Source organism: Medicago truncatula, chromosome 7 (assembly GCF_003473485.1).
Source record: "Medicago truncatula cultivar Jemalong A17 chromosome 7, MtrunA17r5.0-ANR, whole genome shotgun sequence".
Classification (NCBI taxonomy): domain Eukaryota; kingdom Viridiplantae; phylum Streptophyta; class Magnoliopsida; order Fabales; family Fabaceae; genus Medicago; species Medicago truncatula.
The window spans coordinates 39,030,039-39,101,433 of NC_053048.1; the positions used below are offsets into that span (position 1 = coordinate 39,030,039).

The 71,395-nt window shown below is 33.1% G+C and overlaps 8 protein-coding genes across 11 annotated transcripts in view; 5 read left to right on the forward strand and 3 right to left on the reverse strand.

Moving 5' to 3' along the window:
* The first annotated feature begins 2,321 nt into the window (after nt 1-2,321).
* Nucleotides 2,322-4,773, forward strand: LOC11440994 (protein NETWORKED 3A). Its single transcript, XM_024769452.2, has 2 exons — nt 2,322-2,702; nt 3,618-4,773. The coding sequence occupies exons 1-2, from the start codon at nt 2,621-2,623 to the stop codon at nt 4,448-4,450; spliced, it is 915 nt and encodes a 304-aa protein (XP_024625220.1). The 5' UTR covers nt 2,322-2,620; the 3' UTR covers nt 4,451-4,773.
* Nucleotides 4,774-4,931: 158 nt separating this feature from the next.
* Nucleotides 4,932-7,614, reverse strand: LOC11429114 (pentatricopeptide repeat-containing protein At3g26782, mitochondrial). Its single transcript, XM_003624433.3, has 2 exons — nt 6,467-7,614; nt 4,932-6,066 (listed from the first exon to the last, which is right to left on the reverse strand). Exons 1-2 carry the CDS (start codon nt 7,439-7,441, stop codon nt 5,023-5,025), a joined length of 2,019 nt encoding a protein of 672 aa, XP_003624481.1. The 5' UTR covers nt 7,442-7,614; the 3' UTR covers nt 4,932-5,022.
* A 1,800-nt stretch (nt 7,615-9,414) lies between these two features.
* On the reverse strand, nt 9,415-10,024 carry LOC11436792 (uncharacterized). The gene has a single exon (XM_003624434.3). The coding sequence runs from the start codon at nt 9,876-9,878 to the stop codon at nt 9,543-9,545; it is 336 nt and encodes a 111-aa protein (XP_003624482.1). The 5' UTR covers nt 9,879-10,024; the 3' UTR covers nt 9,415-9,542.
* Nucleotides 10,025-15,359: 5,335 nt separating this feature from the next.
* On the reverse strand, nt 15,360-29,427 carry LOC11429115 (nuclear cap-binding protein subunit 1). The gene is made up of 19 exons (XM_003624435.4): nt 29,170-29,427; nt 29,013-29,072; nt 28,077-28,133; nt 26,954-27,025; nt 24,808-24,870; nt 24,216-24,392; nt 23,962-24,093; nt 23,585-23,651; nt 22,729-22,928; nt 21,934-22,004; nt 21,517-21,601; nt 20,021-20,089; nt 19,739-19,857; nt 18,302-18,440; nt 17,597-18,094; nt 17,027-17,326; nt 16,304-16,482; nt 16,079-16,190; nt 15,360-15,787 (listed from the first exon to the last, which is right to left on the reverse strand). The coding sequence occupies exons 1-19, from the start codon at nt 29,251-29,253 to the stop codon at nt 15,677-15,679; spliced, it is 2,595 nt and encodes an 864-aa protein (XP_003624483.2). The 5' UTR covers nt 29,254-29,427; the 3' UTR covers nt 15,360-15,676.
* Nucleotides 29,428-38,506: 9,079 nt separating this feature from the next.
* On the forward strand, nt 38,507-42,462 carry LOC11427061 (zerumbone synthase). The gene is made up of 4 exons (XM_003624438.4): nt 38,507-38,720; nt 38,869-38,949; nt 41,090-41,442; nt 41,833-42,462. The coding sequence occupies exons 1-4, from the start codon at nt 38,701-38,703 to the stop codon at nt 42,282-42,284; spliced, it is 906 nt and encodes a 301-aa protein (XP_003624486.1). The 5' UTR covers nt 38,507-38,700; the 3' UTR covers nt 42,285-42,462.
* Nucleotides 42,463-49,634: 7,172 nt separating this feature from the next.
* LOC11440995 (transcription factor SCREAM2) lies at nt 49,635-52,739 on the forward strand. Of its 2 annotated transcripts, none has more exons than XM_013594009.2 (4): nt 49,635-50,893; nt 51,596-51,826; nt 52,034-52,204; nt 52,403-52,739. In XM_013594009.2, exons 1-4 carry the CDS (start codon nt 49,952-49,954, stop codon nt 52,487-52,489), a joined length of 1,431 nt encoding a protein of 476 aa, XP_013449463.1. In that variant the 5' UTR covers nt 49,635-49,951; the 3' UTR covers nt 52,490-52,739. The 2 variants fall into 2 exon arrangements, with proteins under 2 accessions (XP_013449463.1, XP_003624489.2); XM_003624441.3 differs by having other exon boundaries at nt 52,406-52,739.
* An 8,916-nt stretch (nt 52,740-61,655) lies between these two features.
* Nucleotides 61,656-69,770, forward strand: LOC11438559 (aspartokinase 1, chloroplastic). 3 transcript variants are annotated; one of them, XM_003624442.4, is made up of 14 exons: nt 61,656-61,795; nt 61,868-62,288; nt 63,208-63,290; nt 63,414-63,454; nt 64,072-64,226; nt 64,363-64,512; nt 64,642-64,737; nt 64,980-65,096; nt 65,842-65,961; nt 66,050-66,142; nt 66,266-66,382; nt 67,728-67,844; nt 68,162-68,224; nt 69,285-69,770. In XM_003624442.4, the coding sequence occupies exons 2-14, from the start codon at nt 61,911-61,913 to the stop codon at nt 69,426-69,428; spliced, it is 1,674 nt and encodes a 557-aa protein (XP_003624490.2). In that variant the 5' UTR covers nt 61,656-61,795; nt 61,868-61,910; the 3' UTR covers nt 69,429-69,770. The 3 variants fall into 3 exon arrangements, with proteins under 3 accessions (XP_003624490.2, XP_024627013.1, XP_024627012.1); XM_024771245.2 differs by lacking the exon at nt 61,656-61,795 and having other exon boundaries at nt 62,151-62,288; nt 63,182-63,290; XM_024771244.2 differs by lacking the exon at nt 61,656-61,795 and having other exon boundaries at nt 62,154-62,288; nt 63,137-63,290.
* Nucleotides 69,771-71,354: 1,584 nt separating this feature from the next.
* LOC11439503 (ensconsin) overlaps nt 71,355-71,395 on the forward strand; it is an 839-nt gene continuing 798 nt past the window's right edge. Inside the window, exon 1 of the mRNA XM_003624443.4 lies at nt 71,355-71,395. This exon is cut by the window's right edge and continues 798 nt beyond it. The gene's annotated coding sequence lies outside the window, so the exon portion shown is untranslated.

The following is a 71,395-nucleotide window of genomic DNA, read 5'->3' on the forward strand; positions in this document are numbered from 1 at the left end:
ATGTTCTTATAAGTTTCTCTTCAATCCAACAACTTTTGATTTTTTTGTCTTCATAAAGGTTGGGTCAAAAAACAAAGGTGGCCCTGAGGGTGTGCATGTGGTGTGGACGCACAAAGTCCCTTTTTTCTACACCATATTTTAAACTCAGCACATGTGCGTGCGAGTGCGTGCGTGTTAATTATACAAAAAGTAAGGCACCAACTTCATACTCGCACAATATACTCAAAATCTCAGACAATCATGAGTGTACAATGTTATTCACTCAACACATTTACACAAAATAGGTTCTTTTTTAAAGAGTCTTCTCTTCTACAATCGTATTCGATAAGTCTGATGTCCCAATATACTACATAATTACAATGTAAAGAATGTAATTCAAATTAATAATGATACTTTTATATATAAAATTTTATACACATTGAACAAGTATATGTAAAGTTTCATATAAAAGATGTATACATAAAACTTACTGCAAACAAAGAAACAAGAAACTTGCACAACAACAACGATTAACATGCATAATAGGATTCCATGTTGTTACAACATGGTGCTGTAATAAGTGATAGCCGTCCGATCATAGTTGGATGACAGAGATTATTTTAACTTAATTAAAACATACAATTTCCAATTTCAACCGTTCGATCTAAGATAAACGTCTGAGATAAAAAAAATTGCGTGCTATTTTTACAGCAGCAAAACCCGATCTTTAACATGCAGAAATTTGTCCTCGTAATAATTCATTATCCTACCAAAGAATGTTAGTGTCTAATTATAAGAACATGAAAGTACATGCCTAAAATATAGACTATATTCACCACTAAAAAAGTAAAAATTTGTGAGGGAAATTTAGAGAGGGAAAACGCAAAATCCCTCTCTAATTCTGTCACTAAATTTTGCGATCAAGAAATTTGTGAGGGATTTTATTTTTCCGTCACTAATCTCCCTCCCTAATTTTGCATTTTCTAGTAGCGATTCCTTCCCAAACAACTGAGAAAACAAATTTTAAACACATTACTCCCTCCGTCCCAAATTGTATGACGTTTTGGCATTTCACACATATTAAGAAATGCAATTAATATTGTGTGGAAAAGAGATATTATGAGTTGTTTTACAAAATTGTCCTTAATAAATAATATGAGAAAGATAAATGAAAGAATTGAAAGAAGATAGAGTAATAAATAATTAAGGTTATAATAGAAAAAGTAACATTAATGTTGCATTGGTATTTTAAAATGACGTATAATTTGAGACAATTTTTTTCTTCACTAAAGTGACGTACAATTTAAGACGGAGGGAGTATTATTTTTTCTAATTAAACCATTGTCCGAACTTGCTACTTCTTAGCAACCCAAAAGCTTTGCATGTACCATGAATTTTCTACTTCTAATTAAATTTTCTATTGAGATCAAATATTTAACCACGTATTTAAGAAACTCAAATTTTTTTATCATTTAAATCAATTCATTGTTGATATTTTAACTTATTTTTTCATACAAAGAAGACCTAAGACCAAAAAAAAAAGAAAACTACATCAAAATTACATGAGTGCAAACTCTAGCAATGAACAAATGACTGGTCTAAACAAGATATAAATAAAATAACGCCCATTTACTTTTGGTATTTCAACCCAAGTTTGCAAGTGCATCTGCACAAGGTTGGATTTACGATATGAGTATAAACTTTATATTGTTGGTATTTTACTTTTGCTTTTTAATTGAATGTATAAACTTTATAAACCATTTCAAGCATTTCCTTTTGGGAGTAATGTTAGGGATTTCGGTTTTCATTTCATGAGAATGCCCAATTTAGCATTACAAATGTGGTCCTAGCACCTCTAAAAAAAATACCGGCTCTAGCAAAATAAGAAAAAAGAACCATTGCAAATGTGGTGCATTCGTAATAAGAGAAGAGATTAATGGCATTTGCAGCACAGTGGGCGATGGAATATTCTTTCGTCATAATATTGAAAGAATCATATCAATAAATTCAACGCCACCTTGTGTTGCCTCTCCATCCTCCAATTGCGTAGGATCAACTTTTGTACAGAAATTGATTTGGGAAACTCAAACACAACTTGACAATTTGGCGCACAAGTGCACTTATAAGATATATTCACATTTTACTACGAGGTTAACGTTGTACTACTATTATGTAAGAGTTAAGGTTTGAATTGAATTTTCTACTTATTTATCGTAAATGGTAAAATTATAATCGGTAAATTATTTGATAAAAAAATTATCATGTAAATATTTTTTATAGGTTAGTTTTTAAATTATTTCCATAAATATAAACATGATGTGATTTGATCGGATGCAAATGTAAAAAAAAAAAAAAGTATAGCCATTAATGGACAATCAATCATCCGCATAATCAGTAATAATCGGACATTAAATTAATTTGTGTTTTTGAAATAAAACAACCTTTCCTATCCTATACGTAGAATGAATTCAAATTTGATAATTAAAGAATCTACTTAACGTTTGTCCTCCGTTATATGCCAGCTTTTAGATGATTAGGACCTTTTAAAATTCTTTACTTGCTTCTCTTTACACTTTACCCCGTTGTCTCCTTTGATCCATTGATAAATTTATTTTGCTGAGGCAATAATTATCGTACATATATGTTCATGGAGAATAAAGATGCTGCATCATGGAGTTCTGCACCTTTCTACCAGTCTCAATGGCTTCAAACAACCATATCAGGTTTCTCTCTTCCTTTGTCTCTTACTACGCATGCACTCTTAGGTGTTACATTTCTGCTGCATGTTCCATGCTACATTTTTTTAATATGTTATTGGCATTCTTTGACTTGACTTTGTGAATAGAAAGAAAGCGTATAATAAAGTTGGCTGCATAATTGAGGTGGTTGTGGTGGGTTTGCCTAAGGCTAGAAAATACTGTCAAAAGGTTTGAAGTCAATATAGTCGATTTAAAACCTCCATTCAGAAAAGTTAGTCAAAGTTTGATTGCAATTTTGCAAGTAATATGTTGTACAACATTTTCCATTTTGTTTTAGCTTTTAGTTGAATTAATTTTGATAAAATTCATGTTGAAAAAGTAAAAGTTAAAAGAAATTAGTTTATCTTAAAAAGTGTTATTTATAACTTATAAGTGATAAGTGATTCATGGTAGATGTCTTTGGAAATGATAAAGTACAATCCCTTTTCTAGTATACATACAGGTATGTTTTAAAAAAATTGCAAAGCATGCTACTAAATAAAATAAAATCAGTTATCTTGAAATCAATTTTTTTCCCCACAAGAATTGATTTTGAGAATTCAAACTATAGTAAATTTTCCATTGCCATTTGAAAAATGAGCAAAACAAGCCAGAGGTGGAGTGAAGTCAGTGAAAGCATCGACATAATAAAAACGATACAATCATCCTTCAAGTTCTGTATAAATAAATAGGCACTTTAAGCCCTTTAAAACCCCTTAGCCCTTATACACAGGGAGACCATATAGGCCAATACAAATGACCAGGGCTTAAAATATGGGGAGTTTATTTGTATCAGCTGCTCTTCAAAGTAAAGCAGCAGATTACTTGAAAGCTTCCCAAGTTGTTTGCCAGTTATGCTGCAGTTTTAACTCACAAACTACTCTTTTGATCGAGTTTTAGATTTGGATGAGAAATTGGGAGCCATGATGACCATTTTAGAAGATGGCAACTCTCCAAAGCAAGGACACATGCACTGCAATTGGAGAGAAGACCTCATACAGATGCTTGAAGAATTTGGCCAATCATACCGTGTTTTAGCCATATCTTATAACCAACTGAAATCTAAATCATCTACTGGTACCTTTCATTCAAGATCTTTATCATCTTCTGCTACATCAAAAACCTTACGCGCTAGCTGCAATAGAAGAGCAACAGGTAACTTGGAGGGCAAGAAACTCAAAAAGGATTTCAATAGCCATAGCAAATATCTAAGGGGGCATTCTGATGTCAGATTTGATGGAAGTGATCTTGATTTTGAGATATTAAAGAAGCAAGAGGATGAATCTGATGAACTGTCTTCGTGTAACCCATGCAGCATGAAACTAGAATCAGAAGTTGAGTGCAGTGACATTCAAACTGAAGACAAAATGATAGATTTTTCCATCAATGAAAATATTTTAATGAAGATTGAGGATTTGGAATTAAATCAAAGAACTGAAGATCCATCAACAATCAATTCCGAATTTGAAAGTATGTGGCCCACATTGAAGTATCAAATGACAAAACTTACAGATGATAATCTGCACCAGTTAGAAGAGTTGGTCCAAAGAAATGATGAAAAGAGAGAAACCATTAAAAGGCTTCAGTTAGAGGTGGAAACTTTGAAGCGCGAGAACAAGGCCCTCCAGATTTCGTCAAGGTTCTCCAATGCTGATTCAGAATGCAGCCAATCACAGACATCGAGACCGCGAAGAAAATCTGTAAGCAAACTCTTCAAAGGTTGCTCTCCATGATATTTTGTAGATTTTACATCTCAGCAATCTTGTACTCCTATTGATCAACAAACTTTTATGGATAATTCTGGAAGAGCTTTGCTTTTATATGCCTGTTTGTCTAGCAATCAAGTGAGCACTTGTGGGCATCATGGCAATGTAGGCAAATTTAGTACCCAGAAAATTATTATTTTGCATGTTGATTTCTCAATTTTCAAGACAAAACAGTTACCTTTAAATATAGCACTTGGGTTTTATTGTGCTCCTGTAGTAGAACAAATTGTTCTGAACAATAACATGTATTTGAACTGGGAATAAGTGATCTAAAAGCCCATCTGAAGATATATCCATTGTTCTTACTGGAACTAATCGATTCACCAGATATGCACCTTCACAGATGTATTATAGAATTGCATGCACCAATGAAGCTTCTGGTCAGGCTTTGATGATGTAGAATTATGTACTATAGAATTGCATGCACAAATGTATTATAGAATTGCATGCACCAACCAAACTTCTGGTCAGGCTTTGATGATATAGAATTAATGTACATCCAACATCATCGATTCTGACTCCCTTTATTTCAGTTACTGTCACCAATAGTCTCCACACGAACACAACCCGTCCTTGAAATGATGAAATCGCTTTGAATCTCTGATAACAATTTCTCGATTTACTATTTTAGAAATCAATTTAATTGCAAAGTGGCAGTCCCCACAAATTCTAAGATTTTTTATGATCTGGATAACTGACCCAGGCACTGAATTCATGATTCCAAAGGCAACAGCTAGTTTCTCACTGTGAACTCTTAGAACCATTCCTTTCTCTTCCACATCAACATCATAAAGAACTGATGTAACATTTGGCATATATCCAACTTCTTGCAGCTTGACATTTAATTCGTCCAAATACTCATAAATCTTCTCGTGTTGAGGATGCTCCTTGTCTCCAACTAAAAATACATGCACCCTACCTTTATGTTCAACTATACTATATCCAGGGGTTTTAAGCAATCCATGATTCTTCATTAATATTCTCATCCTCTCAACATCATCCCACCTTCCAGCATCAGCATAAATATTGGAAAGTAGCACATAGTACCCACAATTACTTGGATCTAACTTGAATAACTTTCTCGCAGAGATCTCGCCTAGTTCAACGTTCTTGTGAATCCTACAAGCCCCAAGAAGGGAACCCCAAACTATAAAATCAGGTTTCACCTTCATTTCTTGGATCAAACCATAAGCTTCTTTGAGATAGCCAGCACGTCCAAGGAGATCAACCATGCACGAATAATGCTCAATCCCAGGTTCAACATCAAATTCACATTTCATCTTATTAAACCAATGCCACCCTTCTTTCAACAAACCAGCGTGACTGCAAGCAGCTAAAACTGACACAAAAGTAATGTAATTTGGTTTGATTCCACACCTTATCATCTCGTAGAAGACTTTCATAGCCTCTTTTCCATGTCCATGCATTCCATAACCAGCAACCATGACAGTCCACGACTTAACATTTTTCCTTTTCAGGCGATCAAATGCCTTCCTTGCCATCTCAACTCTCCCACATTTGCAGTACATATCAACTATAGAAGTACCAACAACAAGGTTATCCTCCAATTCCATCTTTACAACCTATAAGTAAAAGAAAATAGTTACATTAGCGAGACCAACAATTCTCGCCTAGGTCTTGGCTAAATAATTTGTACAAAAATACAATTGCAACAAAATCAAAAGTTTTTCCATTAGTTGGAACTGACTTCATCATTGAAATGATGTCATATAACGTTCTATCAAAATTAGTTTTGTTGATCCATGTCATGGAGATTGAACAAAGTTCTACCTTGGCTATCAGCTACTAAACGCAACCCTCATCTTTCCTCTAAACATGGATCCGGCTATGTTATGCAACATAGGCAGATGTACATTGTACATCCACATAGTTAAGCGTAGACCCGAAAATATTATCAATAATAATTAAAGCCAAATTCTATGAGATTATCAACTAAAACAATGAAGCTAGCTAGTACTATACCTGATCATGTATGCACTTCCCTATCTGCAGAGCTCCAGAATGAGCACAAGCTAACAACACTGCAGATAACGTGACAGCATTATATCTGACCTCGCCTCTCTTCACCATATCACTAAACAAACTGAAAGCCTCTACCGACAAACCATTTTGTGCATATACAGCAATCAAAGAATTCCAAGAACAAACATCAGTCTCCTCCATCCCATCAAACACTTTCCTAGACACACTTATCTCCCCACACTTCGCATAAGCATCCATCAACGTATTCCCAACCGCCAAACACCCCTCAAACCCCTTCTTAACCGCCAATCCATGAACACATTCAGTCACACTCTTCACACAAACCCTCGCACAAGCCGAAATAACACAACCCAAAAGAACAGAATCCACACCAACACCAACACCAACAATTTCATCATAATCCGTCTCATCAACCAACAAAAATTCCTTAAACAAAAAAACAGCTTCCCGTGCACGCTCATTTTGAACATACCCAGAAATCATCGAAGTCCAAGAAACAACATTTCTTTCAGGAATTTCATCGAACAGTTTCCGGGCATCGTTCAAATAGCCACATTTAGAGTACATATCAATAAGAGCAGATGCAACAAAGATATCAGAACCGTATCCAAAAACAAAAGCTTGTTGGTGAATCTGTTTTCCGGCGCAGAGGTCGTAGAGGGAAGAGCAGGATTTGATAGTGCAAGGGAAAGTGGAACGGTTTGGATGAAGAGAGAGTTTTCGCATTGAAGAGAAAGCGTAAAGAGCTTGTAAAGAATCGCCGCTGCGAGCGAAATCAGCGATGATTGAGTTCCAACTATATACGCTTGTTTTGTCGACATATTTGCCGAACATGCTTCTTAGGTTCGCGGTTTTGGTCCATTCTGTAGTTTTCGTTGTTGTTGTTGAGTGCATGCGTATGCATTTGTTAATTGTTGTAGATGATGATAATGTTCTTGAAACAAATGGAATCATCGTTGTTATTAAAGTGCTGTTGTTTTACGTAATTCTAGTTTTCTACCATCGTAATGTATTGTAGGCTACGACAAAGCTTCCATGTGCAGTCCATGCACCATCGTAATTCTAGTTAGCGTTTTTAAAATAACACACACTAGCAAGGTTGGAAAATTAAGGAAGGAAAATGTTGGGGAATTAGTTAGGTAAACAGATAGAGTAAGAATTTATTGGAACGTGTAATCAAATGCCAAAACAGGACTAAGACTCCTTACCTACTTAATGTGCAAAGGATTCTCAGTCCGAAATGGTTATTCGGTTGCGATATATCCGGTGTAAATATGAATTGCGGTTTGATTATCATCTAAGGGTCATGATTTGAATAGAAAAATGATCTTCTGTGTTTCAAGGCACGATATGATTTGTCTAGCTATTAGTAGATCGCTTGTGAATTTAGTCGTGTTTATTTGTCCGGTGCACCACGTACAAACTCACATTTTGCCTAAACCTACTATTTCGAGTTTCATAAAAACCACGGTAGTTGAGCATTGGGACGTGATATTTTTGTTTCCACGACCAAACCAAACAACCACTAAACTGCTTGAATCCAAGTCTAGTTTGGAATAGTTCCTTTTAATAAATAGATCGCATTTTTTGTTACAAATAAATAAATCACATTGCTTAGTTTATAAATAAATAAACATGTTCTTTTATTTTTATTTTTAATACATGACTGTCCGGTCCTCTCTTTCATAAGGAAAATTTATTCTTAGGGTGTTATTTTATCATTGAAATTAACATAAATAATTATTTTATTAAGAAATGTGCATAATCACCATAAAAAACTTATAATGAGACGGGGGAGTAGTGGTTAAGATTTGAACCATAAACTTCATTTATAAACTCCTATACATGATCCAACTCAACTATCTTAGAATAACAAATTATTAATAAGCTTAAATGTATTTTTTTATCTCTCTATTGTCTAAGGTAAAGTTAAAGTCTCAGCTAGTAAGAGTCAAGTCTAAAGAAAGGGACTAAAATCATACAATGTGGCAAATCAAAATTCAAAGGTACACGCATTTAGTACTCTCAAACATCTCAAATAGGATTACCTCTACTAGAGGGAATCTATTAGAAACAAAAATAAAATGTTTTAGTCGTCCATTTCTAAATCCAAGTTTTTGTTCTCCTATTTCACAATCTTACTCCCATTCTATTTTATACTCCATCCGTTTCAAAATGTGTGTCACTTTAGCTAAAAAAAATTGTTTCAAAATGAATGCCACTTTACATTTCTAATACAACTTTAATTTTTTTCTTCCAACTTTACCCTCTCAAACTTTTCCTTCACACAATTTTCAATGCAACTTTAAGTTTGATTTTTTCTTATAAAGTAAAGGCAGTTTAGTAAAAACGTCATGTTTAATGATTATTTCATTTCATTTCTTAATATGTGTGCAATTGGTTAAAACGACGCTCATTTTAAAACGGAGGGAATAGATCTTTTTGTTTATGTTGCACCATCCTTAATGACACGACAATAACACGACGTTATCATTATAAGATTAAATGGCACTTCACAATAACATGAAGTCACCATTATAGGATTAGATCACACTTCATAATCAATCTTCACATCGTCACTTCATTGCCACGTCATTAAAAAATTCCCAAAGTTGTGAAACATGAGACCAAAACTCCAATTTTTTTAGAAATGGAGGCATTGAAACTTTAATTTAATTAGGCAAAAAAATGCATTTAAGTTGTACTAATAAATCTTTAAAAAAAATCTTATAAATAAAGAATTGTTAAACACCAAATTTTAGAGACCATACGTGTACTAAAGGTTCAAATCCAACAAAATATGGAACAAAGATCAGTAGAATTACAAAAACAAACCAAAATTGCATAGTACACCATGATTAATGGTCTATCTATCATTTTTTTTTTAAGGAAATGGTCTATCTATCATATAATATATATAAATTATAATGTAGCAAACCAACAAAGAAATTGACTAAACATAAATTAAAATAAAGAGATTACAATAGCATTTAACACAAGTGAGTGAAAATGACAACCTCGACCTTCTTAAGACAAATGAAACCAATCAAAATACCTAAGCTATAAAACTAAGGAACACACTAAAGAGCATAATACCAACAATTGCAGCTACACAATCCAATCTAGTTGAACTAGAGGACTTTTCTCCTGAACTTGGTGCCGGTGCTGGTGCAGATGCCTCAGCCTCATAAGGAGCTTCAGAGGAACTCATTGGAGTAGGGAAAAATGAAGAAATATCTGGAGAAGTCACATAAGGTAAAACACCTGGAGAAGCTGAGATTGTTGGCTCAGTAGTAGTAGAACTCACAGCATGTGAATTGTCAAGTAAGATAATTACCACAAAGACAAAGGCAAGTAACTTGATGATAGTAGTAGTAGTAGTAGCCGCCATGAATAAGAAGAATAATTCTTTGAGAATTTTCTCTAAAACAGAAAGGTGCAAATAGTTAAGAAGTCTAGGGATGTGTGAGTGTTTTAAAAAGGCAAAAAATTGACAGCAGTAATTATATCAGTGTGATTGTTGTGACAGTTTGTTTTTTGGTACATTCTGTGAACTTCACGTCACGGAGTAAGCATTTTGTTTCTATTAGCATGTCGGTTGTCATAAATTTAGAAATGATTCCATTTTAATATGGGAAATGAAAAATTGATATTGTACTATATGGGAGACAACGCACATTCATAGTATATTAATGTTAAACCATCTAACAATTGATTTGAGACATGATCACCATGATTTGTACCTGTGTGACACAATTACAACATTTTAGAAATGATGAAAGACTAATCATTGCAAAAACATCATAATAGATATTAGATATAGGACATTTCAACTACATTGTGACCTCTAATCCCTAACAATCATAAGTAGCACCACAAAATATTATTGAATAGAAATAAAAAACATAAAACTTGAGAGGACTAAGCCAAAACTCACATACAATCATTTACCGTTTATTTGGAACGTGAGAAATAGAGAAGAGAGAAAGACAGGCGAGAGAGATAGAGAAGAAATATGTCATTTCTTATGTTTGGCAGTGCAGAGAAATAGAGAAGAGAGGCTAAATTTGTGTGGAGTCCACACAATTTATCTTCTCTCCATAGATGCGAAGAAAGAGGAGAGAATGACTGAACATTTTGCTTTTTCCCTATTTACCCTTGTATTTTCATCACATTATATACCATAATGTTTTACAAATTTTTTGCCTTTACTCGTTTTCAAATATTTTTTATATTAAAAATAAGAATGACTTTTTTTACTTGTGCTTGTTTTGTGCTATTAATTAAATTAAGTAATTTAATAAATTAATTGAATAATTTGTTTGAAGGAGTTTAAATTATTTTTAAACTTTATGTATTAAAATTATTTAACTTATTATATTAAATTAATGTAGTTAATTATTTTTTAGAGTAAATTAAAGTTTAATATGTACCTTTTTTAGCTTAAGGGTGTTTTTGTCCTTTCAAAAAATAAACACACTTCTCTCTCTTCTATTTCTCTTCTCATTCTCTTACACTAAACAACACATCAAATCTACTCTATTTCTCATCTCTTTCTCTCTTCCCATAAATTATCATGCAGTTACACGTGGTAATCAATCTTAACCTTTAAGATTGAATGATTCAAATTACATAAATAATAAATTAACTAGATTTTTTACCCGTGCTCCGCTCGGGTTTATTGTAAAGGGATTGACATACGAATAATAAAATGCAATATATAATTGGTAACGGTGAAAAAATAAGTTATAAGATCACGTCTTTCCATTTGCAAAGCTCTAAATATCAAAATATATGATTTTTGTGTTGTGTGTGAAATTTTTACACGGTTTAGGGTTTTTTTTTAGAGAAACACGTTTATGGCTTGATATATATAACCAAGTTTACATGGAAATTAGGGTAGCCGAGTTTGCATGAAAATTATGGTATTATGTTCGTAAACGTATCAGAAAAGATTGTAAAAAAAAAAAAGGCAACATGATAGAATGAAATAAAGGCATGAAATTGGTTAAAAAAAAGTACAGAATATTGTAAAAAAAAAAAAAAAAAACATGAAATTAGTGCGATGAATTTTTCTAGTATTGTGTACAAAATATTGTCAAAAAGAAAAAGGCAAGAGGATAGGAATGAAATTGGTGCGATCCATTTTTTTAGTATTAAATAATTGCAAACCTAATAAAGTAAATGAGCGGGAAAAAATTAGGTTAAATTGCTGCAGACGTAACATAATTAATAAATAAGGATGTTAAAGTTAAACAATCCAAACCCTTGATTTAAGATCGAAATTTATAATTTGTGACACAGTTGTAATATAAAATCTCACATTCACACATTCATTCACACGATTGTTGCTCTAGACAGTCTGATCAAGATCATATAACTCGTGTTCCTACTTAGTATTTTTGGACTTAGATTTACAAATGTCGAAATGTCGGCCATTAGATGTTGATCTGATTGTTGAGATCACATGCATTTGTTAGGATCCTTGGCTGTTGTACTTGTACATGGTGAAGGTGTTAGATTATTTTACTCTTAATAGAAGGGGCCACCTTATCTTAGGGACTTGTACTGCGTCCTAGTTCCTACCCTACTCCATGTGAGTAGTACTTGACAAAACATGGTGGCCGGATATTTAGCTAACCAATCTTCAATTTTTTGAAATATAACAACACAGGTAAAATAAATGATCCAGCATGTTAAACATTTCTGTACAAAAACTAATATTTGACTCTAAAAAAAAAACAATATTTGATTTATAAAGGATACAGTTATAAAAGGTACTACAATAAGTGGCGGAAGCAGAAAATTTATGTGCATGATTCTTTCAGAATAATATTATGGACAAATGCAGCAGATAAGCCACAATTTTCATTGTAGATTGCACTTCGAAATGGTGGTTGAGCCTAACACAACCTCACAAAACCGGCTTATGAGGTGACGATTGTCCCCACTTATAAACACATTGTCAGACCATCACATATCCGATGTGGGACATAAATGGTGGATGGCCCGATAGCGAAAACCTGATAGCAGGTGGCCCAATAAATTTTGGAGAGGCTCTGATATCAAAAATGGTGGTTGGGCATAACACAGCTCTACAAAACTGGCTTGTTAGGTGAGGATTGTCCACACTTATAAACACATTGTCAGATCATCACCTTATCTGATCTAGAACTCTTGACATTTGCAATTTAAAATTATGATTGTGACTGCCATAGTAAAAGCAATCACAATTTAAAATGAAGAAATATTTGGATGTCATAGTTTTTTGGTGTCATCGGTGACATAGGTTCATTTTAGATGAGAGAAAATGATGAATGAATAATTAAAATAAATTATTTAAATGAGAGAGTGGGTTGTTAAGAGAGAGATAGACACAAAGATACCAATGACACTAATTACACCAAAAGTCAATGGCACCTAAATGCTACCCAAAATGAGTGTGACTGTGAGTTATCTCTATTGAAAAATCACCGGCATCATGTGATGTGAGACTCGCATGACAAAATAGATTGCAGCATGGTCTGCACCGAATGTTCCAGAGCAAGAGACAAACAAAAATTAAAGTTATGGTATGAGCGCTTGTTTGAGTAGTAGATTGAGATAATGTTCGAAGATGTTGGTTAATTTTAAAAGTTTTGCTAACCAATATTTTTAGTTAAGAAATTTACAAATAATTTTTTTTTAAAATATAAGTGTTGATTTTTTATTAAGTAATAATTACATTATTTTTAATAAAAAGTTGATTGTTTTAGTTGCTTAACCATTGTCTTAATAACACCGTTTAGCATTCTCCTTATTTTAAATATAAATATAAGTCAAATATATTTTACTCGAATAAACAAAAAGTTAAATGTATTTGTTCTTCAGTTAGATCAAATAGATTTGATTGTTGGCTTATATTTAAGGCCGATGGATGATGAATTACTAATATTTGCCTTTTTTTCTCTTCTAAAAACGTTAGGATCATCCACGGTCCAATTCATATTTTTTTCTTTTTCTGATCTGGAGATAAAATGACAAAAACTATCTTAAATTTACATATACAATTGTGTCGTCTCTGGTAAAAGTATATAGTCTAACAATATCAGCATTATCGGTCGAGGTAGACCATAAGGACTCTAGGTCTAATTCTAAATGAATATATGAAGAGTCCATGAAAGTGATAGGAAAAAAAAAAAGCTTTTTATGTGGATCGAAGATTTGAATAAAAGAATAATTGTTATTTAGTCTAATTTATGAAAGTGATGAATTTTTTTTGACGAAAAATGAAAGTGATGGTTGGTTCACGGTACCAAAAGAAATGCATTGAAAATATTACTTTTCCTACTTCAATTCTTGTTTGATCCTTCAAAGAATATGAACTAAAGAAAGCTTCAGTCCCAAAACGTTGAATGAATAAAACTATAAAAGAATGGAATATACATTTGGAGGTTGCAAAGGATTGGTGATTCCTTACTCAATGGTGTATCCTAATTTTCAAGATTCATCAAAATCTTTAGAAGAGAGAGGAAAAATGAGAGAATAAAAATAAACTAAAAGTAAATGACAATAGTATTATCAAATAAAGGGAGAAGAAAATAGAATCAATATTCACGTCATATTACTTGAAATATATTATATATCCCAGAAATCTAGGAAAAGTACATTGAATTGAAATTTATGAGAAGTAAATAAAATACAAGCCGTATATAACAGATGTATATCAGCAATTTCCAGTAAAGCTACAGGGGAAAAAATCGATAAAGCTATCCAATTGCTGCATAATTTCTCTTTTTGGAATTGACCAGTGCAGAAACCAACAAGTGTCTACTCTATGTATTCACGTGAGTTTTGTTTTTTTAACAAAGTCTTTTCGTATGAGTTGAAGAATTGCAAAAGACAAAACTCAATTCTCTAGAACAAGAAAAACCTTAGGTCTTGTCATTCAGCATTTTTCTCTGTCAAGACGTTCTCATGGAATGCAGTAAAATCTAGCTGGAAACTGTCAAGGATGCCTTTCATGGAAGGCAGCCCTTACAACATTTGAGGACACAATCTGTTCCTCCAAAAAAATTGCTTTCTTCTTCAACTAAAGCTTTAGAAAGAAAAATAAAAGGTTTCAAAAACATAATATTCTTCTGTCATGTTGCATGCAGGGATCGCCCATACATTATGCATGATAAAAGGTGTCTCAAAATGCATAGATTGACCAAAAAATGTGCCGAGTTAGGGTAAATTCACAACACAATGACGTTTAACAGATATTATTATTATCAACTAGTCTCTCAAAAATTGAGATACTATATGTTCCATGTGAATTTGATAGGCGGTGACTTAATGAGAGTTACTAGTCGTAGTGGTAGGGCAGATATATCGGACAAAAGCCATGGATGGGGCATTTTGATTTCTTGACAGATAGGGGGGGCTGACAAGTAGAGCAATCAAGGAGCAAGTCGGTATGTGACCTATGGCACTTGGGAAGGATCTTGGTTGAACCAGGTTTACATTACTTGTCTTCTACCTTAAAAACAAAAATGGTTTGAATGAAGCGGTTTTAACTTGTTAATGTGTGAAGATATCTCTATTTTTAATCTGTTTTTAAATGGTATCTGAAATTTAGGTGCTTGAAACCCTTGTTTTGCATAGGGTAGGATGTGTAGAGATGCAAAAATATACTTCGGCCAGCCTGTGGTCAAATATAAGTTTCTCTCATACTCTTTACTCTTTCTCTTCTTTTTTCTCTCTATTATATTTGACCAATAAAAAGAGAGAATAAGTTGTCCGAAAAATTGTCACAAAATAAATGTAAAAATATCATTACTCTAAATTAAATCCGGCAAGGTGTTTGGTACAAATATAAACCATATAAACGGACGTTTGAGTCTAGTAATAATCACAATGTATACAACAAAACATTACTTAGGCTCTCTTCTTTTTTTTTACTTGCCGGTTTGAACCTCAACAGGTGATGCAAACTTAATTCGATAAATTTAGTTCCAATTAGTACCTATTATCGAAATCAACAATATACAGAGGTACTCAAGTCCCATCATAATCTAAACTTCTAATAATACAAACCTTGTCATTTACAACACAAGAGCATACATCTTTCTTCTTTTGATCAACTAAGGAAACACTTGGCCATCAGATCAAAGAATAGATTTAGACTAGTTCAGAAAAAAGAACAGACGATTAATAACAAATTGATCAAGCCTCGTTAATTGGTCTTCGAAGACCAAAGCAAACAGCTGATCGAAAAAGAGGAGGAGCACCCTCTGTTAGTACTTCTGCATCCAACTTTTCAATATGGGCCCATATCTGCATAAACAATACAAATGAAATGTAAAACTAAAAGAAATCTTTTTCAGGGATGCTACTAGAACAATTGAGCAGACAATAGGCAGGATGTGCAGAAAGATTAGATTGATTTGGATATTTGCAAAAACAAAGTATAAAATATAATTATGTGACACAAGTACTACACAAATCTTGAGAAGCAATCTAATCACCTAAAAAGAGGTGTAAGTTGCAAAGTTTTGTTTATATTGAATTCATAACTTACTACGATTATGTTCAAAATTCACGTGCAAGCACTTAAATAAACATTACCTCCGTAGCGTACTGCCTAGAAAAGGCCTTCACATAACTCAAAGTAGTGATACACCACTGTTCCTTTTCACCTACATTATAAGCAGCACTTTTCTTCCCACCATTTGACTGACTGTAGAATAGATTAAGAAGCCAAAGTTAATACATAGTAATAGTATTTTCCACAAGATGTAATTTGGTGGTTGTGCAATATCTATCTTGGTAAGATAAGGACAGACACGGAACCTGTTTTGAGGTATCTGATTCTCATTGTCTAATTCCATCGTTGACGACTCTTCAGGGTCAACTGCCATCTCTTCAACTTGTGTAGACTTCCATTCACGAAGTGTTCTAGCTCCAGATCCCTTGGGAAGGCGATCCGTTAATACATTTGAGAAGCTTTTGAATAACAAGAGAAACAATGCCTGTGTGAACAAATAGGCACCAATGGAAGGAAAATACTATGAGAAACAAAACTTCAAGAGGCAATTCAAATTAAATGGGTCAGCGACCCCTCGAACCAAAACCAAATTATAAATCAAATGAGTAGAAGAGACAAGTGGCAACTACAAATGAAAGTGAAGAAAATACAAAGTCATATGCTATTATAAGTGCCTTAAAACAATACAGCAAACAAAATATAGAAGTGGTTAGGTGGTTATCCGGTTTCTATTTTACCTTCTTTAACTGCTAAGGAGGATTTACTTTCTCCCATCATTGCATACTTACCACCCGTTTTATAATATATCATTTTCTGCACTCTTATCGCAATTTTGCCAAATTAACCACATTAGATATGGAATTGTGTATAAATAACCTACATGGTTTTTTCAAGCATTTCTAAATGGCAAGTGTACATCAGCATAATAAAATTATATCCAAAAAGAAGGAAGTGGCATTTCAAGTGTCACCTTTGATGAGGAAAGGTGTCTCCAGACTATTAACCATTGCAAATTTTACATCAATTACCTCATTTTCATCAGTTGCTCGGGCAAGAAGAGCTTCCTTAGCTTCAACAGATTCTTGAATAGATACCAGCTCATCCTTTGCTTTTTCAGCACGCAATTTCAATCTATTCAACCTTGCAGGGTTTTCCCCAATAACTGGTTCACCATCCACAAGTGCTAGTTTTGACTCTGCAGCATCTACCTCTGCTTTTGCCTCATTGGCAGCTACTTCAGCTGATGAAATATTCCTTTTAAGAGATGTTATTTCTTTCCTTAGATCAGAAATACGGTTGTATGTTTTGCTTACTGCATTTCTAAGAACCTGTTGGATGAAAAACAAGGTGGCAATTACAAAATAAAGTATGTATGGCAAGGATCAAACAATTTAAATATGTTATGATTTGGTTAACCATCATGATCAAAACACAAACAACAACATGTATTGCTTCCAGCACTTGAAAATGATAAAAAGAATTAAGTCATCCAAAGCTGACCATGCCAAAATACAATCAAAAGCAAAAGACATAATTCCAAATCACTGTATAGTAGACAAGAACACAAATGAATTATCGATAAGAGCTAGATTAAGTACCTCCCATGGACGATCTGTTGTATGAAATTGCTCGACATTTTCTTCTGAGAAGACCCATCTCACAATAGCCAGATTTGATACAAGTCTATAGCTCATCATTCGGTCAATCGCTATTGCTGTCATTTGGGTGTTACTCTTCCAAAAAGAACTGACTTCAGCTATCAGCATAATTTGCTTGTCCTCGTCAGGACATATTTTTGAAATGACTTGCCCATATCTTTCTAATACAGTTATCAAGTGAGTGAAACTCTTGGATCCAATATTGAGAAGAGTTTGTACGACAACTCTGAGTGTAACTTCTAGACTATTATTTGAAAACACACTTTCATCAATCCATGAGATTATTTCACGGACAGGTACCTTCCCTTTAACCATGTCGTTGAGCTGTCCAGACAGCAGGTGTTCATTGTTTTCTTTACCATCTTCTGCACCAAGATTGAAATTCGGTCCACCCTTTGGAGGAAGCAATTCTTCTAAACCAGGTGCATTTTCAATGCTCTATACAAAATATAATGAAAGGTACCATTGGAAATATCAATATGACAATTTCATGAAACCAGACTAAAGCCTATTCATTTAATTGCTTATCATAAACAACAAAGATCTATAGTGAGACTTCCATACTCCAAACTCTTCTATAATTTTCCAATACGGACCATAACCACACAACAAACCGCAAGTGGCAATGCAGTAATGAATAATTACCTGTTTGACTTTGTCCCAGTATGACAAGCGAACTTCCCTCTCCAAAACCTCCTGAACAAAGACACGTTGAGGGGCCCACCTCGGGAGATCTAACACATAAGCCCACTCTTCCCAAGGCCAGATGAACTGAAAGTTTGACCTGAATAGAGAAACCATCAATCAATCTGAACATGAATGAACTAGAGAGTAAAGATGCAACTTTACACTTTACAAATTAAATAGAACTGGTAAAAAAATATTTTAGTTTGCCCATGCATGTTAGTCCATTGCTCAACACTCATCTAGATAAAGTAAATGAAAGAAACAGTTATTCGGTCCTCATTATGCCAGAGCTATAAGCTATATATCCCAACAAGTATTCCCATTTTATCCATCAACATTATCATAAACCTTTCTACCTCAGCAATCACCACCAATTTCTCATAAATATCAATTATATGTATAGGGGTACTCAAACACAATACACGCATTTATTCCCCCAACAAATTCATCCCATGCTCTTGAAAAATGCAAAAAACAGTGGTAAAGGCTGAGTAAAAGCTCCAATATAAACATCAACCACCTCATCACTGAACCACCAGAACCATTTCTGAACTTCCTCATAAGTTAAGCCACAAAATCTCGCTTTCTTTTTGACCAATACAAATCACAGAGCAGAGAGATAAAAAAAAAGTCATGATTATGATTTGAGTAACAGTACCCTTTATAAATTCAGTCCTTTGATCATTAACGATGGACAATCATCATTTCCAACAGTCTATGAAAAGGACATTCCAGTAAAATTGAAGCATGGATCAGAGTCTACAAATGTCAGATCTGCAGCTTGAGATTCCCAACTTCAATTCAGTTACTTGAGTTGAACTTTGACCTTTTTCCCATTTATTTTGGCCATTTAGTTGAATGAGTTGTATTGAAGATCAATGAAGAAAGGTTGTGATGAGTATGAGCTAAATTACTAATGACTAGTTGATCATTTTGCAGTTAATAAACTAATTGCTTCATTTTGCAGTTTTTGTTGATGTATACCATGGCACCGCATATTATTTTTCTTTTACTAGAAAGGAAAAATATCTATGATTCATTGAAATAAGATTGAGATTTTGATGCATACTGGCATGAAATGGGAGTAAGATAAGATAAAACAGTTTCACTTCACCTATTTCATAAGTACTAACTAACATAGCCGGTGCAATGAATTTTAATGTAAGAATTACGAATATTGTCTGTCGGACCACAAGTTACACAATTTAACTATTGCAACTTTAGCAAATAAACTCAATGGAAGCTTAGACATGACTTTTTTTAAAGTGGAGACTATTAGCGAAGGAAAAGGGAGGAAAACAAGATATACATAAAACATAATAATATGAATAGCTGCATGTTGTCTCAAAAGAGGAATGAATCCTGAAATAGAAATTGCAGAAAGTTGGAACATACAAATGGTGTGAGAACCAAAGGATTAGTCTTGTTCGGCACTCCATATCCAAATCAGCAATCTTTTCAAAGAGAGCGCGAACTGCTCCAGCAACAACTGCAGGAAAAGCTCCAGGAAGAGCCTATTGCATAGCCACAAGATTAGAAAGCAATCAGCACCGAACATTAAGTGAAATTGATTGAAATCTTTATAAAATTGTAAAGAAGAAACAAGTATTGTAAAGAAAAACAATCCCTCAATGATTGAGAAAAAAAGTCAGCAATGTTAAGTCGACTAGAAAGTACCTTACAAAGGTCAATAATAACCAATGTGTAATACGCTGGTTTGAAAGGTGGCTGTGGAAGCATCAGCAGCTGCAAGAGTCAGAGCAAGAGTATTATTATTATGATTATTATTATTATTGTTCTTAAAATTATTAAATGTGTCAGCATAATATGGCATATTCAAATAAAAAATACAAGGAAACAAAATTCAGTCATATCAAAATATGAAGTAAAACATGTCCGTGCATTTAATTTGCATCACATATTTTAGTTCAAATTGAACAATTTAATTATAATCAAACCAACCATAGCCTTTTTCCACAAGGTGAGTCGGCTATATGAACATACAGCACTTGTTCCTATCACAAATCATATCTGATGATAGACGGGTTGGTTTGGTTTCCAACAACAGAGATGGCAGAGTCCATTATCCAAGTGGGATTTTCAGAGCCACCCAGATGAAAGTTGTGCATGTAATGTAAAATGAAGATTGACTTGAAGACTCAAAAGAAGATGGGTTGGTGATTCTAACCAAGAAGCACTATCTTTAATACCAAATTGAGGTGCTCTTATTGGAGACATTGACTCAATGATAGCACCATACATAGCATTGTTGTCATATGTAAGTGACTTATTTCATTAAATATATTCCATCATCTTCCTTCTTTATTCTGATTATGTGTTTAGACTGACATTTGACCAAAAATGCCATTTATTTTGAATAATTCATTACACGTGTGTAGTATAAACCATGTTGTATGTTTATGATCAGTGGTATAGTGACCCTCTCACTAGAGAATTTGTGGTTGTCCGTCATGCATAGCTACCACGGTTGATAACGTCATGCACTAACATATAGGACAAAGTATCTCTGCAAAATTGCCTCTAAGTATGAAGCACGGACACTCCTCGGATTAGGTGTGTCCCGGTGTCGGACACTTGTCATGTCCGACACCGACACATATACTTGCACTGAATTATGTGATTTTCTCAGATTATTAGCGGTGTCGACATATCTGTCTATCGTGTCCCGTGTCCGTATCCATGCTTCATAGCCTCTAACTTTTTCTTCCTAGAATCAATCACCAAGACCAACGGCCAAAATATTCTCGCCTGAGTAAGGTGTAGAGACAAAGTCACACTTCACATGTACAATGCAAAAGCTCCAGTCTTGTATCCTCATATATAGGCACAGTCACTTGAGAGTGCAAATGAGGAATGATGTCACCTTATGGCATAGCAGTTTGGAAACTTGTGGAAAACGCTCTTCACTAAGCTATGACATCCTATACTAAGAGAAGAGAAAAAGCTTCTTTCTTTTCTTTGTTTTTACATTCGTTAGACATTAAGCATTACTCAACACATCAATGAAGAGTAATATCTTAAGGTTGAGCTTCTGACGGCCCGTGTTGAGGGCCAATGAAAGCTTCTAAAATTTACAAATAACTTTCTAATGTCAAAGCACAGAGATTACACACAAAAGGGGAAAAAGAGATTGCAACTTTACACTATATTACCTGAGAGAATATTGTCTCAGCCATGAGGTACTCATATCGGAAGGAAACCGGCAGACCAACCATGAAAGAAGCACATTCCTTTCGACTAGCTTTGCATGAACCCAAAAATGAGAACAGTTAAAAATACATTGAGAACATTTTATAACACGAAAAGTGTAAGAAAAAAATAGATGAAGTATAAACAAAGGATCAAACGGCTTCTAGTAAACTCTTAATAAAAAAAATGGACAAAACCCTAAATTTCTGTTGATGTTACCACAACACTCATGGAATTAAAATTAAATAAAAGTTAACTAGACAAAATTGGCAGAGTATGATGTGTGTGTATCTTAATATGTTCCTTGTTTGCACCTCTATTCTAACCACATCATCACTGTTAATATTCTAATATAAAGAAATTTAGCAGAGTATACTAACCTGCCATTGAAATACAGAAGCACATCTAAGAGATACTCTTCCACCACAAATCGATCTATAGGCTGCAGATCCTGTCATCCAAAAGATTTATTTTATTGAATCTTTTATGCGATTAGCAAAAGTGAAATTCGAATTAATATAAACCTAGCCTAAATATTACAATAACATATGAACCCCAAAAAAGTTTCATGTGTAAAAGAAATAATCCGCAGGCCCGTCATGCAAAAAGCAGTCTGATGCTTGTGATTTGAAGAGAGAGAAGAACGAGAGATGTACAAAAGCAGACTGTATGAAACCTTCCCAACTAACAACAAAGTACATCAGAACAAATCGCTTCATCATTGCAATCAGATTTGGAAGTTTTGTAGACTATGGCTAAGCCAAAAAACTGTAAACCAGATAAATGAAGAGATTAATTTTCATATGTTGTCGGTGTAAAAAAATTTACATTGTCGACAAAGCACTCATATGTGTGAAAAGTCAAATTTTTTTAATAATATAATGGTTATGTTTAATTGACAGTTTAAAAAACATTTACAACGACAGTGTATATAAATTAAATCAATAAATAAATGCTTCAAGAAAATATGTACCAACTATTTTACAGTCTCAAACAATAGAAAAACTATCAATCAGTGAGTAAACATTATAAAAAATCAAAAGTTAGTTTTTGAATATGAAAACCCATGTGCATAGCAAACAAATGTTAAAAGAGATAAGTTTCCATAAGGAAGATTAAAAGAAAGGAAATTAGTGCAAACATGCAGGACAAATGCCATGGAGAAGACAAATCACCTCCATTTTACTGGATGGAAATATATTTAGCCGCCGTATTCTTTGAGGATACTTTAATTCTGCCTCATGCTTCTCTTTACCAAAAGATACCCCAGAAGGAACATAAGGCGAGTTTGGTAAGTTGGAGCAGCTTACTGTCCCAAATGCATGGGACTTCCCGGTAACCAGCTGAGCTTCAAAGGAAAGATGGGTTCTTGGAACTAACAATTAAAACAGTAAACATAATCAGGTAATGAATTAAAACACGAGGAAATAAATGTAAACAAAGTTGATGAGCATGACGCAAAATATAACAAGAAAAGAAGACAGCAAAGTGATGTGTCAAATAAACAAGTTGTACTAAACAATATGACTTGTGTTATACAAAGCAAGTTTGAGGGGCGGTATGTGAGAATACGCAATAGACCTGTGCAGTGTAGCACACCATAGTATTGCCTAGTCAGTTTAAGTTATTGACATAGTTGTCAGTAACTGAACCCATTGCCAGCTCATGCAATATGCCGTATAAACCAGTTAAGCTATTGACTGGAAATGCATTGTAATTGGAATGAGAATGAGAAAAATTTACAGAAAAGAACATTTCTTTGAATCTTTAAAGAAACTATCTGCGGTTCTGCACATGAACTTTTATAAAATGAGGGGACCCAGTCCATATAGACATAAACCATCTGCTCTTAATATGTTTAAGAGAATGCAAAATGGATTTGCTCAACCATATTAGTTCATTCTGAAGTGACATATCCCATATATTAGTAATGCATTGGATGAAGTGTGTTCCTTTATATAGTTATCGATCATGTACTTGATTAACTGCATTAAAATACACAGCTAAAATTTGAATAACGATTAAACTTACCACTTTCAACTTTCCATCCATTGCTTGACAAAACTTGTATTCTATCCCATAAGTCCTCCAAAAAATCCTAAAAAATAGCCCAGCAAAAATAATAAGCTTTAAACCCTTTTGAGCAACTTATAAAAGGGGATAATAAATAGACATAAAATAACTAAGCAATCATTTTTTCATTTTTCAACAGTTATTTGAAGGAAAAAAAAAGTTATTTGACAGTATGGTAAACTTATGAAGTTCTGTTATACCTTCACTAAATGCGATTATGTGATACAACAAGACCCAAATCATATAAAAGCTACATTTAGGAGAGTAATAACATTGACGTTGCTTAAAGAACAGACAAATAACTTGTAATTTAGTATTAGCAAACAGAAGCCAACCTTGTTATTAAGATCTCTCTCGATTTCATCATCATTCTCAAAAAAGGATAAACCAGAGTCAGAAGTATGCTTTCGGATGCTCAAATAAGCTTCTATACCAACCATTACTCTCTCAATATCTTCGGGAACTTGCTGTGAACAGATGACATGCCATTCAGTGGAAAAGAGTATTCGGTGAGTAATGAAATGAATACTGTAATTTTCATTTTTTGAATTTGGAATGTATGAATACTGTTGTGGCATCATATAATTACCTCAACAAGTTCAGCCCCACCCCATGGGAGGCATGATAAAATGCAAGTTATGTAAAAGTCAGCGCATGGCTGCCATAAAGGATTCCCTTTTTCCTCATCTACTGTTGTGGCAGCTGATGATAAAAATATTTCAAAGACATCCACTAGAGAATTTGGTTGAAGAGCTTTACTGCACATCTAAAAAATTTAAAAGAAAGCAACCAAAAAAACGAAAATAAAATTAGCTGTATATACTATAAACACAATCCACAAAGCATGACAACAGCAATAGTAAGACAACAAGAATAGAAAATAAAATGTAAATATATTTGGAATTGCAAGGGAGTAGGAAATAAATAAGCTCAACAAGTACATGAACATATCAAAAATATTGATGATGGCAAAAAGAATAACAAGCCAACTATACAATAGTTTAAGAGCAGGTAAATGATAATGCAGCAGGAGACAATCATTTATCGAAGTAAAATGAACCCATAGTGAAAAAATGAAGGACTTCCTAACTACCTCATACTGTATAGAATATACCCGTGAACAATTACAGTCAGTAAAAGTAAACTACTTTTCTACAAAAAACAACAATGGCAATACTTACCATAACAGTCATCAGCCGCATTAAAATACGAACTCCATTGCAGTTTCCAGTATCTAGAGCATCCTAAATTAAGAATCAAACAACAACAACAACTGAGAAACATAGAAGAGATTTGGCAGAGACATTAACATGTCAAAGTAAAACTCAAATATCTTATTATATTCAATTATTAAAACAAAAGTAAAGCAGTATACATAGACATTTATCTTGAGCGAAAGAACAAATACAAAATTGATAGGGTATGTATTTAAAAACCATTGGTAAGAACCATTAAATAGGAAAGTCAAATTGTTCCATCAAATCAAACAAACCATCACATAAAAACTTGTAAAAGATATGGTTCACCACCAATTAAACATATCAATCTGATTTCATTGATTACAAAAGGATCAAAATGCCAATGTTAATCACAGCTCATACCGCAATGGAGATGAAAACAAAGGTGTGTTATGTGATAACATGTCAACTGAGGTAATGTTGGTGTCTAGTTGCATATTGGTCACAAGGTCGCGCATGCATTTATTACAGTATTCTTGTCAAAGACTAAAACACCTTTGAAAAGTGAATCACCATAAGCAAAACTCCCACTAATTTCATATCATTAATGACTAAATCAGAGTTGCCAATAATCCACAAAATAAAAAATAATCAGAATTGTCAATCAAGCCAATGGTGGCAGGCCAAAATGCACCGGAGTATTTTTGGATGAAGCGAAGAAAAGATGTCAATTTCGTATTATAAAAAATTAATGAAAATAAACATGGTAGTAATTGATTGTCACAATTAAAACATTCAGTTCACTGCAAGAAAAATGTAATACTCCTTCATGCAAAAATTAACTCATTATATGGCCTTTAATTTTGTCTAACTGGATCCTCGTCTTTGTATTGTTTTTTGTGGCTATTAGTAACATTAGTTAGTTTGAGCTATATGCTCCTATTTCTTAGTTGAATGGTCCATAGTCTCATATTTAAGAAAATAAATTTGAAGAACATTCAACAGCTTAAAGTTGTGCCCTTAATACGTGATGATTCCTGACACCACTACACCAGACATCACTACACCAGTCTCCCATTATTTACCACCTTCCAGGAATTGAAGTGCAAATGCAGTGGCCATAGTTAAAATATGAAATTACTAATGACAATATCACATGAAACTTGTTAAAGAGTCTCACATCGGATAAGAGTATGGCCTGAACAAGTGTTTATAAGTGGGGGCGGTCCTCACCTCACAAGCCGGATTTGTGGGGTTGTGTAGGCCCAACCAAAAATTCTAAGATGGTATCCAAGTCTCCTCCAAGACCTATCGGGTCACCTTCTATCAGGTTTTCGCTATCGGGTCACCCACCATATATATCCACGCACCAAGCCCAATAGTGTTGGGCATATGGGTCCCACATCGGATAAGTGATGGCATGCACAAGTGTTTATAAGTGGGGGCAGTCCTCACCTCACAAGGTTTTGTGGGTTTGTGTTAGGCCTAACTACAAATTCTATGAAAACTAATAAACTTTATTTCGTTAATAATTTGGATGGTATGATGACTAAACATGATTTTGATGAGCTTTGTGGCTATTCAAGTGCAGTTTGAGAGAGTAGGGAACCTACTTCACTTAGTCAAGACAACCTTAGCATGTGAAATAGGCAATGAGTGTTTTGGGTGAAGTAAATGGTTTTTGTATCACAGACATGGTCACAACACAAACACTCCAAAAGTTGCACGCCCGTTGAATGCAAAGGAGCGAAAATGAGATTCCAACTTCGCTTGTGGCAGGTGGTATGGCACCTCAATGGACAACCCATCATACCCACTCCTAGTCCTAAATATTTTTATAGCATATAGTATCAAACCTGCCATGTCATACACCTGCGACCAACGTTGGCCGTTTTGGATTAAATGGTGACAACCTCTGCTCCTAACTTGATCAAACATTAACAAATATGAAACCTTAAAAAAAATCAATAAAAGTAGCTTTCCGAATCAAATACTAAACAATCCATTTGGCAAGCAGTCTACATAGTTGTCAAAACTGAAGGAAAAAAAAACTACATTTAAATTTCAAATTCTAATATGCAACCTAAGGTTAAGAATTATTAACTAATGTTAAACGAATTATAGTAGCCTCAGTGGCTTAATCACTAACCTGAAATTTAGATCGAGTTTGCTCCACTAGTCTTTTCACAAAGTCCTCATTTTCCAAGTTTATCAGGCCAATCTGAATAAAATGTATAAGTAGGAAACGTAGGAAGCTCAGAAACTAAATTTTGAATTTGGAAACTACTCGAGATGTACAAGGAAATTCATAATACATAATTGGGATGGTAAGTAGATGTGAAAAAAATAGAAGATACAGAATTGGAAACAGGATAATTACAGTAAACCGATAGAAATATTTGGCATTTGTTGCAAAATGCATCAAATAATGGTAGAATATAACTCGAAAAGCGAAAAAATGTGACAAACTATGTTGCTTCTTCTACTATATCACGTCATTATAAAATTTTAAAAGCTTTTTGTTTTTCAAAAACCTGCAGGTTATATGCACTCCAACTTTGAAAGGCACGTCCATTAGATATTATACACATATTTTGTGAAACAAATCCATCATGACGCAGGGAACATAATAAAATTTAACTAAAATGTGGTCTTAAGTGATAAAATAATAGAAAATATGAACAATGGATCTTTAAATAAATTTATTTAACCATATAAATATATATAAGCTATAGCAGTGATTCCTATGTTTGTTTCAATTTTAAAGGACAATTGACATTCGCAGAGCAGCCAAGTAACAAACTTGTGCAATATAAAATTGATTAGGTTTGCAATTGAAAATTAATTAGTACATGGAAAAGGTGGGAAAGTTAGCACATTTGGTTGATCAGATAAACTACCATATACCATAACGACAATTTCTGATGTAAATCATCCCCAAAATAACTAGATAGACTTCCACTGTCATAACTTAGTGGTGACCAATTTCTCATACTGATTAATCAAATTAGTACAGTATGTTCACACATATAAATCAACCTCGAAAACACACACACGCACACACAAACACACATACCCACTAATAATAAATAATAAGAGCATCTTGTATCTAAGAAACATACATGAACACTTACATACATGTCCTACTATGAAACATGCATGAACGCTTACATACATGTCCTAATTCAGAAAAAATATTAGAACATACAGTGAAGTGAATAATGCAGGTCATTTGCAGTTCAAGAGAGATAAAGAGAGAAGTAAATCTCTACCAGGGTTCCATAGAAAGGAATCTTGTGAGGCAATTGCTCAGCACATGTAAGAAGGAACTGCATGAAGACAATAAAGTAAACATGTCATGATACCAAACATTGAAGTGTCATGTCGTGACGAAGAAAAAAAAAAAGACGATAGATAAAAATTTATAAGGCACACTAGACACCGTCAAAATATGGAATGCATCGCACACTGAACATATGATAGCAAAATAAAAAATAATGAATACTTTAATTTGAAAATAGAGAAAAATACAGAAAGACAACTAGAAAGTCCTTATACAACCTGCCACATATTATAGTTCTACATTTTAATCGAGCTTCAATGTTCATACATATTTCAGAAGCAAATAAGTATGTTCATTGCATGTTTGGAATAACGGTGGATCGACCAAATCAAGGTGGCACGGCCACTTTGTTGAAGCTTGAAAACTGTAGCTTTTGCAAAAACACTGTAGCTTGTCATGATTCTGCCAAACTCACTTGTGAATCCAAACATGCACCAACTCGTGATTGTATTTTCCCCAACAGAGAAAATGGATCAAGGGTGTTTGGTTTCACATTTAATTTAGATGCCTTGGAAGTATTTTTCAAAGTGCCAGAAGCAATTCTAACTCTAAAATTATGTTTAGCTTGATTCTAACACACAAATTTATAATTCAACTCACTTTTACATAAATGTATTAAAACACAAATCACTTTACATGCAACTTTAGCAAGAATCAATTCACTCAGAATCAATTCTTGTCAAAAATTGTGACACACTTATAAAACACAAATCAAAGCTAGTTGTAAGTAGATGACAAAATCAATTATCAAGGAAGCGCTTATTTGAAGCAGTCAAAAATTGTGATACACTTATAAAAAGAAGAGGCAAATTAAAAACGTTTGAATTGTTGAAGCAACAATAAGCATCAGAAATGGAGTACTTACCTCCAAAATCTCAGTTTGAGAGTTGTCGAGCTCACGACGAAGGACACCAAAACAGGTTTCCTGAAAAATTATGAAAAAAACGCGTTAGGAGAATCAAATAATCGAATTGAAGAATAAGTTGAGCGGAAAAGGCGAAAGAGAGAAGAAGAAAGCGAACAATGTGATCTTTGAAGTCGGAGGAAGTTCCATATTCGGGACTCTTATCACCGATCCGTAGAATGAGGCTTCTCCAACCATTCATCGTTGACGAAGAAGAAGAAGGTGTTTGCAGAGTGAAGGAGTCGTTTGTAGGGTTTTATATATAGATCGAAAACCCTATTTCACCTTCAACGGCTGAACCCTAACAAATTACCTAAACTAAACCAACGCTGGTGTAGTGTGCCGGTACTGTTCAGTGTCCTCTTTCACTTTTAGATAGATTTTGTAGTCATTCAATTCAGATTTTCATTTCATTCAAAATATTTTATATTCCTTACAAAAAAAAAATAATAATAATAAATGAGTAAACTATCAAATTGGTATATGTCTTTATAGATCATTGTCAAATTAATTTTTGACTCCGTTAATGTTTCAATTTGGTCACTTGTCGAGATTGACAGAATCGCTTAAATGCACTATTTATTTAGTATTATTTTTTTTACTAAACATTTAGTATAAATTGATAATAAGAAGTAAATTTAAAATGTGTATTTATTCGAATATCAAAAATAAGAAAAAATTAGATTCTATATATTTAGTCTTTGTCGAAAGTTTTTCAAGTAAGTCTCTTGTTATGTGAAGAAAAAAAATTAATCGTGAAACTTTTGACAATATTTTAAAATAATTTGTATATTTGTTAAAAGTTTCTCAATTAAATCATTCATCGTGTGACAAAAACATAGAGACAATGATCTAATTGAAAAACTTTTGACAAAGATATAGATTGTTTTAAAATATTACTAGAGTCATCACTAATTTGATAATGACCTTGAAAAGAGGACCAAATTGGTAGTTTAAAAAAATGCATGAAAAAAACCACATTTGATAAGAATGTATTTAGAAACAAATAGAATAGAACCAGCGGCGTTTTAAAATTGAATCGTTTAAATAGAAAAATTACAAACTAAACTAAGATAAATCGAAATCGCAAAAAACCACATTTGATAAGAATGTATTTAATCATTTTTTTATTCAACAACATGTTTTGGTTTGGTTTACGATTTTTATTTTACAAATCAAATTAAATCAAACCGCAACTTAAGAAAAACATTAATTAAACATATGTCACCTAGATCAATATTCATAATAACTCGATTTTTTTTTTTATAAAACGACGTCAATCTTAAAGAAGAATCGGAGGTATTTGACTAATTTAATTTTTTAAGGAATTAAATATAATTTTTAAGGCACGAGTAGTTTTGTCATTTATATATAATTGGTCAAATACCTCTTATTGTTTTTTAAGTTTGATGTCTCTAATAAGTTGGTCATTTAATCTTTTTTTGTTATAAATTAGCTTTTTAAGTTTTTCTTTGTTAAAAGTGGGTTCTTTAAGCTATAATACATTGTTACCCATTTTTACGGTCAACTTCATTTTTTTTATAAAACAACCAACTTCGTTAAAAAAAAATTTATGAACAACTTAATATTTAGGTGGTAGGTTCGAAGATATTTATGACATTTAATATGATTACTTATGCACATTTTTTTTTCTTATTTTTGTATTTAAATCTAGTTTTACACATAAATATTCCATCAACTGTATTATAAATCCAGTAAACAAGCAATTTTTTTTCAAATCAAGATTGAATAGTACGCATATGAACTCTAGTTTTGAGAACGGTGAATTCGGACATACCAACTTAAATTAAATCTCCACATAAACACTTTTTAATCGAATTTGATAAAAATATGATGATGATGCACATGTTTTATGACTTAAATGACCAATTTCTAACAAAAAAAAACTTAAAGGAGTAACTTGCAACGAACATATAACTTAAAGGACCGCATATGGTATTTATATCATATATTTATTTATCGTGTCCCAAAATATAATACAGTTATTTATTCATTTATGTTTTTTTTCAAAAAGTATTAATATTGTTTATTAAGTAGCGTTGATGAATTTAAATGTATATATATAATTACTTAATTTTCTTTTAGCATTTTTTATTATTTTATAAAATTTAATTAATTTTGAAAATTTATTCATAATTGTTTCAAAAAATAATCTCGCTATTTTACTGCGCTAATGTTTGAAAATTATGAACGGTTGTTTTTATGAAATTTTAATTTTGATTAATAATAAAAATATAAATGTTTTTTGCTTTCAAGTTATAATAAATCAAACTAACCATGATTATCAATTTCAATGACAGCAACAATATAACAAAACAATATAATTTGAATTCTTTTTTTTTAATAACACCAACACCGATCGTTATGATGGAAAGGGTTGTTTAAAGGTATAATTGAGATAATGAAAAAGTAAGTATAGATATCCTCATCTAATTTGTTACATTTTTCATATCGTGTTTGTTATACTTTTATTTTAATATTTGAATTTACCCTTATCTGTTTATTATATGTGTTAGTTGTTTTGAAACTTAAGGGTAATTTTGAAAGGAAAAAAATCAGCTCAAAAGAGTCAAAATATGATATTTTCTTTATATCAATAGTGTATATATATAAAGATAAATAATAATAATTTTTTGCGATTTTTCTCTCCTACGGTTTCACTCATCGCCCCTTGTGAGAGTCTGTTTTGTCGATTAGATTGATTTTCAATCTTAATCGTGTTCTTTTCTTGTTTTTTCACATGTTGATGGATGATTTAAGCCAACAACGTAATCACATGGTCTGATACTTTACCGCCGTATTGTTTTTTTCACATCGCTTGTTTTGTCAATATTGCAACATAAAACCAGTACACCATTGTGACATTAACAAGTGTAACATACACCAGTTTTTAAAAATAAACCAGAAAAGCAAGTCTCATATTTCAAAAATTAAAGTTTAGAAGAATTTGTAAATGTCACACAAACTTTAATTTTCCTCAATGAGTAGTAGACTATTCAAAAAGCTGATATTAAACATTATCGAACTATTAGAAAAGTTGAGATTAAAATTGAGTAACAAAAAAAAGATCAATTCAAAGATAATGAATTAATAAAACTCATAAGGCATTGAGTAAAGTAAAACTCGTAAAGGATGTTTTAGAACCGAATCCGACCCGTTCTCAGCCCTATCATAGTCTCATAAAAAAAAGGCTTAAATATGTATTTGATCCTTGCAATTAGGGGTCGTTTAAAAACTGGTCCCTGTATTCGCTAATCCTTGCAAACTAGTCTTGCAATCATTTAAAATTTCGTCATTTGACCAACTTAATCACTGCCACACATGAAATTCCATTTTTGCCCTTAAGAAGAGGACAAGATATTGAAGAAAGAATTGGAAACTCAGGGGTAGAATTGGAATTTCATGTGGCGTGGCAGTGATTAAGTGGGGAGAGGGACGAAATTTTCAATGATTAAACAATGCAAGGGTAAATTGCCAGGATTAGCGATTACAGGGACCAATTTTTAAACGACTCCTAATTGCAAGGATCAAATACATATTTAAGCATAAAAAAAATACAATGGAGTTTTAACACTTATGTCTTTGTCAATATGTATATTCTTCATCACAAAAACTACAACAATAACGAAAACTATAACTAATATCAATTCTAAAATCCTTAGAAAACATGACATGGTTTCATTATTGTCTTCATAATTGAAATTTGAACAAAATTAACTACAGGATACTCAAAGTATTTCATTAGATGTTGTATACCATAAGATGCAAGTGATGGTGTGATAAGAATGTCCAATTTCGTAATCAAAACATCACAAAGAGTCAAATGTGAGAAGGATCTATGTGTTAATACTATAAACTTGCTGGACATGATGGTTGGGATTAGAGAGTTATCAACAAACTCTGGTAGCGTCAAAGATGGAAGCTTCATTGGTACGACGTGGAACACAAGAAGAAAGTGATTGGCGAGCACAAATTCATTATAGTCTTTGAAGGGAAAAAGTAATGTCATTGGAGAGAGGAGCAACCAAATAGAAGAATCAATAAGGAGAGGTGCAATCAATCAGAAGAAAAAACAAGGAGAATTCAAATGCAATCAATTAGAAAAATAAATAAGGAGAAGTGCAATCAATCAGAAGAATTAACAAGGAGAAGTGCAATGCAAACATTCAGAAGAGTCAATAGAGGGAAGTGCAATCAATAAGAATCAATAGGAAGAAATGTAATGCAATTTGTAACACCCTGTTTTCCCAACTTAAAAATTTCACATATAAATCAGAGTATTTCAACATAAACGGAGTGTCACACTTCTTTTCATAAAATCATAAACGGAATAAAATAACTATTTATCCTTCAAAATTCAACGTCATAATATTTATTACTTCGCAGCGGAAATTATTCAACTTGTAAACAACTTTGGCACAAGGGCCTCAACATAAAATCTCTTAAAATTCTTCCAACAACATGTTCATGATAATTCATAAAATAATACGTAAGGAATAGAAAGCAACAACAAAATCTCATCCCATTACGTATCAGAGCACCTAAGACACACGAGAGAGAAATCTCACACGAAATCAACTATTCTTGGTTACCTGCAAGTTACCCATGGTGGGCAACATTTCCAAGCAGAAAGGGTGAGATTTCACATTCAATAATAATAAGCATATAATTCATCAAAAGCATTTAACAACTTAAACATCATCAATTAATAATAATAATTCTTCATATAGTACTTCATTAATAGCTCAATCAACTTCTAGTCCTCATTAATATCATATTCACCACATCATATACATTCATCATATAACAACATAAACAACACAACATAAATATCGTCTCATAACGACATAAACGACACATCATAAAGATCATCTTATAACAACATAAACAACGCATCATAAAGATCATCTTATAACAACATAACATGACATCATAAAAATCATCGCATAACAACATAATCATCACTTCATAAAAATCATCGCTTAACAATATCATAACAACATCATATAGCATCATAACAACATCATAATCAACATCATATACCATCATAATAGCATCATATAATCAACATCGTAAACAACATCATAACATTATAATCAATATCATAAACAACATCATAATAACATAACAACATCATAATCAACATCATATAGCTTCATAACATCGTATAATCTTCATAAGCACTTCATTAACAACACATGGGTAGAAGACAACTCAACAACTTAACGACTCATGGATGACAACTCATCAACAACGACTTTGACTCAACAATGCAACTTCAACTTCTTAATCATGCATGTGGTACCAATCCAGGGAATCAAGCCCCCAACGTATTGAGCGTAAATAGGCTCCCAGGGCATCAAGCCCTCAACTTATCTGAGCATTAATATACTCCCAGGGCATCAAGCCCCAACGTGTTGAGCAAAGGCTCCAGGGCATCAAGCCCTCAACTTAAATAAATATGCATAGACTCAACAACTTACAACCTGGACAACATCAACAACTTAAGACTCCAATACTTTGGAACGACAACTTACAACTTAGACAACATCGACAACTTAAGACTCCAATACTTTGGAACGACAACTTGCAACTTTACAACTTAGACCACCACCTGCAACTTGATCAATATTCAACAGCAACAGAAACAACACAAGCAATTCACAACATAACAATATTAATGAAAAGTATCAACAATTTAAACATCATACATTTTCCACATAAGGCGTATAAATATTTCACATAACCAACAACAACAACATAGGCAACACGTAAACATCTCAAGATATAACAACATCAAATGATAATCAACATCAACTTAAAGATCTTATATAATTCACATAATGCATATACAAATATATTACATTACTATCAACATTAAATCATATTCATCAACATATACATAAAAATCATCAATCATGAACAACATTATTTCTATATCATACAATATTCACATAATATATGTATCTCAAATTATTCAACAAATATATTCACGTCCAACCAAATTAGATCCATCACAACACATGTTAAATACTCTTAAACCCCTTAATTAAACTCCTAGTACTTATAGTTTTGAGGTTTGAAATTATTCCATAAGTTTTGGATTAACTTATAAACGGTTATGCTGTATTTTCATAAAATTTCATTAAGACCTACTTGGAGTATTTTCATCATATCTCAAGAACCAAAAATCATTTTCATGTCAAACCAAAGTCACTGGAAAACTAACTCAATTATCTACAACTTTCATGTTTACACCAAAGGCCAATTCAAAACAGAAATGTGTGAAAAAGACGCAAGAACATGAAACAAGACATGCTGTCAGAGAGCAACTCGGGAAAAACCCATTTTTTTACCCCAAAATTCGAATTTTAACTTCTCTATGCACAAATTTGATCCAAAAACTTGTCTAACCATTTCTATACATGTTAAGGCACTCAAAACCACATAAAAGATGACCCAAAATATTATTTTACAAAACTCACATTTTTCATAAAAGTTCTCAAGAATAACAAAAGTTCACTTCAAGCTCTGTGGTTAAGATTACCCAAGGTTTCAATCATATAATCAACAATTCATCACTTTTAACCCTAATTCCCAAATCCTCAAAACTAAACCTACAACATGTTAAATACAATTTTTCAGAATTAAAACACTTAGAATTATTGAAGGCTAGTCCCACCCTTACCTTGGATTGATCGACGAAGGACTCTACCGCTTTCTCTTCTCTAAAAGAACATTAAACATAAGAGGGATTATAATCTTAAGAACACTCTTAATTCCAAAGGGACAGAAGAGAGTAGAAAAAGAAGAAAGACTCGTCAACACAAGTCAAAAGAGGGAGAAGAGAAGAAAAGCACAGGAAACATCAACTGTGAATTTCGGTGTGTAGAATGCACCATGTCAGTTCTATATTTATAGAGATAGTTTACAACTAATAAGTGAGAAATTTTGGAAACAAGTAATGCACCTATTAGATCCAGTACTTAAATATCTCAATGAGTACCAAAATATATTATATTAAGTACAAAAATATATTATTCAGTGCAGAAATATATTATTGAGTATCAAAATATATTTCAAAGCATGTACTAAAATATATTAGATTGCCTACCAAAATATTTCATATTGTGTTACAAAACATTCTAGCTCTTCCCTTTTATAAAAATCTTTAACCTACTTATTTTTCTCTTATATCCAAATCTGCCTCCCAAAATCTCAATATTCTATTCTAATATATATATATATATATATATATATATATATATATATATATATATATATATATATATATATATATATAGAGGATGTATCATGTGAGAATGATAATTTTATGTGAGAATATGAGAATGAATTTCCAGCCTTTGGATTAAAACTAAACAGATGAGATTAAAAAGTTTCATTTTACAACACATAAGCCTCTCTCTACTCTCTCATTTCTTTTAATTCTTCCTAACCGCTTCATCTTCATCTGCTCACCATTTCCAACAATTAACTTCATCTGGATTGATGATAAAAAAAACAACTCTATGAATCTCATTTGATATATAAATAATTTTTTTACATCCGATGCCTATTTTAAGTGAACCTGTTTATATTTTGGAATTCAGGGTGAAATTCATTTTTCAATCAATTGCTTTCTTAGTCATCGCATCATAAAAAAGGTTGATAATGAATTCATTGTTGTGAAACAAAAAATTGTTGTGTTTTGTACGAAATCAGTTCTTTGTTTGATTATGAATTAGATCTCCACCAACTAAGAAAATAAATTAAAATGTAAAATTTGATTTAGTTTTTGTTTTGTTGACTGTTCATCTTCAACATCATTTTTCTAGCATCTGTACCCACTTCTTCATCGCCGTCAGAATCCGACCACCGTGGAAACGTGTCGTGACCAACTGGCAGCTTGTTCAGTCATGATTTTTGTTTTCTTTCCCAACATGTTTTTTGATTGGTTTCTTTCTATGGATTTTCCGACATCGGACATGTGCATGAAAGTGGCGACGACGGGTTCCGATCGTGAATCGGTGGTGAAGGCGGGTTTCCGACCGAGAATCGGTGGCGACGGCGGCGTTGAGCTAGGGAGGGTTGGGTTCGCTAAGGAGGGGAAGGAGAAACAACAGCCTTGAAGGAAGAAGAAGAGTTAAAGCACAGCACGTGATGTTGAGATTATTAGGAGAAATATTAGAATAAGAAGAGAAACATGTGTTGTTGTATGAGTCCTTTTAATCTCAACCATCTATTTAATATCCAAGGGCCTGTAATTATTCTCACCATTCTCACATACAAAAGTCATTCTCATGTGATATGTCCTCTCTCTCTCTCTATATATATATATATATATATATATATATATATATATATATAATATTTCTATAACAAATAAAAATTATATTTCTATAACAAATATATTTCTATAACATATATATATTTCTACACAGATAACATATATTTCTACACAAAATAACATATATTTCTAAAACAAATAACATAATATTTCTTCACCAAATAACATATATTTCTATAACAAATAACATAATATTTCTTCACCAAATAACATATATTTCTACAACAAATAACATAATATTTCTACAACAAATAACATAATATTTCTTCACCAAATAACATATATTTCTACAACAAATAACATAATATTTTCTACATATATTTCCACTTATTCCACTAAACTCTTCTAGTTTCCAAAACAGCCCCCACAACTTAATTTTATTTTATTTTCAAATCTTATTATATTAAATAATAAAATAAGCCTCTTAATAAATCAACAACACCTCACAAAAATCATATAAATCACATAAGTCATAAAAATAGACTCTAAACTCAATAAAATAATTAAATATTAAAATAGGGCATTACACAATCAATCAGAATAATCAATAAAAATAAGTGCAATGCAACCAATTAGAAGAATCAACGAGAGAAGTGAAATCATGCAAAGAGAGAACAAATGTTTCAAACCATGAAAAAGCAACCAAGTTGATCATGTCACCTTCATAAACCAAACTAGATGAGAGTCAAAATTGAGAAGTGTCTATGTGTTAATACTATAAACTTGCTGGACATGATGGTTAGGATTTTCAAAAATTCTAAAAACATTATAATCAATTAGCGAAAAATAAACCGGGATTAATGCATAATGTTTTGAAATATATAGCCAATTTGAGATTCACATTATAAAAGTTATGAAGAAATTTAAAATTCTCACCGGATAGACATGGTTGAAATTTCTAAATTTAACTTTGATAAAATCTCTTCCTTTTAAAAATTATCAAATGAAATTTACATCAAAATATTAAATTACTCTCTAAAATCACTACCTAAAAAAAATCTCTCATCAAACACACGTTTAAAGACAAATTTTATTTTAGGGATGGAGTGAGTACAAAATAACAAAAGTAAAAGCATAATATTGACAAGTTTCCCACTAAGAGAATAATTTTGTGTCACCTCCTATATTTGTAAGAGACAAAACTTGTACAACTCTTCTTCCTTAAATACTTACTCATCAACCCATCATTTGTTTTCTTTCAAATTTACCAGAGCTAGATCCATCAAAGGTCAACACTCTTCTTTTTTCCCTCACAATCAGATCTTGATCAATCTCACCATCATGCTCAGAACTCTAGCCAGGTTCAATATATTCTAATATTCATTATTTTTTAATTTCAAACCTCCAAACAATAATTCTACATATACTTGGTTAATATAAGTATTGTGTTCTATATAGGCTTGTCTTTAGATAAAGATTGATAAGTACTACTTTCAATCTTTTATGCAGGGAGTTGAAGCTCACCAACTTCAGCAATGGTTTGGTTAAAAAACGCAGCAGCAGATTCTATGCAACGGTTGGTGGAAGAAGGTACTAACTCTCATTAAAGCTCTTTACTATTGGTATTACTCATGCTGCTGTCTTCCCATATTATGTGCAATTATAGTAGTATCTGAATTCTTCATAAATGAATTGCACTTATTTTTTTTTTTTTATTCCCTGGTCCTGATTATGCTACTCTAAATGTACACTAAATTACTATAGGATAAAAACTAGTCTTCTAGTATTTTATTTAGTTTCTCATTTTAATCCTAACTTCTTCTAAATTGACTTGTATGAATGGTTTGTGATTTGAACACGTTGTAAAACTTTTGACACTGACAGCATATCAACATTAATTAAACTCTAATAACTCCTCTCTTGTCTTAAACATAATAAAAAAATTGGCACTTAGCTATAATTTGTTTCAGATTTATGTTAATTTAGTATATATTTTCAACACAGGTCTGCTTAGTGAGCTACCTATGTGAAGATAATTGTTAGCTGTCAAAATATATATATTTTTTAATAAAATGATGAGTAGTTAGTAAAACAAAAAATAAAATAATTAAATTATTCATGATTTGTTATACATATGTGAAGATAATAGTACCCTTTTTTTTATTTACAGTTGATATTATTAACCTTTTTAAGTGTATGTGTCTCTCACTTTAGAGGAGCCTAACTCCCGTACTTATTTGCCATTTTGCTCCTTTTTTCTTTATTTTTTTGATATATATTTTATTGCTATATATAATAATGAATCAAAAGTAATATAGGTTGAGTCTAGTCAATGCAACAAACCAATATTCAAATTCAGATAGAAAATGACATTTATATTTAATGTTTGACACGCATGGAATAAAATTATCTGAAATGAACAAAACTCATGTGAAAAAAATAAAATAAACAAAGACAATAGAAATTTTGTTGCGCTTTTTCGTGTTAACCCCCGATTCCTTTGGGAAAAGGACACCAACATGATAATTCTAGTTCTTTGAACAATTTCTTTGGTAAACTCATTACCCATTTGAATTCAATTTCATTTATATATAATTTTTTCTTAATACAGATGAAAAATTAAAAATAGGAGATTGATTAAATACCATAAAATAATGAGACTAATGAAGCACAACACATTTTTTTGTTTTAAAAAAAAACGCAAGTGTAATTTTAGACCACTGTTTAATTCAATTTTATTTCATTTTCGTTGACAATTGAATAGCAAGATACTGCAGAATATAAATATATATTATACTTTATATGATCAGAAAAAATATATAGTACTGTAGTTAGTAGTAGTACTTTAGTTTATTTAGAAACAATGGCAACGGATTTCTGTGAAACACATGGAACAAAACCCGCAAGCTTGCCTCCAATATGCATGTTGATATGCTATGGATTTAGCAAACATAAACAGCTATCACCATTTAATTGTCCACTTTTATTTTTAAATTGAACGTGTCTAATAACTCAACTAATGATTCTTTTGTCCTAGATTTCTAAACTAATCAATAATGAAGCCAAACAGAGTAAAAAAAAGTGAAATCAATTTTAGTCTATTTGTATGTAAAGAAAGTTCTTTTTGTTGTGTAGCCAAATTCAGGATCATAATCATTTTATTTTGACATTTTATTTGATTTTGTTACAATTTTCTGCTATCTCTATCTCTTCAAGATAATAATAATTTATGTGTCTCAGAGTCCATACTTTCAATACTACGTCCATCCATTCATTTTTATAAGCATCTCTTCTCGAGAAATCGAATCTGAGACCTTAAAAAAAAACACACTTCATAAATCGATAAAAATAAAAAAAGATGTCAATTTCTATATTCTAAATCAATCTTTGAACTTGAAAGTAACACAAATCTAAAGGTTCCTTTTTTCTTCCTTTTACTTTTCAAAGCCATTTAAGGAATATACAATCTTACAAAAAAATCTTGTTGGATAATTCTTCGGTCCACAACATCATCCTCCAACTTGTTGAAAAAGAAATGATGCTTTTGATTTAGACATTTGAAATAAAGCTGAAATAATTTACATTTAGATAAGAAGCCATCATCAATCATCATTTATTTATTAGTGCTTAAATATTCACATTTCAAACCAAGCAACTACTTTTTTCTTTCCTTACACCCATGATGATTCTCATTCATTCAATTCAATTCATTTTTGGTTCCAAAAAACAGGTTAGAAGGAAAAATTGCAATCATAACTGGATCAGCAAGTGGACTTGGTAAAGCAACAGCCCATGAATTTGTCCAACATGGGGCCCAAGTAATCATCGCCGACAACGACACTCAACTTGGGCCAAAAGTTGCAAAAGAATTGGGCCATTCAGCCCAGTATGTGGAATGTGATGTCACTGTTGAGGCCCAAGTAGAAGAAGCAGTGAACTTTGCCATAACAAACTATGGTAAACTAGACATCATGTACAACAATGCTGGCATAACAGGACCAGTAATCCCACCAAGCATAACAGAATTGGACCTTGATGAATTTGAGAAGGTCATGAGAATCAATGTAACAGGAGTTATTGCAGGTATATATTATCTTAAGAGAAAATACCAAAAAGAAAATAGAAAACAGAAACATAAGAAAAAAATATGGGAGGACAAAACCCAAATTCATGTTAAATAAATTTAAGATCACCTTTAACCTATGAAGCACAAATACGAACATGGACACTGACACGCCGACACCGCTAATAATTTGAGAAAATCACATAATTCAGTGTAATTGTATGTGTCAGTGTCGTGTCGGTGTTGGACACGACACATGTCCGACACCGAGACACAGCTAATCCGAGGAGTGTTCATGCTTCATAACCTTTAACTTAAAGTTGTAATGTTTTGCCTGAGAAAATTTCATATATTTCGTAAGTTTAGATCTTTGTGATTTAGATGTAACCACAGTAAACTCATCATTGTAGGTATAAAACATGCGGCTCGAGTGATGATACCAAAGGGCTATGGGTCCATAATATGTACATCAAGCATAAGTGGGCTATTTGGTGGGCTTGGGCCTCATCCTTACACAATATCAAAGTCTACAATACCTGGGGTGGTGAAATCTGTGGCTAGTGAACTATGTGGAGCTGGGATTAGAGTCAATTGCATATCACCAACTGCAATTCCTACACCAATGTCATTGTATCAAATTGGAAAGTTTATTCCTGGTGTGACCTATGAACAGATAGGGGAAATTGTTAGTGGACTTAGTGCTCTCAAAGGTGCCAAATGTGAGGACATTGATGTTGCTAGAGCTGCATTGTACTTGGCATCAGATGATGCTAAGTTTATCTCAGGTCAGAATCTCATAGTTGATGGAGGGTTCACTTCCATAAAAAATTTCGCGTTTCCTTCTCCGGATCAAATCGGCTAGCTAGGGTTTAAATTGCGGTTGCGGAAAATTATGAATAAATGTGATTCATGTAGTGGTAATTGCAATGTGATCATGAAAACCTCAGCAATCCTTGTATAATTGTATTATGGTTTGTTTTTAAATTTGTGGGCCGTTCAATTTTTATTTATTTATAAACTTAAGAAACCTTTTTTTTTTCCTTTCTATCTTTCAACCAAAGACAACTACACTATACAAAAGATGATTGAGATGGAAGTGAATTTGGTACACTAAGTGGTCACTATAATCAATAATTCTCATAGTAATTGATAAAGATTTAATGGTTGATATAATTTTTTTTCAAGTAGTCTAGTGGCTAGAATTCACATTTTTTAAGGTGAATAACTGGGGTGTCTGAGATTCGAACTCCGACCCCTGCATATAACAATGCATGTCCCTGCCAACCAAGCTATATTCACAAAAACTAATGGTTGAGATTTCAAATAGTTAACTTGTTGAAATCACAATTCACAATGTGAGTCATCTAACCTATATTTAATGGATTAGATCGGATCACTGCAGTGATCAAATTTGTACCTCAATTTAGTTATAGCTAAATCTGTGTACCTATTTTGAGTTTCAATGTAGTCCTTATAAAGGACAACATATGTGTCATCTGATCAAATTCTTGTGGTATATACTAACTAAGGGCCAAATGAGATAGGGATAAGAGTCCTTAACATATCTGCTCTACTCTAGGCAAAGGGATGGTTGACAAGATAAAAGGATGGAGCCTACATATATGAGAATTATTTATTATGAATACTTCTGTTTTCATATTTATTATGAGAATGGGAACAGCCGTACAAGTACAAGTGGTGCCACCACTCAAAGGTTAACCTCCAAATTTTATTCACATCACGAGTTTTGCAACTCAAGTATTAATGAATTTACCCAACTAGAAGTATTGTAGTAAGAGGAGAATGCGAAATTTGCAACTTGCTTCCATACGATATTCATATCTTACATTAATATATAGTTCGGCACTTCGGCTGGAGGGAGGAAATTAGCTACTCAAAGTTCAAGATGGACAGCTTGTATTTATTTTGTGCATATTTTAAAATTGAAATGTAATTGATTTTATTTAAGAAATACAATTTTCAAATGTTTTGCCCCTAAAATTTAAGAAATTATATTTTTAATAAATAAAAACCAAAAACATTCAAAAATCACCATCAAGAAGTTTAATCTATCAGAAGAGATCAATGTCCCACAACACGGAGATCATGCAAAGATCGAATCCCAACTGAAAACGGTTTTTATATTTAGTATATGAGAATATCTTAAATATGATAATATCAAGTGGAGGGAAGCTATAATGAAAAGAAAAAATTCAAAAAAGTGAAAGATCATATAGAAGGACATCACTTTTTTTGATGAAGTTATGAGTTTTATTTAACTTTTTGTAAGAACTACTTGGTAAATGTGTGCAATTTGTATATAAAAGAAATGTGTGCGCTATGGTTTGGGATCCAGCAGCATCAATTCAAAGACAACGGTAAAAACAGGGAACATGTATGCATAATGTAGAGGGTGAGCTGTGAAGACAATGGCCTCTATACATTGCTGGGCCATTCAATTGAAAATTAATAGACGTGGTCCCATAATTTCGTCTGAACTAGCTAGGGCCTCCGATCCTCAATCCTGCTACCTTATTTTGTGCTTCTGATCTCAAAAAGGTTGCAAGAAGCTCAACCTATTTTTCTTTTTATCAAATAATCTAGTGATTAGAAATTTACTCTATTAAAATAAAAAATTGGAAAATTTTAGTATAAACTTGATTCAGTATATTATATTGAAATTTTCCATCAATTGAGTTAGCTCACACAAACACCTTTATATTCTTCTAATCATAGCGATCATAAGTTAGAAATATATAGTCCATTCTATATATATTAAAAATACATGGGTGTGGACTGACTTTTTTACTTCCAATTATACTTTAATTATAAGAATGTTATTTTGTTAGTCTCATTAAAAAAGATAAGAATTTATATAATATTTTTTATATAATTGACATCATTGAAAAAGATAAGTATAATTTGTTACAGCATATCTATTATTTATACCTATAGTTTTAATCAAAATCGAAATAATTTTAATCAAAATTTCATAAAAATATTGTTAGTAGTTTATACACACTAGCGCAATAGAAAAAGTAGACAGACAGACACGAAGTGCTCCTCTGACGCTAATACAAATAATGTTTTTTTTTTAATTCTTTTACTTTAATATTCTTATAAATATTTTTTTGACATTTTTTTCAAAACTAAATATTTAAATATTTTTGTTTTGGTCCTCTCATTTTTTGTTTTGGTAGAAAGTGAATCATTGAGGAATCTCATAAAAGTGACACATAACTATTGACTTATGGCCTCTTCCTTAAAAAAAAAAGACTTATGGCTTCTATACATTGCTGGGCCATATATAACTTTTTTTAAAAATAAAATTTTATAATGAGTTAAACATTTATATTTTCACTTTAAAACATCTTATTTTATATTATTATTTAATTATGTGTTATTTTTTCCGACAGGATAATGTCACCCTTTACAAAAAAAAGTTATAGACGTAACTTTTTTTTGATGTTGCCGAAATTTGAACCCCAGACCTTGCGTATATTATGCATCGTTCCTGTTGACTGAGTTAAGTTTACGATGATTTATGGGCGCAATTTAAATATAGACATAAAATAACAATATTTTTTGCTTGACAATAATAGTATTTTGAAGATCGTGTTTAAATAGCGTCTAAAAATATAGTTTTTTTTTCTCCTTCTTCTTTTAAATATACTAATTTTTTCTTTTATCCCCTCTATTTTTTTAATCCTTACAAATAATAAATTTTTTACTTATGATGTTTGATGTTTTGTTTTAGTCCTTGCACAATTCATTGATATTAAAATTGGTTCCTGTATTATTTAGAACAGTCTTTACAATGAGGGATCAAAATAATATATTATACATATTATATAAACCAATTTTAATATGAATAAATTTTGCAAAGACTAAAATAAATTACAAGGATCAAAAGTAAAAAATTATATATTTGAAGGGGTTGAATACATTATTATATAGACTAAAAAAAAGAAGATATACTTGCAGAGATCAAACACACATTTTAAGTCATTAACTTTTCACTTTTAATTTCTTATTTTGTTTCGTAGACACATAATTGTAACATCTGTTTTTGTTTTTAGATTTTGTTGATTGTCTTGAGATGGAAAATCCTAAGATAGTGGCAAAACCCAATGCAAATTGCTTGTTCATTTTTCAAACATGGTCTTTCACCTATAAATTTTCAATGTATTTGAAAGTTTGATGAAGCTACTTGATTAGTTTGTAGAGATAAAGGAGGGACAAGTGGAAGGAAGGTGTAGAACAAGCGTTGAACAAGCTAGAGGGAATTGAAAAGTAGTGTCGAGAGTTCCAAGTTTGATTAGAGATCAGTGTCATAAAAGTTGGGGAAAAGGGGTCACGAGAAGCTTGGGTTTGTTTTGGAAAATTTATTCCAAAAGACTTGGCAATGAATCTTGCATGGTTCAAATGACAACTTGGGGAGTTCATTTGTTGGGGCAATAGTTGCACTCACTTCAAGTTGAACATAAATATATGATGATGTGTGTGTTTGTGGAATAGTATACGACCTCATGTTTAAATTTGAATGTATTATTTTATCTTGGATGTTGTTAGAATTGTTTTTTCTTTCACCAGCTGGATGAATTTAATTAGAGAGGGGTGATTTAATGTCAATTTTTTTACCCTAAACCATCCCTCTTAATCGTTTTTCATTACCTTTTATTTAAATAAGTGATTTTTAAATATATTTAGGTTTTTCTTTTGTGATTTCTTCGTCTTAGTGCAACGTTGTTTTGTTCGTCGTCTTTGTGCAATGTTGTTAGTCTTTCTCATCTTGTTCATGTGTTTGTTTGATTCATATTGTCATATCAGCTTCGATCAAGTGCATATCCAATCAATGATTTTAACGTCATCAACGTTGCCGATTCAGAGGCATTACTATTTCGGAGACTTGAATATAGTCATATTTGGAGGCTTATGTAGTTTGTCGTTTTATGCTATTAACATGAATGTTATTGTATCGATGTACTCTATCAATTTGAATGAATGAATATCATTTATTTTTCCTAAGAAAAGATTAGACTCCAGTAACAAAAAAATACATTTTGACAAACTAATGTTTGATTTTCAATTAAGTGAGTTGCACACATTTAGTGTCAGAAATACATTAAATACGAACCTTTAATATAGAAAACCTATACGAAATATGAACCATTGAAGACCCAATAACAAACCTAAAACTGCTCCAACGTGTACATCAGTGTGCCACCCCGTCTTAGCTAACGCAAAGGTGCCATCATCATCTCTTATACAAATTTCTAATCCAATCTTATTCTCATGATCAAGGAAAGATGCGTCAATGTTGCCATCCATTTTAGTAGATCGAACACCGTTGGTGTTCATATCAATTCTTTATTTTTGAAATATTGTTTTTTGTAGAGATTATTTTGAAATATTGTTAAAACTGAAAACTAACGATCATATATGCCGGCGCGGGTACATTTTCTGGCGCGTCGCTTTCTGGTCCCAACTAAATTCATCCTAATAATCTCTGTATTATAGTATGTCTATCCTTCCTCATGGATGAATGAATTATGATATTATTATATATAGTTACATGCATGTCAGAGGTCATTCAAAAATCGAAAAGTAAACTAGTAGTAATCAAAAGAAATTATAAGGAGGTGTAAAAACCTGTGATTTCATTAAAATCTGGCTGCTAGGTGCCACCTAACCAAATCTTTCAAAACCTTCAATTTCTTATCAACAACAGTTACCAGATAATTGACTCATGGAAAACTACAATACAACTTGTCCAATAATTTGATTTTATTTTTTTTAAGAAGCAAATCAACTATATTAAAGATAATCTAATAAATAAGCATAAGACATGTTTTTTGGTAAATAAAAAGCACCAGGTCCATTTCTTGTTAACTTGAAACTACATAGTGGCTAGGACCACTAAAAACAATAATAACATTCAGCACCTATGATAATACATAATGCCCAAATTAAAGACATATATCTTGAGTTCACTGAAGTCCACTTTATTTCTCCTTCCTTTGCTGTTACATTTACAGCCTCAGGATCCTCCAATACCTTCCAAACACATCTCCCATCAAATTGCTACCCCTCTGCTTCATGTGTTTGATTTTGATCAGAGTTCACATTTGGATTTTCCTAGTTAATACACTTCAATTTGTAAGATGTACAATAGAAGTTAAAAAAAAATAATTACAATTTAATTAAAAGAAAGTACAAAGAAGGGATATTGCACTTGAGGTTTGTCTAAATGACAAACCTATTCTCTCTGAACAACACACACCCCCTCTCTATTTTGTAAAATAGAGGTGTGTCACTTAAATAAAAATTATGCCATTAAGTGTAAACTTTCTCAACAAACAAAAGCAGTGTGGTGTTAATTAATTTAAAGAATGTGCTATCAAAGTACATTGAGAGAGATGAGTCCAATGTAGTCCCATCTGAAATATCTAAAACATAATGAACGTGTTAACTAATTTTATTGCCTTTAATAGTAAATCATTGATTTGGTCATTGGATTTGTTAAGGTAGGTTTATTTAGGAGTGATCATTAAACATCTTTTATTCTCTCTACATCAATCCCTCGTTTACCTATCAATATATCATATCTATCACTTATTTCTCTTTTATCCTATGAAAATCATACATTTAATACGATACAAATACGATACGACACCGATACGACGATACATAAAATGACCTATTAGTTAGTTTTATAGAATTATTATAAGTGGTGAATGTAATCCTTACCAAATAAGAATATGAAAAAATGTAGTTTTTAGAGTAACTTAGTCTTATTAGTTAGTTTTCTAGAATTGTTATAAGTGGAGAATGTAATCCTAACCAAATAACTGGAGAATGTAATTCTAACCAAAAATGAATAGGAAGAAAATAGTTTTTAGAGTAACTTAGTCTTAACCTCTATCCTTTTTATATCTTAACAATTTGGATGTATCTATCATTTTTATGAATTTTTTAGTCTGGTAGCTCAAACCCAAAATATTTAACATTCTACTAGAGTATTTAATGAATGTTCTGGTGAGCTTAACTCAGTCAGTAGGGATAATGTATATATATGCAATGTTCAGGGATCAAATCCCGACCACCACAAAAAAAAGAGCATTTAATTAACCCGCAATAGAAGACAAGAAACATGTCTTTTAAGCATATTGTGGAGTCTTACTTAACTTTGAGTCCATCCGAAATCTTCATGACTCACATTTAATCATCGATCTTGAGAAAGAATCAACTTTTCTTCGCTCAAGTGTCTTTGTTCACGTGAGCTTAACTCAGTTGATAAGGACATTACATAATATATGCAAGGTTCAGGGTTCGAACCCTGACCACCACAAAAAAAAAAAAAAAAATTAACCTTCCATTGGCTGGGGTGCTTCTCAACCTAATCTTAACTGCTTTATCTGTCATTGTCGACGAACATGATAATTTTTTTAAATTGTGTTAATCAATTTGATAATTTTGTATCAAAAATAACATTTTTTAAAAATTGCCGTCATTTCTTTACTAGATCACTTTTTACCCTAATTTTTCCACCTTCAACCCATCAAAAAGTTTTTTTGTGTGAACCTTATAGTTCATAGAGAAAAGAGATCCTAGTAATTTAGAGTTTAATCGAAAGATAATTAAGTATGACCTATACCAATTCTTTCAAGTAATTCATTTTTTTTAAGAAAATTCATTATTTGATATAATTCATTCGAGAAATGATATTTGAACAAACTATATTGTGACAACTTTTAGACGTATAGCACTTGCGTGACATTGTGGTTGGTGGCATTGGCCAACCACAATGTCACAATTGTACAAAAAAACCTTATGAAAAAGAGAGAAGAAAGCCACTTCTGACATTGTAGTTGACCAATGTCACCAACCACAATTTGACCCAACTGCTATCTTTTTAGACAATTTTCCCTCTCATACTCATATGATGTATTTATCTTATGTGTTCATTTCTCTCTCTCTCTATTGTTTTTGACCAATAAGAAGAGAGAAAAACAATGTTGTCACAAAAGTTGTCGTCAAATAGTTGTTCAAATATCATTACTGAATTCATTAACCACCCGAGTCTAATTAACTAGTTATTTAAAGAGAAATGTTAACTAGTTCACCATGACACTTTTTAAGCATCGAAAGTGATAACATTTTATGAAAGTTTGTGTATTTATTGTATCGGAAGCATTCATTTAGTTGTTTAAAAAGCTCTCTCCAAAGACGTTTTTAATTGGTTTGAATGAGAGGAGTTGTATAAATTGCTCAAGGTAATTTAGCAAGAAAGAGAAGAGAAGCAGCAAGGTGCACATGCAGATTGCAGAGCCAAGAGACACTACACTTGGATAAACCTCACTCACTCAACCAGCCATTCCCTCTTCATTCACCCACACACAAGATAAACAACAACACAAACACAACGTTCCCTTTTTCTCTCTATCATCATTCTTCACACAAATCATCTTCTTCTAACAACAAAACAAAAAAACCTCTTCACACTTTTCTCTTTTTTGTCTCTCTGTCATGGAGAGATACACGCTACCGTTACCATCACAACAAGTTCACAACACTCTCACTATACCTTGGACTGAACCTCAACAACAAGAATCACCTTCTTCATGGTCCACACCTAACTCCGAACCTAAACACAACCACGAACAAGACATTGCAATAGCTATTGCCATGGCTGGTTCTTCTCTCCCTTTCTTCAAACCCGAACCACAACCCGAACCTGATAACAACTTCTACAACAACAACAACGTTGTTAATGTTAATAATGTTATTCCCTTACCAGACAATTTTCTCATGCACCAAAACACAAACACCATAGATTCAATTTCAAATCCACACTCTTTCTTTCACAACAATAACAACTACTTCTTCAACAACAATAATACCAATAACCCATTTGAAATGGGCTTTGAAAATGGATTCTTTATGGGTAACAACAACACTTCAACTTCCCCTGTTTTCATGGGTGGGTCCCTTTCAGCTTCTGAGTTTCCTCCGAGTCTTGAACTCGATGCTGCTCCAGTACCACCTTTTAGTGCTTCGTTTTCTATGCCTCTTGAGCTAGCTCAACCTCAACCGCAACAACATCATCATCAACAGCAACAGCAACAACCAACGACGCTGTTTCAGAAGCGTCGTGGGGCGTTGGAGATTCCGAGGTTGGAGACTGTGGGGAACAAGAAGAAGAGGAAGGTGGAGAAGAGCTGGGAAGAAGAAGGAAGTGGTGGTGGTGGTGGTGATGATGTGGATGATTTTTCTGAGTTGAATTATGATTCTGATGAGAATGGGAATGATTTGAATAATTCAAATGGGACTGTTGTTACTGGTGGAGATCAGAAGGGAAAGAAGAAGAAGGGGCTTCCAGCGAAGAATTTGATGGCTGAGAGGCGCAGGAGGAAGAAACTCAATGATAGATTGTACATGCTTAGGTCTGTTGTGCCTAAGATTAGCAAGGTATGGAAGAAATTTATTTACAAAATATTGTGAAATTGGATCCTTTTAGAAAAAATGTTTGAAGCATATTTCTTTATTAACTTCTATTAAGGTTTTAAATTGCGGTCGCAGTAATGGATTGTGATTCTTGATGTTGCAAAAAATTGTTGTTAAATGCGGCTGATGTAGCCTTAATCGCGGTCACATAAAAATAAAAATCTATCTTGATATCTTAGACAGAATTCTGGTCTCCTATAATTAGAAATGTCTCCTATTATTAGAAATGCCATTGAATAAATTATAAAATTAGTTTTTTTTATTTAAAAAACATAACATTTTTGTGGTAGTCTTTGATTTGAATAATAGAAATAATGAAGGGATATCAAACTAGTTTTTTGAATATGTATTTTGTTGGTCGAATTAGTCCTTGAAATTATTGTATGAAGACTAATTTGATTTGATCGACAAAATACACATTGGAGGCTGGAGGCTTTTGTTAGTAATTTCAATTTTCGGTTACTCAAGAACTACTTTAACTGACCTTAAAATTTGTGAGGGCTAATTTGACTATTTACTTGGTGGCATCTTGTTGCTTTTGTTTGGGGAATCTAGAGTTTGGGAATCTTGTTGGTTATGTTAATGGCAGTGTTGCATTTGCTCTGTGTTAATTAACAACTTGGAGAATAGAACATGCTAATGTTAGGTATTTTCATTTGTTTATAGATGGATAGGGCTTCAATACTCGGAGATGCAGTTGACTACTTGAAGGAGCTGCTGCAGCGGATTAATAATCTTCATAATGAACTGGAATCAACTCCACCTGGCTCATTGCTGCAACCTTCTGCAAGTGCAAGCTTTCACCCGTTGACACCCACTCCACCGACTCTTCCCTGTCGAGTCAAAGAGGATCTATATCCTGGTGACTTGCTAAGCCCCAAAAACCAATCTCCCAAGGTAATTTTTGTTTGCCTTAATGCAAAGTTGTTGTAAGATACTGTCAGAATCGTAGTTTGTTGCTTGCGCACCATGCAAATAATTGTCACAAACTCCTTCATCTATACCAGTAACATGGCAAATAACTTAACAAGTGTACATTGATGCAAATTATTTGGATGGTAATTGAGGAAATTGTTTAAGCTTTCTTGTTTCTGGAATTTACAGGTGGAAGTTAGAGTAAGGGAAGGGAGAGCGGTCAACATTCATATGTTTTGTACTCGCAGACCAGGACTTTTGCTGTCTACCATGAGGGCTTTGGATAACCTTGGATTGGATGTTCAACAGGCTGTTATCAGTTGTTTCAATGGCTTTGCATTAGATGTGTTCAGAGCCGAGGTAGTAGTTCTTTCTCCGGTTCCAAGCTTCACTCAAATATATCCATCATAAACCTTTCTTACATTTTACTGTGATGCTTGCAATTGATGTTTATACGCCTCTTTTAGGTTGATTTTTGTGAAGTATTTTGAGTTCACTAATTATTGGATTTCTACCATTTGAAGTTTTGGTGTTGATTTAGTCTTTTTTGTTTCTTAGCAGCAATGCAGAGAAGGCCAGGACGTCCTCCCCGAGCAAATTAAAGCCGTGCTTTTGGATTCAGCTGGCTACCATGGTTTGAATTGAATGAAGCTCCAGATAAAATGCTACCCTTATAGAGGTACTAACCGTAGCTGCTGTAGCTTGCTGTTTGTAGATGCATTGCTTCTTGTTCCTGTTAGTAAAGGTCTGTGTCTCCAGGTCAAGATCAGATAGAATAGCTTAATCCGTAGGGTGGAGGAGATAGGTCTTATACTTTTCTCAATTGTGCTTATGACAAGAGCAAACTTGTGTTGTTGAATTTATGATTAAGTGGTGGAATTAATTGTTTTATTTAGTTTTTTCTTGTCCATTTTTCTATTAAGTTTTTTGCTTATTGAATTGTGATGCAACTTGGCAGAGTCCTGAAACCAGAGAATATCCTCTTGGCCTCCAAACCAGAGCAAAACCTTTTCACTTTCTTTTTAGTTGGAAAAAAGTCTTGGCCCTTTTAAAACTAAAATACCTCTATCAACATGGTGCAACACTAGCTGTAAATATTTGGGTTCCCTAAACATATGATCAGGTATTTAATCTCTAATCGATATGTATGAAAAAAAGGGTGAAAAAACCTCGTATTTTAGAAAACTAATCATGCTACTTTAACGTGAACATTTTAATTTATAAAATAAAGGGAAAATCAACAATTTGATATTGTGTCTACATAGTACATACATAACAAGCATAAAAGTATTAAAATATGATTTTTCCCTCAATGACTAAAAGTGTGCTTGGTTTAGCGGCGACAATGGAAATATCACGTCCCTATGTACATTTGCCATGGTTTTTGAGAAGAACGCGTCTACTACAATTGTACCGCTAAAACAAACATAGGCTAAGAAGATCTCTCTTAGCAAGTTAAAAAACCAAAGATATACATAGATTTTATCTTGGAATTTGTGTTGACAATGGCCATTTTAAAAAGTTTTAAAGAATGAATACACAATTTTTTTTTATTCTTTAACATGTGCTCTCAGTGTATTTGTTAGCATTTTTTTTTTGTTACAATTTGTTAGCATTTTTCTAACTTAAATGGATAAAATCCTGAAAACAGCACTGGTAAATAACAGCATTCTTTGCTGCTGCAACCTTTAAGGATCAGTAATTTTGTTACTTTGGGTCAAAATCATTGAAGTATCTAGTAGAAGTGACGTGAGGACTCTAAAGTGTCATCACATGATCTTTCGAAATCATTCATGATACATCCATTTCATCACTTTTGTCAAACCATTGGTTACGATTCACACACTCACAACACAAATAACTTCATAGAAAATGCATAACTTATAAAGATTTGCTGGATCTCATCATCATAACTACCTTCAATTAGTGTGTACAAATTGTTCCTCCTGATTGAGCAAACATACATAAGTGGCACAACACTATCAATAGTATCAAGGTTTCAAATGGCAGCTTGTGATCATTGAAATTGTGAATAATTGTATTGAATTATTGCTGAGACTTGACCATTCTTGATTGCAAACACAAACATTTTTTGAAACACTTGTTAATTATTTAGTACTATGCTATAAACACTCCTCAGCTGTCTTCAGGAGCATGATCATATTACACAATTTTGTCTCATGGTAATGGACACAAGTGCTTTCATGATATAGTAAAACACACTGCAAAGGGCAAGGTAACGACAAGCTAGTAACAATGTACACTTACCACAATTCATACTAGTACACCATAATGCAAAATGATGTCAAAATAAATTGTTTGGACAGCGATAACCACTCAACTCACGTCGGCAATGATTTGTCAATGTCATTGGCTGAAAGCAATTAACATGATGCTCTAAGCCTATCGAGACTAAAATTGTGTTTAATTTGCAAAATAGTAAAATAATGAAAAAAACAGTATACAATAGTACATGATAGTCCTTTGGACAAAAAATTGTCTCAGTGAGAGACAAAAATTTCTATTTTTGTCTAACCTCTTGCTACTTATTTTTGTCCCATTCTTGCAACTTGTTTTGTCAGTTCCCATAATCCATTTCTAAATCAAATGAAGTACAAAAAAATGTTGTGTCCAATCTGATGTTTTTAAACAAATCAAACGCCCAAGAGGAAAACCAAAAATTATTATGCGTACAAATTCCTTTAATATTTTTGTCTAGTTAAACTAGTTTTTTGAATATGTATTTTGTTGGTCTAATTAGTCCTTGAAATGCTTGTGTGAAGACTACTAATTTGAATTGATTAACAAAATACAAATTGGAGGCTTTTGTTAGTAATTTAAGTTACTTAAGAACTAATTTAGCTGAGCTTAAAATTTTGTTGGGTCTGATAAAATGCGACCTTTATAGAGCTACTAACTGTAGCTGCTTTAGCTTGCTGTTTGTACTTTGCAGATGCATTACTTCTTGTTCATGTTAGTAAAAGCCAGTGTCTCCAGGCCGAGATCAACTAGATTAGCTTAATCTTTAGGTTGAGGAGATAGGTCTTATATTTTTCTCGATTGTGCTTATAACAAAATGCTAACATGTGCTCTAAAGATATATGTCTATGTTAAAGATTTCAATATAGAATATTCATCTTAAAGTGTATTCAACTTTTTAAAAGTTCTTTCAATGCAAAACTTCCATTTTTGTTTTCTTTAACATGTATTCTTAGGACACAAGTTAGCAAAATCATATACTAATGATTTAGTTAAACACATTTTGTCAAAATCATTGAAACATCTAGTAGAAATGCATAACATATCAAGCTTTTGGTGCTAAAAGAATTGTCAGATCTTATCATTAGTTCTAAATGACTAAAAATATATTGTTCATCCAAAGTGAGAAAATATACATAGGTGGTACAACGCTATCATTACTATCAAGGTTTCAAATTCAAATGGCAGCTTGTGATCATTGAAATTGTGGAGAATAGCAATGATGCTAAAGCATAGAAAATCTTGTTTGTTTAGATCCAAATTACAGACACAGACCTCTTTTGAAACACTTGTCGGTACTATAAGGTGATGCTTCGAAAAGATGAACCAACCTACACACAAGAAATCTTTACACTCAAAATGGCACGCACAATTGCACAATACTGCAGCTTATAATAATATATCTAAGCCTCCCGTTAACCCTTTTTGTTTCAGTTACATCAGTAAAAATATGAGATGAAGACCTTTACTAAACAAAAATATTGCAAATCGTAATAACACATCAAGCAGACCATTTGTTATATACAGTCCTCAACTGACATTTGGAGCATGGTCATGCGGATTACACAATTTTGCCTCATTCATGGACATAACTGCTTTCATGATATAGTAAAACACGGTTCCGGATTTTCTCCATCAACCGGAGAACCCAGTGAAATCCGAGCTACTTGTTTCCCACGACCGAACGTACACATTAAAAGGTTGAAGAATGAATTGCTTATTTCATTGATATTGCAGCCTTTAAATAGCTGAAGGTATAGACATAACAATGAATGAAATTAAATGTACAATAATTTACAATGAAGGCATATTTGCTAAATAAGACAGAAAGTAAACAACAACAATGATGTTGTGATTTTGTCAACTGTCATGATTCAATTTTCTGATATATGACAGCTTTAAGTTGACTTTGGACAGCTTAATGTATTTCCTTAATATGCCCCCTCAAGATAGGGTCAAAGTCAGTGACACCTATCTTGTCTCTTAAGGTAGTGAATCTCGGCCTAGGTAGCGGCTTGGTGAGAATGTCAGCAAGTTGATCCTTAGTTGAGATGTGTGATACCTTAAGTTTGCCCATTTGTACTAGTTGACGAACATAGTGAAAGTCAAGAGCTATATGTTTCATTCTTGAGTGAAACACAGGATTAGAGCATAAGTACGTAGCACCAATGTTGTCACAAAATAAGGTTGGGGTTTGAGGCTTGATGCCAAGCTCACCAAGCAAATTTATTAGCCACATAACTTCTGCTGCAGCTTGAGCAACAGACCTGTACTCAGCTTCTGTAGATGACCTTGCAACTGTGCGTTGTCTTTTAGAGAGCCAAGATATAGGATTACCACCAAGGTAGATGATGTAGGCAGATGTTGATGTACGATCATCAAGGTTACCGGCCCAATCTGCATCACTGAATGCATGTAGTTGCATGTGTTGAGGTTTCTTGAGACTTAGGCCATGATTGATAGTAAGCTTTAAGTACCTCAAAATTCGTTTGAGTTGTTGAAGATGCAGTTCAGTAGGTTGGTGCATGAACTGAGACAATTTGTTGACAGCAAAGGAGAGGTCGGGGCGAGTTATTGTGAGATATTGGAGGCCACCAATGATACTACGGAACTGTTTTGCATCTACTGCTGCTGAACCATCCAAGAGCTTTAATGGTGTAGAAGTGCACAAAGGAGTGGCTACTGGTTTTGCCTCAGCCATTTTGAATTTAAGTAACAGTTCTCTAATATGACCATGTTGGGAGAGAAGAATGCCGTCCTTTGTGGGAACCAGTTCAACACCCAGAAAATAATGCGGAAAACCAAGATTTTTTATTGAGAACCTCGTGGAGAGTTCATTGATGAATATGTTGAGAAATTGTGTTTGGCTACCTGTCACTATGATATCATCAACATACACTAATAAAAATGCTTGAACACCATCCTTGTTGTAAGTGAAGAGAGATGAGTCACTTAGGCTAGTGGTAAACCCATATGAAAGAACAAAGGATTTGAGTGCATCATGCCATGCTCGAGGAGCCTGCCTTAATCCATATATAGCCTTCTTGAGTTTGCAAACATGATTAGGAAATTCAGAATGAATGAAACCAGGTGGTTGTTCCATGAAAACATTTTCGGTGAGATTACCTTGAAGAAAGGCATTGTTGACATCCAATTGATGCATGGACCAACCATAAGTAAGTGCTAAAGTGATGACCACCTTAATAGTTTGAGGTTTGACAACAGGGGCAAATGTTTCCTTAAAATCAACTCCAGGAGTTTGAGTATAACCTTTAGCCACTAACCGAGCTTTATAGCGAGCAATAGTACCATTCGGGTTTCTCTTGATTCTAAATAACCACTTGCATCCGACCAAATTAATTGTTGTGTCTCTTGGAACTAGTGTCCATGTACCATTTTTGAGTAAAGCATCAAACTCTTCAGAACATGCCTTCCTCCAATGAGGAATTTTTAGTGCTTGTGTCACAGTGGATGGTTCAAGATTTTCATGTAGCTCATGTTTAGTGATAGTAAATAATTTCTTGGGTTTAAAAATATTATTTTGGGACCTAGTAACCACATGGTACCTGCCACTTTGGTTAGGGACATTTAAAGGTGGTAAAGGTTGTGAGAGAGAATTATTACCTGATGATGATGTTGAGAGGGACTCAAGAAGGGGCTGTTGTTCTTCTGCAGGAACCAGTGCTTCCATATGTGGATTAGGTGATGTTTCAGATGGATGGCTGGACAGTGTTGGTGTAGGAACAGAATTATGGGAATTGGAAATAATTGTGTGTAATGTGGGATCAATGGGAGGTATATAGTTATGTGGTAGGGTAGGAGTGACTAGGGATTTGTATGGAAATGAATCTTCAATAAAGCGAACATGCCTGGAAGTGTATATACGATTTGATATTGGTTCAAGACAAAGTGAGGCATGTTGTGACTTGGAGTATCCGAGAAAAATGCAAGGAAATGATCGATTTTGGAGTTTATTTTTGGTGTATGGTTTTAGCCAGGGAAAACATAAACAACCAAATGAATGAAGCTTAGTGTAATCCGGATTTTCATTAAACAACACTTCATGAGGGGATTTCATTTTCAAGTTTGGTGTAGGCATTCTGTTGATGAGGTATGTGGCAATTTGAAAAGCAAAGCTCCAAAATGGAGCAGGAAGTTGGGCATGGTGAAGTAAAGCTCTTCCCGTTTCTACTATGTGTCTGTGCCTTCTTTCAGAGGTGCCATTAACCTCTGGAGTGTGTGGTGGTGTGGTTAGATGTGAGATACCATGTGTGGCCAAAAAACTTTTTAGTTTGATAAATTCACCCCCATTGTCTGAAAATAATGTAATGATTGGTAAATTGAAATATTTCTCAACTATGGTCTTGAATTGAATAAAGATAGAAAACACATCTGATTTATATTTCATAGGGTACAGCCATACATATTTGGAAAAGTGGTCAACAAAAACTAAGTAGTAAGAATAACCATCTAAAGATCTAACGGGCGACGGTCCCCATACATCTGAATAAATAAGCTCTAAGGGTCTGCTACTATTTAGATGATGATTGGAGAATGGAAGTTTGTGACTTTTGGCACAGTGGCAGGAGCTACACTCATGAGATGATGGAGGACTTATTGGAATATGATGACTGCTAACCAGATGCTTCATTATTTTGGAAGATGGATGACCAAGTTTGTGGTGCCATGTGGAAGTAGATTGGATGCTGGAAGTGAATGCCTTATGAGTTGATGGGATGGTGAGTGAGGTAGGCAGGTGGTAGAGGTCTTGTTTAACTGGTCCTTGCAGCAGAACCTGCCCCGATGTCAAGTCCTTCACCACAAAACAATCAGAAAAAAATTCAACAGAACAATGGTTAGATTTACACAGCTTTGAAACTGAAAGAAGATTTGATGTTATTTTTGGTACTGTTAGAACTTTATGCAAATGCAAAGGTTTAGAAGGTGTTTTAATTGATGCAGTACCAATATGAGATATATTCAAACCTGTGCCATCTCCTACAACAAGTTGATCTGCACCCGGATAAGGATTTGAAAGAGTGAGTTGTTGCAGATCCTGAGTAACATGATGGGATGCTCCTGTGTCCATGATCCAGCTTGCATTTGACCCACCAGGATGATGTATAGCAGTGTTGGCAGAAGTTCTTCCTCCTGGTTGCTTAGGATATCCTCTTATTTTGTAGCACTTTCTTGCAGTGTGACCTGATTTGTTGCAGAATTGGCAAACCACTCTGTTGTCAACAGTCGGAGTAGGCTGGTAAGGTGTGCGAGATCCTTGCTGTTTGTGATTTGGCGAGGGTTGCACCCCTCTATAGTGGTTTGCAGCATTGGCTGTGGCAACAATAGGATCTGATTGTGCCAAATTATCACGATGTAGGATGATTTCAAAATCCATGAGTTTTTCATGTAGTTGAGCGAAATCAACTGGAGTTTCCCTACTGCGTAAAGCTGTAGAGATCTCACGATAATCTGCACTCAAACCATTGAGAGTGTGGATGACCAAATCAGTGTCATCTAGCGGATGGTTAATGATTGAAAGCTCATCAGAAATGGCTTTGATTCCTTGAAGGTAGTTTGCCATAGGTTTGTCTCCTTTTGTGAATGTGGAGATTTTCTGCTTGAGTGCCATTATGCGGACACGGGACCGGCCAGCATACATGGTTTGGAGAGTGTCCCAAGCTTCTTTGGAGGTTTTAACTGTGCCAAGGTGAGTGACAACAGTTGCAGCTACTGACGATACAACACCATGAAGGATAAGTTGGTCTTGTCTTACCCAATGAGTGTATGCAGGGTTGATTTTGGAGGTTTCATTCTCCAACATTTTAGATGGACACAAGTTAGTGCCATCTACATAGCCTATCAGGTCAAATCCTGTGAGAAGGGCGAAAAATTGGATGCGCCAAGCTGGATAGTTGTCGCCATCCAACTTGATGTAAAGCTGAGATCCAGCATTTAGAACAACAAGTTTGTTTTCTGTTGTTGAGACAATGGTGGGTATGACAGAGGTTTCATGGGTTTCAGAGTTTTCAGAGTTCGCGGAAGACATTGTGGATCTGAGAAAGAAAAAAAAAAAGTTTGCTGTTTAAGCTGATGCTCTGGTTACCATAAAAGGTTGAAGAATGAATTGCTTATTTCATTGATATTGCAGCCTTTAAATAGCTGAAGGTATAGACATAACAATGAATGAAATTAAATGTACAATAATTTACAATGAAGGCATATTTGCTAAATAAGACAGAAAGTAAACAACAACAATGATGTTGTGATTTTGTCAACTGTCATGATTCAATTTTCTGATATATGACAGCTTTAAGTTGACTTTGGACAGCTTAATGTATTTCCTTAATACACATGACCCTCCAGTGAGAAGTGATCGAGCCGTGAGATTTACACTGCACTCCCACAAAGTGAAAATTTCATAGGAGGGGATCCGTTTCCAGTAATACACAGGTAAGGACAATCATGTAGCAATTATTAATGTACATTTTCTTATGGTGTGTTTGGATCTAGAAACCACGACAACTGCAAAACCGCATTCTAATGTCATATTTTTCGGTGAATTCCAGAAGCTAGGAATCCTGATTTCTACTAGACGCTTGTCTATTAATGTTTTGACGCGGAAATAGACAGACACTACTCACTGTATCACAATTCATGCTATACTACAATAAAATGGTGTGACAATATATTAGCCACACACCAGAATATACACATACATAAACCCAGTGCTCTTGACTTAAAAAAATAATTTATTATCTGAAAACACATAACTAATCATTCAAATTATAAACACATGCTTGAATTGTTCCACAAATAAATTGAGTTTAATTTCTCATAAACAATTCATTTTCAATGGATCTCATTAACCACCAACTTCATACATATAAAGTTGTCAACGCGTCGCGTAGTACATTATTTGAAAGAAAAAATCAAGATGTTTAATAAAAAAAAGGGTCATTCTAACCTTCGCCTCAGAGACATCAACTAAAAAGTCAAAACAATAAAATTTTAAGATAAAAATAACACTTTTTAGACTTTTGACATAACAACTTCCAATAGAATATTATTTATCAATTTTTTTTTTTTTTTACTTCTCTAACCAATATCTCAGGCGCACTGGTTAACATTTCTTATCCAAAAAATTGATATTTTTCAATTAGATAAAATCTTAAATAATTTTTATAAATTATTACAATCTACAAGACATTATTGTACTCCCTCCGTCCCAGATTGTATGATGTTTTGGGCATTTCACACATATTAAGAAATACAATTAATATTGTGTGGAAAAGAGATATTATGAGTTGTTTTACAAAATTGTCCTTAATAAATGATATGAGAAAAATAAATGAAAGAATTGAAAGAAGAAAGGGTAATAAATAATTAAGGTTATAATAGGAAAAATATCATTAATGTTGCATTGGTATTTTAAAGCGACATATAATTTGGGACAATTTTTTTTTTTCTACATACAATTTGGGACGGAGGGAGTATTTTTTTATAATTTTCTTTTGTCCTGACATAATTATTGTGTTGTTTTTTTATTTAAAGAAAGACAATTATTGTATTTAATAATGTGCTGTCGTTTAAAAAGTGGGAGTTGAAGAAAGAAAAAAAGTACAGCCGCCGCCATAGAAAGTAGCAGCAGAGTACTTTTAGCTGCAATTACAGTCAGTTACCAACAATTTTAAGGTACTTTCTTCCTTAATCTTTCCAATTTTGTCAAATCTTACGTTACATTTTTTAACTTTGTTGTTTTTTCAGTTCCAATTATTTACCAAAACAAGTAATCCTCATTGGAACAATCATGGCAACGCAAGTTGGTTACGTTAAAAGCGTATTCCCAGTAGCAACTACGCGCAAAATCTCACATTGCCAATCATCTTTGTTGCCGTGTCGAATCGGGTACACAGCGCGTGTTTCCCACGTTCCGCTTGTGAAGAAAGTGTCGAGTGATGCAGTTAGAATCAGTTGCTGCAGCAACAATGCGAGGGAAAGTGATTTTGGGGCTGAGAAGTTAGAGGAAACTGAAAAGAGTTACAGTGTTGTTATGAAATTTGGTGGGTCTTCTGTTGCCAATGCTGTGAGGATGAAAGAGATTGCTAATCTGATATTGAGTTTTCCTGAAGAGAGGCCTATTATTGTTCTTTCTGCTATGGGAAAAACTACCAACAAACTTTTACTGGTATTTCTTTTCTATTTGTTGCCTGTTTTATATTTTTAAGGCTTAATTAATTGATTTTTTTTAGTTTCAGGGTCGGTGTAGGTATATAAACAACTTAATTAAGAGCTTATATATAAGTTATTGCTATAGTAAATAATTTATATACACCAATTTTAGTTTTATGGTCTATTTAGATAAACAACTTAATTCGGTGCTTATCGGATGAACACTTACTATATAGAAGCTATTTCTACAGTACAAAAGCAAATATGATCAATCAAAATGTTTTCATATAAGCTGTCATGGAGAGCTTATAGGTATTAGCTGAAAACAACTTAGGGACATGTCATAAGCTGCTTTCTTAAGCTCTCCCAAACATGTCAAATGCTTGTGCTAGTACATAAGCTTAGATAAGATATTCAAGTCAATCCAAAGTCCAAACACTGACTTAGCGTGTGTAAAAAATTATCGGATTCAATCCTGAAACATAGGAAAAGTTGTTTTTGTTTCTAGTTATGTTATACCTTGAAATTCAAGAGTAATTAATTTTGTTCTAGTTGATTTGCTTTTAATCACTGTAATGTACTAATGTTTGTCATTATAAGAATAATCTATTTTTGGTATGTGAACGATGCTGATTTAATTCCCTGAAATAAGAGTTATTTCCAACATAGACAAATATCACGGGACTAAAGCCAAAACAATAAGGACCAAAAGCATATATCCTATGATTTAGGGGTTTAAAGCTGACTAAAATTTGTAGGTGCTAAGTTGGAAAGTTGTATCTTGCATGAACTAAAAAGTTATTTAAGCCTATTTTTTTACATTAATTTGCAATTTGCATTCACGGTTTCATATGATTGCTGCAGCCACTGCAACTGATATGTTGTGGCTCTGCAATTCAAAACCCTCAGCAAGAGTCATGGTTTTGTCTTGTCAGGCTGGAGAAAAAGCTGTAAGCTGTGGAGTTACTAATGCCGATAGTATCGACGAGCTCAGCGATATAAAAGACTTGCATCTCAGGTCTGGAAATGGATTATCCTTTTCGTCGTTCCAAGTGCAGTGAAAACGCTTTCATTGAATAAACAAAGGAGATTCACCTTTTTAATTGACTTATGTGCTCTCTCTTTGTTGCTTTGTATTCAGGACAGTGGAGGAACTTGGAGTTGACAGAGATGTTATTTCAAGTGAGCTATGTTCTTTCACATTATGGCATTGTTTTTACACTGAACTAATTGTGTTCCGTAACTGGAAAGTTATATTTATGCATTTGTGTGTTGCTCCGTTATGCTTATGAGTATTGATCTTCTGTTTGAATGAATATATCAGTTTATTCACAATGCAGACTCCCAAGCTAGTTACAGCTTGTTTTACTTTTATGTTTAGTTCCAATTTAAGAATTATCATATCAATATTCATACTTTATTGTGTATCCTGTAGAAGTTTGCTAAGCTGAAGAGCTTACTTTAATATGGTTGCTTGATATTGAATGTGCAATTATGATGATATGCTGGTAGTATGCAAGACCAGTCTTTTTGGTCTTGAGATTGGCAATATTTTATGTAACAAAGCATTTACATTTTGTATGCATTGGGTTAAATGATGAAACTGGTCCTTTAATGGGTGAGAAGATGTTGGATATTGTAATGGGCAGAAATGAGATACCATAGTTTGAGCTTGTTATATCATGCTAACTCTACATATGCATTCTTTCTTCTCAATATGCATGTTCAGTTAATTTCCATTTGTTTGTACTCATATTTTGTATGTTATGTCTTGGTGTTGGGTGTTGCCATGTAATCAGAACATCTAGAAGAATTGGAGCAACTTCTGAAGGGGATTGCTATGATGAAAGAACTGACTCCACGGACTCAAGATTACTTGGTTTCATTTGGAGAGTGCATGTCCACTAGGATCTTTGCTGCATATCTTAATAAAATAGGTGTTAAGGCTCGTCAAGTATGTTTCTCTTGTTTGCATCTATCATACATATTGCAGCTAAAAGATTTGGTTTTGTAATTTCTGAATAGGATGTTCTAACTCTGGATCCTGATCATATAATTTGTTTCTAAATGCTAATTTAATGATCTGGCAGTATGATGCATTCGAGATTGGTTTTATAACAACTGATGACTTCACAAATGCGGACATTTTGGAGGCAACATATCCAGCTGTTGCGAAGAGGTTACATAGTGATTGGGTTTCTGATCCTGCAATTCCAATTGTTACAGGCTTCCTTGGAAAGGTCTTTGTATTGGCTTACATTTTTTATGATTATTCTTCCCCCTGCCCTGCTCTTTCTGATTTTTTGGTTTTTACATTGCTAAAATAAGAAACTCACAAATATAAGTGTAATATATTGAACTTCTTGCAGGCTCGGAAATCATGTGTAAGGACAACATTGGGTAGAGGGGGTAGCGATTTGACAGCTACAACAATTGGGAAAGCACTAGGACTGCAAGAGATTCAGGTTTGTTTATAAAATCTTAGTTGGGGTGCAATATCTTGTCAGAATTTCAGTGTACTAATTTTACATATTGCATGAGTTGTTAAATTTAGGAATTGGTATTATTTCTGGTTATGAAAAATGCAAGCATCTCTTTGACTTCGTATTGACTAGTATGAACTACTGAAATATTTTATGCATATTTTCCTTAGCATGTAGACTAAATGAAGATAAAAAGAAATGGTTAATCTTGGTTCCTTAAACAGGTATGGAAAGATGTTGATGGTGTTCTAACCTGTGATCCAAATATATGCCCACAAGCACAACCTGTTCCATATTTGACATTTGATGAGGCTGCCGAACTTGCATACTTTGGTGCTCAGGTATCATTATATTCACATAACTTGTTTTTTCTCTTTCTCTCTTTGCAATATACAGTATGCCATTTCTTTTATATAGAGGCATTTGTAGAGTAAAGGCAAGAAGACATTGTTCCACATAAGATGCAAAAATCAGAAATGGCCCATTTTATACAGTGGATAGGCAACGAGTTTGGGAAAAGTTGTAAAAGAATCAACAAGTCCGTCTCAACTTTTCTTTCCCAAAACTAATCAAATAATCAATTCCCAAACTAGTATTCCAATTGGACAAAATATAGATTCGCAGGTGAATTTCCAAGCTTTTGTGCAAGTGATATTGTCTTTACTTTTTCAGTTAGTCATGTCTTCTCTCTAATTTCACTCTAGGCACCGACATGACGTGGCTTAGCTGAATTTGGTTTTTACTTTTGAACTGCATAGGATCAAATGGCTTATACCTAAAGAATTGTGATTAAGATCACTGTTCCAATCTGGATGCGGTCAAATGGCAGCTATCGATATCCCTATTTAGAATAAAACATTCAAGGAAAAAAATGTATTTTGCGCTTATTTAACTAGGCTCTCCATATTATCTCAGACTTGTTTTAATAAAGGCCGATTTTCACATTGTTTCTGGGTTATTTCCCCAGTTTCGAGTAAAGTCCACAGCACTGTCATGAACAGGCACAACATGGTTATTGGATTTACAATTGGTATGATTTCGACCTTGGGACATTAGATTAATCTTGTGTGTATCTCTAATTTGCAGGTCCTGCATCCACAGTCTATGAGACCTGCTAGAGAAGGTGATATTCCTGTTAGGGTTAAAAATTCCTACAACCCTAAAGCTTCGGGTACCCTCATCACCAAAACAAGAGACATGAGCAAGGTTTGTAGAAATGTGTCTTGGCACACAGAAAAATTGATTATCTGAAGTATGACTAGTCAATGTTAACTTTTCTTATTTCCAATTGCAGGCATTATTAACTAGCATTGTTTTGAAACGTAATGTTACCACGTTGGATATTGTAAGCACCCGCATGCTTGGTACGGTTGGGTTCCTTGCTAAGGTAAGAAAATAAATGACGGTGAAACCTATCCTCCTTGTGGATAAATCCTTTTCTGTCTTCATGTTTCCATATTTATGCAGGTGTTTCATCCTTTTCTGTCTTCATGTTTCCATATTTATGCAGGTGTTTTCAATCTTTGAAGATTTAGGCATATCAATTGATATGGTAGCTACAAGTGAGGTTAGTATTTCCTTGACGTTGGATCCGTCCAAGCTGTGGAGCAGAGAGCTAATTCAACAGGTAAGCCGTTACTCCCATTCATTATTTTGTTGAGTTCCTTCCTTCAATTATTTGTGAAGTCAAGTTCTTTGTTTATTTTTTCAAATTTTGCAATATGAGGCTATCATGGGTGCAATTTTTTTAATTAAAATAAACATGACCTGGCTGGTAGTTTTAAACGCTTGACCCAGCCAGTTATTGATGAACTGGCCAAGACATCGGTTATTTGCATGCACAGCTTTTTCGTTAAGCACTGTGAATTTAACATTGGTGGAATGGTGTCATTTGGTCGATGTAGTATCTCCCATCTAATGGGATTGTGTTGTTTTTGTTATTGATTTCCTGATGGTCTTATAAGATGAGAGATGCTAGCAACAGATGCTCAAACACTCTCTCTTGGTCACACGCTTTGTGATTGGGCCACGTCATCCAAATTTTAAACAATTTATTTGGCCACCGGTTAATCAAGTTTTGCTTGTGTCTTCTCTGTCCAAACACCACCACCACTATCTACCATTCTTTCTGCGTAAAACCATCGTCAACAACTATGCGTGTTCAAATTTGCAACATATGACCAAATAATCATAAAATTACAGGTTGCACAAAACTAATATTAAGCTAATCTGCGTCAATTTCAAAAGTTCCGTAAATTGAAAATCAAATTTTTGAGAGGCTTTAGAGTCCAAGGACCTGCTGAAAAACATCTTCTGTTACTTCCTTAATGGAAACCATTATTTTTTGGAATTTCTTAGATGGGTTTTGTATTATAGCCATCCGGGTCTTTATTTCTGCCATCAAAACTAGAACTTGGTAAGGTTTGAAGATGGGTGTTTCAAATAGGACTTCTTTCATGGATTTCTCTTCTAGTGATGGAGGGGCTTCTTCATGGGTTTGATTTGGATAGCGAGGATCTTAGGTGGGATTGGTTGATTTTGAATGAGTTATGGTTATGGGTTTGTGACTACTGAAGAAATAACAAAGTTGAATTTTTTTTCGTTTTCTTCTTTATTTGAAGGGGCAAGATATTGAATCTAGAAAGGTGGGGTATAGAGTCCAAGGATCTGCAGTCATCTATGGAGTCCAAAGACATCGTTGCTTTTTTTCAGAAACAAAGGCATAAGAAAAAAAATACACAAACTGGTTTAGCCGGTTAACAAGTATATAGATTGATAAATGGGAAGACGTGGCAGTGTAAATGGGCGTGTGTTAAAAAGCGATTGTCCAAGCGTTTGTTATTAGCATTGCTCCTTATAAGATAACATCTATCAGTTTGACTACTTATATTTTACTGTAAAAAGAAACAAATGCATGCACAAGTCAAACCTTGCGTAATTCTAATCGGCTGTCATTCTTTTCCTCTTTCCAGGAACTTGACTATGTTGTTGAAGAACTGGAAAAAATTTCTGTGGTGAATCTCCTAAAGAATAGATCCATAATCTCTCTCATTGGAAACGTTCAGATGTCGTCAAAAATACTGGAGAAGGTTTTGTATTGCATTATTTCTATTTGAATATTTGTCTACAATTTATTATTAAAAAGTTTTGTTTTAAACTTTTAATGCCTAGAGATGCTATAATATCACTATCTGGACCTTCTGTTCTGTCCCTCCCATCCACTTTCTGTCTTGGGGATATGATTTTTGTTGATGATGCATTTTCTTCCTTAGGAGCCTTTGGGCATTGCCAAAATCAGCATATGAATAAATTCTGTGCTTTGTTAAATGGCATTTTTCAAGCATCAGTTGATTGGCATCAACATGCATATGCTTTGCTCTTTTTATTTACTGGCATTTTATTGCAGGCCTTTCAAGTTCTTGGATCCCTTGGTGTCAATGTTCAAATGATTTCTCAGGGTGCATCTAAGGTATACACTTTATCATCTATTGAACTATGTCTTTCACCTTCAACCCTCCTTCTACTACCAAAAATCTAAAAAAATTACTTATCAATTTAAGGCCTTTCACCCTCTAATTGATCATCGTCATTAGGAAAAAAAGTTTTTTTTTGGTATCTGCTGTGCCCCTTTTCATGTTTAGCCAAATGAAAGTGTCAGCTAGGTGGTAGAGTTGACCGTGTTGTACGAGTGTCAGATACTGAAATGGAGCGTCTGGCGCTTGTCGTATGAGTGTGATATGTGAATATGCCTCTGTTATAGGACAGAGAACCTCCTGAGAATTAAGATGAGGAAAAAGGATTTACTTCTTTGATAAAATCCAATAGAGATAGTACATGGCCTTTCTAACAAACACACAACAAACTTAGGAGTCATCATGCTTCTAGAATAAGCAATTAAATGATTAGATAACAACAATGATCAAATGGCAACATAGTCCTTAAACTTCTTAGGCTTGTCAATTGCTCTCTCACCTCTCGATCCCGTTGGGCCTGGCTTGCTCTTCAACACAGCCCATTTCCTCTTTGCTTGTATCATAGTGTCGGACACGAACACATATCAGGAACTCAGCCACTCTTGTGACTTGAAGTGTTGGTGCTACATAAATCACTAGCAATGACTTGTATATGGTCTTGTTGTAGACTTGGCATGTGTTAACATTAACATATTTTGCATGTAGGAGAGACAGTCAAACATTTTGTCATTCATATTTCCTCGCTGGTTTTTGTTGGCTGTATTGTATAGACATGAACTACTGGAAAATTGCCAGTCAAGCTTAAAACACATTTTTACCACTCGGCAATGTGACCTCCAATATTATATGGAATTGTAATGTTGGGCAGAAAATAGCCAACATGAATGTAATATTCTTAAGTTGTTAATTTTAGACTTGGAGGTTGGCATATTCAGAATCAGAATTTGAAAATAAAGTAATGACATTTGAAATCAGGATTTGAATATAAGCTCAATCATTGCTGTAAAATGTTTTTGTTTTCATATATGTTTTTTGTTCCTGTTTGTTTCACTGCAGGTTAATATCTCATTAGTTGTAAACAACGACGAAGCAGAGCAGTCTGTCAGGACTCTCCACAAAATCTTCTTTGAGAGTGGCAAGCTCTCTGAATTAGAGAATGAATCCATACCTGAAAATGGTTCTGTTCGTGCATTATCTTAAGGAGGATACTTTAATTTCAAGTTCTTCTAGCAATACTCCACTATTTAATTGAGATGTAACATATAAATTTTATTCACATTATGTGTTAAAGAAAATTTTGGTCGGGGTTTGGGTTGAGAGGAATGACTGTGTATAAATACTGTATGTACCAGTCCTGTTTGTTCTAGATCGTATATTATTTTTTGGTAGCCTACTGAAGGGGGAGTTGGCTTGCTGGAACGATATTTTTGGGACTTTTTAGCAAATGTGTTGAGAACACTTGGGAGAGTTGATGAAAAGTATATTATTTCATAAATCAGATACTAATTTAAATTGTTAAACTGTATCTACAGTTGAATAGAAGGCAAGCGGGCAAAAAGTTGCGCCACCTTTTTGGATGGCAAAATCAATCTTTGTGAACACAACATTATACATTAAAATGTTTAAAAAATTGGTAGTTTTTTTTTTTTTTTTGACAACAAAGTCGATAGTATTATCATATTTGTCTGACAATTGTTATTGTTTTTACATGTTTGCTTTTCAAGAGAGAGAAATTTATGTTGTTATTGTAGTACTTATTGTTCAATGCAGCAAAAGATGAAAAAAACAATTATGTGTTGGGAAAGAAATAAATAAAAATTAAGGAATCGTATAAAAGGAAGTCATATAAAAAAGTGACTATAAATTTGTTCAACATAATTACAAATTATTTCAGATATGAAGACAAATGGATCTGGAATAGTGTTCACATAACACATCCTATTGATATGGAGGCTAGACTCCCGAACCCGAATTGATATGGATTGGTTTGATTAAACTGACATTTTAAAAAAATAAGAAATTTCTTATGTCGGATCTAGCCGGAGACAAACCAATAGGGTTACTTAGGTTTTAACAAAGATAGTCTTATTTTATGTTAGCTTTCACATGTTTAATGATGTACCATCAAGTTTATGTACTTTAACTATAAAAAAAACAAGTATTGTAATAATTGTTTTAATTTTACACTCTCCACAAATAGTTGTTTTTGTCCCATCATATAATCTCAATGTATCAAAAGTTTAAAATTGTCTTTGACGTCAAAATATTTCGTTAATACTGTCATATTAGTTCCTTAATATCCTTACTTAAAATCACAACCCATATACTTACTCATTTGCTCTTATATCAGTTCTATAAGAAGGCGTTTAATTCACGGATGATAAATTTATGTCCAGGAATAATGTTCGTGAAATTAATAATTGGAATCTTAATCTTGAACCTTTTTAAAAAAATGTTTGGTTAATATTTATCATATTTATGGGATTATTTATAAACATGGGGTATATGGGTAGTTATCAGGTGATTATTTCATTTTTATCATCTTTATGAAAATATTTATTTCCCACTCATTTTCTTGGAAATAAAAACATGGGAAATAAGAAGTTATTTTATTTCATGGAAAGTTTTATACCTGAAAATAATTTTCTAACTTTGAAACAATCATGGTAACCCATTTTTATAACCATGAAACAAACACTGCCTAAGAAATGAGTTATTGTTAGCATTTATAGATTATTTTAACACTAAAAAACTATTTTAAAATTTTGATAAATTGAAAAATTATAAAGATAAAAATGATTATCCTAAATATAAATAACTATTGGCAAAACAAATATTTTTCTTCTTCTTCTTAGGGAAGTAAACAAATGTATATTTTTTATCTTTAATATATTTAATTATCTATTTGAAAAAAATTATGAAATTTAATATTTTAAAAATATTCATCGAGACGAATCAAATATAGTCAAGGTATGTCAAATAAAAAATACGCATTGTAAACAAGTCATCATCTAGTATGGGACGGAGGGAGTATATATATATATATATAATAAAAGGACTGAAGAGAAGGGTATATTCGTCAAATCAAATATCGGTAATCCAAATCATATAAAAACCCTAAACAACATTCTAGGGTTCTGCCTCTTTTCACTCTCTTCTCACATCAA

Excerpts from the sequence above, each read along its gene's own strand:
- LOC11440994 (XM_024769452.2), top strand. The coding sequence starts at position 2,621 with ATGTTCATGGAGAATAAAGATGCTGCATCATGGAGTTCTGCACCTTTC. Across the intron at positions 2,703-3,617 it reads GCTTCAAACAACCATATCAG|ATTTGGATGAGAAATTGGGA; the intron begins GTTTCTCTCTTC and ends ATCGAGTTTTAG.
- LOC11429114 (XM_003624433.3), bottom strand. The coding sequence starts at position 7,441 with ATGATTCCATTTGTTTCAAGAACATTATCATCATCTACAACAATTAAC. Across the intron at positions 6,067-6,466 it reads GGAAGTGCATACATGATCAG|GTTGTAAAGATGGAATTGGA; the intron begins GTATAGTACTAG and ends TTTTACTTATAG.
- LOC11436792 (XM_003624434.3), bottom strand. The coding sequence starts at position 9,878 with ATGGCGGCTACTACTACTACTACTATCATCAAGTTACTTGCCTTTGTC.
- LOC11429115 (XM_003624435.4), bottom strand. The coding sequence starts at position 29,253 with ATGAATGGTTGGAGAAGCCTCATTCTACGGATCGGTGATAAGAGTCCC. Across the intron at positions 28,134-29,012 it reads CTCAAACTGAGATTTTGGAG|TTCCTTCTTACATGTGCTGA; the intron begins GTAAGTACTCCA and ends GTCTTCATGCAG. Across the intron at positions 15,788-16,078 it reads CTAGGCAGTACGCTACGGAG|ATATGGGCCCATATTGAAAA; the intron begins GTAATGTTTATT and ends TTGTTTATGCAG.
- LOC11427061 (XM_003624438.4), top strand. The coding sequence starts at position 38,701 with ATGCTCAGAACTCTAGCCAG. Across the intron at positions 38,721-38,868 it reads ATGCTCAGAACTCTAGCCAG|GGAGTTGAAGCTCACCAACT; the intron begins GTTCAATATATT and ends TCTTTTATGCAG. Across the intron at positions 38,950-41,089 it reads GCAACGGTTGGTGGAAGAAG|GTTAGAAGGAAAAATTGCAA; the intron begins GTACTAACTCTC and ends TCCAAAAAACAG.
- LOC11440995 (XM_013594009.2), top strand. The coding sequence starts at position 49,952 with ATGGAGAGATACACGCTACCGTTACCATCACAACAAGTTCACAACACT. Across the intron at positions 50,894-51,595 it reads TTGTGCCTAAGATTAGCAAG|ATGGATAGGGCTTCAATACT; the intron begins GTATGGAAGAAA and ends ATTTGTTTATAG. Across the intron at positions 52,205-52,402 it reads TAGATGTGTTCAGAGCCGAG|CAGCAATGCAGAGAAGGCCA; the intron begins GTAGTAGTTCTT and ends TTTGTTTCTTAG.
- LOC11438559 (XM_003624442.4), top strand. The coding sequence starts at position 61,911 with ATGGCAACGCAAGTTGGTTACGTTAAAAGCGTATTCCCAGTAGCAACT. Across the intron at positions 63,291-63,413 it reads ATAAAAGACTTGCATCTCAG|GACAGTGGAGGAACTTGGAG; the intron begins GTCTGGAAATGG and ends CTTTGTATTCAG. Across the intron at positions 66,383-67,727 it reads GCAGAGAGCTAATTCAACAG|GAACTTGACTATGTTGTTGA; the intron begins GTAAGCCGTTAC and ends TCCTCTTTCCAG.